The following is a 72,089-nucleotide window of genomic DNA, read 5'->3' on the forward strand; positions in this document are numbered from 1 at the left end:
AAACGTTGGATGCGGTAGAGGAGGGACGGGACACCCTCTTCCCCAGGGTGGGCAGGAGACTACCGGAGGAGGCCGAGGCGCTCAGAGCAGTGGAGCTCACCAGGCGGACTGACACGTCGTGCCACAAGATGAATGACTACTTCGGGAAACTTGGGTGAGCCACCATCTCTGTTCCCCTGACATCACTCATCCCTCACTTCTCACATCACACCTCCACTCCCATAGAGGCCAATCAAAACCAACCTTCCTGCACCTCCCTCACATCCCACCCTGCACCAAACCCCAACACCTGTATTGTCACCTTTGGCCAGGTGTCTTGCATACACATGGCACTGTGTGTGAGCTACAGACTACATGGGTAACTTGCCTCCATGTGTCTCACCATTTCCTTTATGTGTCGCTCAGGAAAAGACAGCTCATAAGAGAAAGGGAGTGGGAGAAGATGAGAGGAGGTGCCCCGGAGCTCCGAGGTCTCATTCCAGCTGAGCAGAGGGTGATGGCATTATCAGGGGAGGTGCAGGAGAGGACTACCCCTGAGGTGGAGTTTGGCATGTGACAACCAAGTGAACACCTGATGCAAAATGATGTCCTTATAGCAAGTGAGTCATCCCTCTCCCCCAGACCACTCCTTCCCAAGATCTCACCATGTGTCCAGTCTTTTGCCTTACAGGATCACCATCAGACCATGCCGGCTTGTCTGAGGTACCTCACCCCCAGCCACAACCTCATCATACCCCGGAGGACCAATCCGGAGATGCCACTGACTTCTCGGCAATGCCCTCACCTGTACCATCCACCATCGCAGAAACTATTCCCCTGATGGACATTAATAAAGAGGTTCCTGGGACACCATCCGGTGCGCGCGTTGCACATGCTGCAGTACATCCAGTGGAGGTTGGGACTCCTGAGGGAGCGGACAGTCAGAGGGCTGACCGATCCCAGGAACCAGCTGTAGTCTGGACAGGTATTGTGCTTCTGGAAAGTATGATCCCATCATTGATGGAGATACATGCACGGAGACAGGATCTACAGGATGGAGCAGCACATAGGTTAGAGGTAGGGGTCAGGGCACAATAATGTTATCTAATCACTATTAAACACCTTTTCACCAATATTCTGACCTGCCTCAATCCTCTGTCTGAAGGGTGTGAGGGATGGGTTGCGTTGGGTGTAGAGGGTATGCCGGGTTGGGATTGGGGCTTGGGGGTGAAGGAGGTTGGTGGTGTGGGTGTTGGAGGATGGAACGGGGCAGAGCTGCCGGGACAATTGAACTTTCCACCTGGGTTCATCCTCAGAGGTGGTAGGGAACGGGTCCAAAAGTGTGAGGTCGCCTTGTCGGATAGCTTACCCTGTGAGAATCACATTACCGCTCATCATCACCCCAAATGGGGCCAGGAGATGAAATGGTCAGTACACATGCAGGGATCACCCGGGAGGCTAGTGGAAGTTGATCCTGAAGGCAGGAGTCAGACTTTGTCAAATAACAGAGGAGCACCAGAGTTCACCCCACCGTGGACAAGACCCACTGATACTGCCTACCCAGGGCCAATACCCTGTAGGATCCTCTGAGGGGGGAAGGGAGCTAAGGTGGTGGGATGGAGTGAAGGGAGGAGGAACAGGGGTGAATGTGAGCAGTTGTGGGGAAGGAAGCAACACTGGAAGAGATGGGTTGGCGGGAAGAATATGGAGAGGTGGGGCAGGGTGCAGAGCTGCGATATCCCAGACAGGTCCCAACTCGGTCCCTGGAAAGACCCAGAGGCATAAACGTTCACGGCGACCGTCAACTTGAAGGCCACTGGGAACAGGTATCGTCCTCCAAACCCCCACGGCGCCATTATCTGGCACAAGTGGAGCACGGTCTTCTTGGTTAGCAACACGGCGGCACAGTGGTTAGCACTGCTGCCTCGCAGCTCCAGGGACCTGGGTTCAATTCCGGCCTCAGGTGACTGCCTGAGCGGCACGGTAGCACAGTGGTTAGCACTGTTGCTTCACAGCTCCAGGGCCCCAATTTCAATTCCCGGCTTGGGTCACTGTCTGTGTGGAGACTGCACGTTCTCTCCGTGTCTGTGTGGGTTTCCTCCGAGTGCTCCGGTTTCCTCCCACGAACCCCGAAAGACATGCTGTAGGTGAATTGGACATTCTGAATTCTCCCTCTGTGTACCCGAAAAGGTGCCGGAATGTGGTGACTAGGGGCTTTTCACAGTAACTTCATTGCAGTGTTAATGTAAGCCTACTTGTGACAATAAAGATTATTATTATTATTAATGAGATGAAATTGGTAATAATTGGGGTTAATAATATGATCGCCATATTTGGGTGCAATAAAGGACTCGCCATCGGGAGCGGGCCAGTCCAAAAATGTGCAGGTTAGGTGGATTGGCCATGCTAAATTGCCCTTAGTGTCCAAAAAGATGGTCAGGGGGTTACTGGGTTACGGGGATAGGGTGGAGTTGAGGGCTTGGGTAGGGTGCTCTTTCCAAGGGTCGGTGCAGACCCGATGGGCCGAATGGCCTCCTTCTGCACTGTAAATTCTATGATGCTGTGTGGAGTTTGCACGTTCTCCCTGTGTCTGCATGGGTTTCCTCTGGGTGCTCCAGCTTCCTCCCACAGTCCAAGATTGTGCAGGTTAGGTGGATTGGTCATGCTAAGTTGTCCCTTAGTAAGCAGGAGGTTAGCGTGGCTTGCGGGGATAGGTTGGAGGCGTGGGCTTAACTCGGGTTCTCTTTCCAAGGGCCATTGCTGACTCGAAGGACAAATGGCCTCCTTCTGCACTGTAAATTCTCTGAAGTCTTTGACGGCACAGGTGGTCCAGCTTCTCCTTGAAGGGCAGATGCCAACGGTATACATGTGTCGTGAAGCGCCACCACCTTTGCACCTCCTCCTCAGCCTGTTGGACGGCCGGCACTCAAGACGCACTGGCAGGCCTCTGCACATTTGAGGCAGACTTCTCTTGTGCAGGGTCCTCCCCGGGCAGGTCCTGTGCCTCCAGCCTCCGTGTGTCCGCAACGGCAGCTGTGGCCAAATTGATAGCAAGCATTCAAAGAACAAAGAACAATACAGCACAGGAACAGGCCCTCCAGGCCTGCGCCGACCATGGTATCTGCCTAAACTAAAACCGTATGCACTTACGGAGTCCGTATACTTCCTTTCCCACCCTATTTATCTGTCTAGATGCCCCTTAAATGCCGCTATCGTATCTGTTGCCATGACCTCCCCAGGCAGCGCGTTCCATATATTTACCACCCTCTGTGCAAAAAACTTGCCTCGCACATCTGTTCTAAACCTATCCCCACGCACTTTAAACCTATGTCCCCTAGTACTGATTCTCCTATCCTAGGAAAGAGCATCTGACTATCCACTCTGTCCATGCCACTCGTAATCTTGTAGGCGTCTATCAGTTCGCCTCTCAATCTCCGTCGTTCCAGTGAGAACAGACCACGTTTATCAAATCTCTCCTCATAGCTAATGCCCTCCATACAGGCAACATCCTAGTAAATTGCTTCTGTACCCTCTCCAAAGCATCCACATCCTTCTGGTTGTGTGGCAACCAAAATTGTACATGATGTTCCAAATGAGGCCTAACTAAGGTCCTGTACAGCTGCAACATGACTTGCCATTTTATATTCAATGCCGCGACCGATGAAGGCCAGCATGCAGTGGGCCTTCTTTACCACCTTATCCACATGTGCTGCCACTTTCAGTGATCGGTGGACATGCACTCCCAGATCTCTTTGCCTGCCAGTACTCGCAAGAGTTCTACCATTTATTGTGTAATCCCTACATGCATTGGTCCTTTCAAAGTGCATTACCTCACACTTGTCTAGATTAAACTCCATCTGCCATTTCTCTGCCCTAGACTCCAACCAGTTTATGTCCTGCTGTATCCTCTGACAATCCTCTTTACTATCCGCAACTCCACCAGGTTTTGTGTTGTCTGCGACCTTACTAATCAGACCAGCTACATTTTCTTCCAAATCATTCTTGGCTGCCCTCCGCAATTCATTCTCTGCATGGGGGGGAAAGAGAAGATATGTTAGCAAGATGAGTTTTCCCTTGACCATCCAGATCCAACAGGCTACATGGTGTCGCTGAGTTGCACTTCAGTTCCATCCGCCACATGTCCCCCCAAACCAAACCCCATCCCTCGCAATTCTGCCCGATATGCGGCCTTTCATACTGCACCCATGTCCCCATTAGTGAGTGGGCCTGTGATGTGGGGAGCCTCTATCCTCACCACTTGTCCCAGTCACCAGGGATACCACTGACTCCTGCAACTCTTGTCAGTGATAGGCTCTCCGGCCCCTGTCCTGTCTGCCCAGTGGGGTCTACTGTTGGTGTCTTCATTGGGTGGACCGTGTGTTAGCCAACTGGTAGGGTGGCTCCTCGTTGTGCGGTGGAGAGGTCACGGTGTGCCACCAATCGCCTCCATGTTTATAGGCTTGTGTGTGGGCAGGTCCTTCAGATGGGGATGAGGAAGGGAAGTGCGCATCTGCTGGGACCGTAGCTGCAGTGTGATGAGTGTCTCGGGTGTGACACACAGGCTGTGATGACCTGTCCAAGGGCAGGATGGATGGGAGCAGGAGTGTGGTAGGACTTGGAGATGGCTGGTGGTGCTGCGGAGTGGGTTAGTTGATAGTGTTACTGTAGAGGCCTCTGCCCTTAGAGGGGCAGTGTTCCAGGGAGAGTGCCAAAGACTCTTGTTTGGTCCTTTGCATGGTGTGAACTCTCCTATTCCCCTGCAGTCGGGCAGCGTTTCTGATGTGTGCACTGAGTGCCAACACCTGGTGTGTGTGGTGATACACCACTGTACTTCCCTAGCATTGTACATAGTTATATAATAGTTGTGTGTAACGTGGCCCTGTAGTCCTGTGTATGGTACTGTGTATTGTACGGTAGCTCTGTAGAGGTTCGGTCACCTGTATGTAACCTGACCTGGCCACGGAGAGCTCCGCCTTGGCCACTCCCCCGGGAGTAGGTATAAGACCCAGCTTCTGAGACCGGACCCATTTTGTCTGGGGTCGTCTGTGTCGGGTAAGCTTCCAATGTAGTGTATTAAAGCCTTGGTTAAAGTCTCACATGTCTTTGTGATTCTTGACGCTTAGTGCATCAATTTAATACACTACAGTTATAATGGAGGCTGCTCTGAAACCCGACAAGCTCTCGCTCGACCCCCACGCTCCACGTGCGGATCACCTTTTCAACTGCTGGCTCCGGTGTTTCGAGGCCTACCTGGAAGCATCCTCCGCCTTCGCCAAAACGGACGCTGACCGACTCAACCTCCTGTGCTCACGGCTCGACTACGGGCTTTTCGACCTCATCACGGGAACTACGACCTACGTCGATGCCATCAAAAGAGCTCAAAAGCCGGTATGCACGAACTGTAAATTCTATTTACGCCCGCCACCGCCTCGCCTCCCGGCACCAGCAGCCGGGTGAACCCCTATCCGTGTTCGTTCGGGACCTCCGTGCCCTCGCACTCACCTGCAACGTGCCAGCAGTCTCCGCTGAGCAGAACACTGAGGCCCTGGCGCTCGATGCCTTTGTAGCCGGCATCGCTTCCGTCCCAATTCGCCAACTCCTACTGGCACAAACTACCCTGACTCTGGACACGGCAGTCACTATGGCAGAGGCCCAACAGGCAGCCTATGACAATAATGCGTCCTACACGCCTGCATGAACTTCCTATGCGCCTGCCCACGTTCCCTACGTGGCCGCTACCTCCCTGCCGCCCGCCCAGCGACAACCCCTGCAAGTCACGGCCCACCCAGCCACACCAGCAGTAAAAATAATGCCTGGGCCCCAGTGTTACTTTTGTGGCCAGGCAAAACACCCCAGGAAAAGCTGCCCTGCTAGAGATGCTATCTGTTCAGCCTGTGGCAAGAAAGGCCATTTTGCAAACGTCTGCCGCTCCACCGCCATCCTCCGTTCCTGGCTCGCTATTCGACATGTGCGACGCAGGGGCGCCGCCATCTTTGATTATCCCCGGCCCGGCTTCCTTCACTTCCGGTCCGCCGCACGTCACTTCCGTTCCACCGCCGATCGTCCCTTCCGGGTCCGCCCCGCCGCCGATCGTCACTTCCGGTCCTGCGCACTCGACCTCTGGCCCCCCCCTCCACGTGGTCTGCATGGGCGCCGCCCGGAACCCCGACTTACGTCACTTCCGGTCTACCGCCGATCGTCACTTCCGGTCCTGCGCACTCGACAAAATGCTGCAAACAACTGAGATGCAGCCAACGACAGCAACCTGGCCTCCAGCAGCAGCCTACGACGCCTGGGCGCCGCCACCCTTCTCCAACAGCTCCACCATCGCATCCATCGTCCTCGACCAGGACCGACCGCATCAGCTCGCCAGATCCACCATGGAGGTTCAGGTAAATTGTTTCACTGTTACCTGCCTCTTCGACAGCGGCAGCACGGAAAGCGTCCTCCACCCGGACACCATGCGCCGCTGCTCCCTCAAGGTACTACCCACGCGCAGGCATATTTCCATGGCCTCCAACTCCCAGTCAGCCGAGGTTTCGGGCTACTGCGTCGTCACCCTCTCAGTGAACGGCGCGGTGTTCCAGGATTTCAAATTCATGGTCCTCCCTCACCTCTGCGCCGCCGCGATCCTCGGCCTGGACTTCCAATGCCACCTGCGCAGTCTCACCTTGCATTTTAACGGCCCCCTCCCCCCCTCACGGTCTCCAACCCCCAGTTCTTCCCTGATTCCCCCCCGGGTCCCACCTGTCGTCTCCACGCTCAGGATTCCCCCCCCCACTTCACTGTTTGCTAATCGCACCCCCGACTGCAAGCCCGTGGCTACTAAAAGTCGGCGTTACAGTTTCGGGGACCGCCAATTCATTCGAGCGGAGATTAAGCTCCTTCTCTCGGAAAAGATCATTGCTCACAGCACCAGCCCCTGGCGAGCCCAAGTGGTGATAATCAAGTCAAGCGAGAAACACCGCATGGTCATTGACTACAGTCAGACCATCAACCGGTACACGCTGCTTGTTGCGTATCCCCTCCCCCACATATCTGACATGGTCAACCGGATTGCACAGTACCGGGTGTTCTCCACCATAGACTTGGAATCCGCCTACCACCAGCTCCCTATCCGCCCGGAGGACCGTAACTTCACGGCCTTCGAGGCGGACGGCCGCCTCTACCACTTTCTTAGGGTACCCTTTGGCGTCACCAATGGAGTCTCGGTCTTCCAACGGGAAATGGGCCGAATGGTGGACCAGAACAGACTGCGGGCTACCTTCCCGTATCTGGACAACGTCACCATCTGCGGCCACAACTAGCAGGACCATGACATCAACCTCACTAAATTCCTCCAAACTGCCAAACGCCTCAATCTCACGTACAACGAGGCAAAATGTGCTTTCGGCACCACCCGCCTCGCCATACTAAGCTACGTGGTGGAGAACGGTGTCCTCGGCCCCGATCCCGACCGTCTGCGCCCCCTTCTCGAACTCCCCATTCCCACCTGCCCCAAAGAACTGAGGCGATGCCTCGGGTTCTTTGCCTACTATGCCCAGTGGGTGCCCGAGTACGCTGACAAGGCCCGACCCCTCCTCCGTTCCCCCTCATTCCCCCTCCCGCCCGAGGCCTGCCAGGCCTTCCACCTCCTAAAAACCACTATCGCCAAAGCCGCCACAGTGACCGGGGCTCCTCCTTCATGAGTGAGGAGCTGCGTCGGTACCTGCTTGCCAGGGGCGTTGCCTCGAGCAGGACGGCCAGTTACAACCCCCGGGGGAACGGGCAGGTGGAGAGGGAGAACGCGACAGTTTGGAAGGCCGTGCTGCTAGCCCTCAAGTTCAAAGGCCTACCAGTCTCCCATTGGCAGGAGGCCCTCCCTGCCGCACTCCACTCCATCCGGTCCCTTTTGTAAACTGCAACAAATGCTACCCCTCATGAGCGGATGTTTCTCTTCTCCAGGAGATCGGCATCCGTGACATCGCTTCCGTCCTGGCTCCTGTCCCCGGGAGACGTCCTGCTCCGCAAGCACGTGCGGACCTCTAAGGTGGAGCCCCTGGTGGAGAGAGTCCGTCTCCTCCACGCCAACCCACAGTACGCGTACATAGCGTACCCCGACGGGTGTGAGGAGACCGTCTCCATCAAGGACCTTGCCCTCTCTGGGGCCCCTGCCGCCCCCGCCCCGCAACCTCCACCCCGCTCCCTTGTTGTGTGTGTGTAACGTGTGAGTTGTGTGTGAGTTGAGTTGTGTGTAACGTGGCCCTGTAATCCTGGGTATGGTACTGTGTATTGTACTGTAGCTCTGTAGAGGTTCGGTCACCTGTATGCAACCTGACCTGGCCACGGAGAGCTCCGCCTTGGCCCCCCCCTGGGAGTTAAGTGTAAGACCCAGCTTCTGAGACCTGACCCACTTTGTCTGGGGTCGTCTGTGTCGGGTAAGCTTCCTCTGTAGTGTATTAAAGCCTTGGTCAAAGTCTCACATGTCTTTGTGGTTCTTGACGCTTAGTGCATCAGTGTGCCACTGATTGAGCTTGACCACGCCCACCCCGTTGATGGGCCAGCTGAGGTCTGAGGGTTTCCGGAGGGACAGCCTCGGTGAACTCCAAAATCACCAGAAGTTCTGTGAACATTTACAGGACGCAGCGAGCAGTCAGCAGTGTGATTAGCCACGGGCCTGTAACTTGTACCAAATGGGTGTGTTCAAAACAAATACTGCAGCAATGGTGGTCTGAGCCAGGCCACCTCGATCACGAGGAGGCCACCCAAATCCATTCAGCTGCCAGCAAGTTACAAACTGCTACTAACCCCGGCCCTGGCAGCCACCCTCCGGCAAATGCTGCAATCTTTTACAGTTTTTCAAACTTTTCTTAGCTTCTCTCTCCCCCTCAGCAGCCATGGTGCCTGTCATGATATACACCAGTATGTCATGGTGCAGATACACACACACTGATGGACACACAGCAAGACCAATCAACACACACAACACCGCAGCCAATCACCAGTTAGAGAACACTCACTAGAAAGACAGGGGGCATCAGAGTTCCCGCTTATTCGGGATGCAGCCTCCTACAAGGACAGAGCTTACAGCTTACAGCACAGGTCCTCACCATGTGCTGAGTGCATAGACTGGTTCGGACAGGCATAGGGCTTTAGTTTAATTTAACATCGTGTTAACCCACAGTGAAAGTATGTTCAACAGTTTCTAACTTAATAAAATAGTGTAGCACTATTTTAAGTGTTGGTGGCCTGTATGTGTTCCACGGATCCAGAGCACCCAACACATCATGATACCAGGAGTTGAGGGATATTAGAACTTCTTAGACCTACCAGCAAGTGATCTGCCTTCCACCAGCACACAGCCATCCTGCAAAATGGACAGCGTCCGCCCGCCGCCGCCGCTCCGCATCACCGGTAACCTGGGGGTCAACTGGAAGATATTCAAACAACGCTTCCAGCTCTACCTGGAAGCCACAGACCGGGAAGATGCCTCAGACACCAGGAAGATCGCTCTCTTCCTATCCACGGCCGGGGAACATGCCATCCACATTTTCAATTCTCTCACCTTTGCTGATGATGAAGAGAAATCAAAATTCAAGATGGTCCTCCTCAAGTTTGACACTCACTGAAAAATAGAATGAAAGTTTTGAGCGCTATGTATTCCAACAGCGTTTACAGGGTAGGGATTAACCTTTCCAGTCCTTTCTCACCCACCTCCGTATCCTTGCGAAGTCCTGTAATTACGGGCTCACCTCCGACTCCATGATACGTGACCAGATCATTTTCGGTGTTCAGTCGGACCCCCTACGCCAGCAGCTCCTCAAGGTACAGCAGCTCACCCTAGCGACCGCCATTGAGACCTGCATGCTACACGAACACGCCACTAGTCGGTATTCCCACATCCAAGTCGCTGAAACGGCACGGCAAGGTCCCCATGAGGCAGAACGGGTCCAAGCAATCGAGCAACTCCAAGGCCTCAGCCTGGATGAGGGCGGCCATTTCACGCGCTTTTCGCAGACTCCCACGCTTGTGCGCACCGAATGAGGGGACGTCGACGTCGACGAACGTACTGCGCAGGCACGCACCACATAGGGCCGCACCGCCCATGCGTGGTCGCGCAGCGAACGTACTGATGCTACAACGTGCGGCCACTGTGGCTCCGCCCACTTAAAGCGGCAATGCCCTGCTAAGTCCCGACAATGCCAGAGATGTGGCAAACTTGGACACTATGCTGCTTTATGCAGATCAGCTCGGCCTGCCAATTTGTATCGCTCTGGCCAGACTCGCAGGAATGTCCAGGCCATTCAACCCACGGTCACCGAGTCCGATGTGGACCTACTACCCGATATTGACACCGAGGACAAAAAGACACCTTTTCGAATCGGTATTGTTACAAAAAACAGGGTGTCCCCGAAGCAAAGAATCCAGCCTCTATCGGTATACAGCATCGATCCAGACGATGAGTGGTGTGCCACCCTTACGGTCAACCGGTCCCAAATACAATTCCGCCTGGGCACTGGTGCCTCCGCCAATCTCATTGTCTGACCTCCAAAGCCTTTGTGTCAAACCAGCCATCCTCCCATCAGCCTGCCAGCTATTAGATTATAATGGCAATGCCATTCCTACCTGCGGCTCGTGTCAGCTCGAAGTGATGCACAAGTCACGCAAAGCCATCCTTCCCTTTGAAATCGTGGGCTCCTCAAAAGCCTCACTGCTTGGCACGCAGGCATGCAAGCTGTTGGACCTAGTTCAGAGAGTTCACTCTCTCTCTCCTGATGACGAGTCTGCCTTTCAGGGCGCAGCTCGACGCCATTATCAACCAGCACCACGACGTCTTCGAGGGCATGGGCACGCTCCCGTACACCTACAAGATTTTATTAAAATCGAATGCCACGCCTGTAGTGCACGCACCTCGCAGGGTCCCAGCACCCCTTAAGGTTCAAGCAGCAGCTGCAGGACCTCCAGAACCAAGGAGTGATTTCCAAAGTCACGGAACCGACCGACTGGGTCAGTTCCATGGTATGTGTAAAAAAGCCTTCCGGCGAATTGAGAATTTTCATTGATCCCAAGGATCTAAATCGCAATATCATGAGGGAGCATTATCCAATTACCAAGTGCGAAGAGATCACATGTGAGATGGCTCGCGCCAAGCTCTTCGCCAAATTCGACGCCTCAAAAGGATTCTGTCAAATCCAGCACGAAAAATGCAGCAGGAAACCTTGCACATTTAATACCCCCTTTGGCAGATATTGTTACCACAGGATGCTGTTCGGGATCATATCTGCATCAGAAGTATTCCATAGGACTATGGAACAAATGATAGATGGCATTGAAGGTGTTCACGTCTATGTCGATGACATAATCATTTGGTCCACCACCCTGCAGGAGCATGGTAGTCACCTCCAGCGCGTATTCAGACGCATACGGGAGCAGAACCTACGCCTCAACAGGGCCAAATGCTCTTTTGGTCAGACGGAACTCAAGTTCCTCGGGGACCACATCTCCCAATTGGATGTACAGCCGGATGCGGACAAGGTAGCTGCCATCACAGCTATGAAAACACCAGAGGACAAGAAGGCGGTCCTCCGATTTCTGGGCATGGTCAATCTTTTAGGGAAATTTATCCCTAACCTCGCCTCTCATACCACGGCCCTCAGGAACCTGGTCAGGAAGACGACAGACTTCCAATGGCTCCCCGGCCACGAGCGCGAATGGAGAGAACTCAAAACAAAACTGACTACGGCCCCGGTCTCAGCTTTCTTTGATCCAGCAAAGGAGACCAACATTTTGATCGATGCCAGTCAATCCAGCATTGAGGCAGTGCTCCTTCAACGTGATGAGGCCTCATCATGGGCCCCCGTTGCATATGCGTCACGTGTGATGACCCCCACGGAGCAGCGCTACGCGCAGATAGAAAAGGGGTGCCTGGGCCTTATGACCAGTGTGGTTAAGTTTCACGATTATGTCTATGGACTTCCTCAAATCACCGTCGAGACCGACCATCGCCCGCTGGTCAATATAATACAGAAAGACTTGAACGACATGACGCCTCGCCTCCAGCGTCTTCTTCTCAAGCTCCGGCGATATGACTTCCAGCTGGTATACACCCGAGGCAAAGACCTCATCATTGCTGACGCTCTCTCCAGGGCAGTCAATACTCCATGTGACCCAGTGGGATTTGTCTGCCAGGTTGATGCCCATGTGGCATTCTCGGCCTCCAGTCTACCTGCCACGGATGAATGCCTCGTCCACATTCGCCGCGAGACGGTGGCTGACCCCTTGCTACAGCGTGTTATGCGCCACCTAATGGACGGGTATCTCAAGGGCCAATACCCTCAGTTCTATAATGTCAGAGATGATCTGGCGGTAGTAGACGGGGTTCTTCTAAAACTGGACCGCATTGTCATCCCGCATAGCATGCGCCAACATGTCCTGGAACAACTACACGAGGGCCACCTAGGCGTGGAAAAGTGCCGCCGACGGGCCCGAGAGGCAGTGTACTGGCCCGGCATTAATGAGGACATAGCCAACACAGTGCTCAACTGCCCCACTTGTCAGCGTTTCCAGCCGGCCCAACCACGTGAGACCCTGCAGCCCCATGAGTTGGTCACGTCACCATGGACCAAGGTGGGCATCGATCGGTTCCAGGTGCTGGGTAGAGATTATGTTCTGATCGTAGACTACTTTTCGAATTACCCGGAGGTGATATGATTGCACGACATCACCTCGTCTGCCGTCATTCGTGCATGTAAAGAAGCATTTGCTCGACACGGCATCCCGCTCACGGTTATGTCGGACAATGGCCCCTGCTTCGCCAGCCAGGAATAGCCCAACTTTGCCAGGCGGTACAATTTTGCCCATGTGACATCCAGTCCCCTGTACCCCCAATCCAACGGCAAAGCGGAGAGGGGAGTACATATAGTCAAACGGCTCCTATGCAAGGCTGCCGATGCTGGGTGCGATTTCCACCTTGCCTTGCTGGCCTATCGCTCCGGCCTGCTGTCCACTGGCCTGTCGCCAGCCCAGTTACTCATGGGTTGTACCCTGAGGACGACGGTGCCACCCATCCATGTCCCAGACCTCGACTACGTTCCGGTCCTTCGCTGGATGCAGCTGTCTCGTGCACAGCACAAGGCGGCTCATGACTCCCCGTGCAGCTGTTCTCCCTGCTCTGGCTCCAGATGACAATATCCGCGTCCATCTTCCGGATGGGGGCTGGTCTGCAACCGCTGTTATCCTTTGGCAGGTGGCCCCCTGCTCGTTCCTGGTTCATCTACCGGATGGCTCCATTCTCCGCTGCAATCGACGCGCCCTTCGTCTTGTTCCACGCTCGCCATGTGATCCTCCAACTGTCGCCTCGCCCTCCTGCTGACCCTGGCACGGACTATGCAGAGCTCACTGTCACTCTGCCTCCCCCTGACTCTGACGCAGTGCAGCCCGCTCCTGAACCGGCGGCTCTCGACCCACCCTTGAGGCGGTCAACCAGAATTTGTCGCCCACCTCAGAGACTTAATTTATGAAATTTGCGGACTTATAGTCTCTCTGAATTGTTTCGTTGCTTTGTTTAATCGTTTCCCTGGTTTGTATATAGTGTTGATCTCGTTACTCTTGTTGCATACTGCTTCTCTGCACCAGGCACCTTCCCATGTAAGTAGCTTAGTTCTCATGTACGTAGTCCTGTAAATATGTCTTTGCACCCCACACGTAGTTAGGAACATTCTCACCACACATTATTTATTGCCACATACATACATTCTTTTATAAAAGGGGGGATGTCATGATATACACCAGTATATCATGGTGCAGATACACACACACTGATGGACACACAGCAAGACCAATCAACACACACAACACCGCAGCCAATCACCAGTTAGAGCACACTCACTATAAAGGGCATCAGAGTTCCCGCTCATTCGGGTTGCAGCCTCCTACAAGGACAGAGCTTACAGCTTACAGCACAGGTCCTCACCATGTGCTGAGTGCATAGACTGGTTCGGACAGGCATAGATCTTTAGTTTAATCTAACATCGTGTTAACCCACATTGAAAGTATGTTCAACTGTTTCTAACTTAATAAAATAGTGTTGCACTATTTTAAGTGTTGGTGGCTTGTATGTGTTCCACGGATCCAGAACACCCAACACATCAGTGAACAGTCCCCATTTTGTAAATACCTATAGTAAACTCCACTGTGTACCTTCCAGCTGAGAGGGACGGAGCATCGTGGAAACCCGGACCATACAGAGTCAAACACACTAATCACATTTAAATGCATACAAATGCCTGCTTTGCATGCTGCTACCTGCAGGGGGCGCAAACCTCGTTCTTGTCAGCAGCGAGGGATCAGAGGAGCGCACCTGAATTGGAGCCGGGCACAGAACTCGATGTTGGCTGGACGCCTGATTCTTCGTCCGAGCACGGTTCGTGATTGCTGTGTCGCAAGGTGGAGAATTTCACCATAAGTGTTGACACTGGGACTGAATCACGTTTGGTTTGTATTTCTGTTGGGGCGCTATTCGGTAAGAGAGTCAGGATATACCGCGAGACTTCCGCCTGAGAGGGACGGAGCATAGAGCAAGTAGTGTCCAAGCAGCTAGTCATATTTAAATGCATGCAAATGCCGCTTTTGCATGTCCACGACAGAGACCGGAGCATGGTGCCTGAATTGGCGCCAGGCATGAACTTCGATTTTTGCCAGACACTCAATTCTCCGCCTGATCACGTTTCGTATTTCCGGCGTTGCGAAGCAGTGAATCCAGCCCATTATCTCGAACTACATCTCCATTCAACAGTATGGGAGGGGGGGGGGGGGGGTAGATTTTCTCTCATTGCTCTGTGTCACCACATCTTAAGGATAGCAGGAAGTAGGGCGGCACAGTGGTTCAGTGGTTAGCACTGCTGCCCACAGCGCCGAGGACCCGGGTTCGATACCGGCCCCGGTCACAGTCCGAATGGAGCTTGCGTATGTTCCCCATGTTTGCATGGGTCTCACCCCCACAACCCAAAAAGATGTGCAGGGTAAGTGAATTTGCCACACTGAATTGTCCCTTAATTGGAAAAGAAAGGAATTGGATGCATTAGTTTTGGTTAAAAATAGGATAGCAGGGAGTTTCCATTTTCCCAGCGAGGTCAATGATGTGGTCTTCTGGAATATAATGAGAACCTCTCGCTGTGTCTGCAAGGCCATCAAAACAGAGCAAACAGAGAAAATCATAAATATCAATAATCAGCCTGCAAACAAACACATCCTCCAAGGGGAAAATGCAAAGAATTTGCTGGGTGGCAGACAATGCACAGTCAATAACCTGTCAGTCAATAGGGAAGTTCGCCTCACATGGTGGGGGAATGTTTGGATTCCCATAACCCATATGATGAGGGCACAAGCCACCCACACCTACGGGTGTGAGTATCGCTCTGGGTTTCCACCCAGAGTTCCAATCTCCTCTTGGGCTAGACCCTGAACCTTATGGCAGCAATGTTAGACTTCAGGCTTCCTACACAGTTTCAATGCTCGATTCTATCCACTCTCTCTAATCAGGGGATGAAGTAAGGCCAAACGTAACAGGATCAAAGGAACACTGCATCATGGAGTTCAGCCAAGTAACTACGTTAAGGAATTACTTATGGCAATGAATATGTTCCTGTCTTCGTATGAAACTGACTCCAATACATAATGGTCCAAATTTAGTTTTTTTTGTTGCCATCACTATCATCACCAGGGGGTGGTGGGTTGATGATAAACTGTCAATATTCGCTATCATTGCCCCTCTGAAAATTGCTGCAACTTCAGCATGTTGGGCATGCGCAGGTTAGCATGGAAACCTTGAGGTTGTGGCCTGATCCTCTGCCACAGGACAGACTGTGACAACCCCAGAGCCGAAACTCATTGAAATCAGGGAGAATTTCACCTTTTCTGCTCCCACATGGCTCTGACAGGAACCTCAAAAAACGTCACAACTTGTATCTCCAGATAGAATTGCTTGTTTAATGATTATGTGAATAATAACTATGACTGAATAACAGAACTGGCTCTGAAAATATATTGCTACTTTCATGGAATCTTTTTGAATAATTAACAGAATTTTAAATAATTTATTTTGACAATTCGTTTTTGAAAATAACATTTTAGCTTCCACACTAACCCCATGTTTGTGAACCAATCTTTAAACGGCAATATTGACATTGTTGAAGTGATATTATTTTAGTGCCTTTTCTGGTTGGGTTCTGTGAAAATCCTTTAATGCGATTGGCTGGTTGGACAATCTGACGACATTGCCTCAGCTCCACACTCTGAATGGTCAGTAAAGAACATTGTGATCGGTTTAAGGATCATTGAAGGTTGATCGAGGTCAAGTTCTCCACACAAAGATCATTAGATCTCTCAATAAGGCTTACTTCTAGGTCAGCATTGAGTGCCCTTGCTCCACTGCTGCCTACAAACGCTGGGCCATTAGGTTAGTGGTCAGTGTCTTAAACTCTACCTCAAAAAAAAATATTGCATTCACTTTTGAAGGTACGAAAGACACTCCAGTTAGTTAAAATATATGATTGTTCCAGCCGCCTAGCTATCACAGAACATGATGATAATGGGCCCATTATCAGTGAAAATAAATATAAGAATGGCTGCCAATTTGTTATCAGTGCCTACCGAGCTACTATTGTAGACCTGTTTCACCCCCATTGAGTCTGGAACTGGTTTAGTGGGTTGAACTATGAAACATTTGTTGGATCTTCAGTATTTAAGAGCGGGAGCACAAATAGTTGCGACTGTATTCAGCCTTGGCTGTTTCTGTGCTTAATCCTCCATTGATTGTTAAGTGCTAACAAGTTGTCCATTTCTTTCCGTAACTCTATATTTTATTCCTTATTATTGACTTTTTGGAAAGGGAGCTTTAAAACATTGCTCTATTATAATCTCTAAGGTTGCAACAATTCTCACCACAGTCATTGATTTTGTTTCAGGCAAGCCCTGTGTTTTGGAAATTATGCTATGCTCACGGTATTTTTTCTTTCAGATCATCCATTACGGGAATAATTAAGTTGTTGTAAATCAACAGGAATCTTTGGTTGAAATTAGGAAGGTAATACACATTCCTCTTGTTTTAAACAATACAATCAGTTTTACATTCTATTGTTGTTTTACCTACTCTATTTCCTTGCACTGATGCTTGCTAAATTTATCAAACTCTCCTCAACTTTTGGCCATGTTCCGAATATTTAAAAAAACTGAATGGGCGTGTTTCTCCGTCCCGCCGCACCCGATTACTAGGGCTGGATTCTCCGAATCTGGGGCTATGTCCCCATGCTGGCGTGTGAATGGTGAAAAGTAGCGCAAAACGGCAACCAATTCCCCGTTTTGCTGGGAGCTAGCAGGATGGCAGCAAAGAGCACCCGGTTCTAGCTGCCGATACCCCCCGGAGAATTGCCGGGTCCGTGGCCGTGCATACACATGGCGGCAGCCTGCAGCGGCCACGCCGTGCTTCATGGCGGAGGCCGCTCGCGGACCCGGCCTGCGAAATAGACCCACTTCGGCCGGCTCGCACGCCGTGGACCGCCCCACCACAGTGCTCCCAGCCCTGAATAATGCCCCCCCCCCCACGCATTGGCCCTCCCCCGTCTGTGGCGGCGCTGGACTGAGTCGGGGGCAGAGCATCGAGGGGCGGGCCTCAGGCAATGGCCTGAGGCCGTCGATACATGGCGTGGCGTACTCGCGAAAGCGCCGCCGCCCCCGATCCGGTCGGGAAATGTGATTCTCCACCTGTGATTTTGACGTCGGCAACTGGAGAATCCAGCCCCTGGTGCAGCATTCTCCATTTTGCTGGCTGGTCAATGGGGTTTCCCATTGTGGGGCAGCCCCATGCTGTCGTGAAGCCCCCGGGCTGCCAGCTAAACGGAGTATCCCGAAGGTAGAGAATTCAGCCCCATATGCCTTTCCTTCTTAAAAATAAAAATCTCCCTTTTCTCAAACTACCACCCCATGTCTGACATTTAACGCAACATTGCTACTGCTACACAATTACCTCTTACAAAAATGTTGGTTTCATTATATCTAATTCGGGCTCCGCACTAAAGCCACTTTGTTCAAAATTATCCTTTGTTGTGACTGCGGCCATCACTTGCTGTCCCTCCACGCAATCTTCAACTTTCCTCTCATCTTCTACACAACGGTTGTTTTCATTGCTTCAACACCATGCTTCACTTCCACTGCACCGATCTCAGCCCAATATGTAGGAGCTGGACAGGCTTATGAGGAGGCTGCATACAGTAGACAGGCAAAAAAAGGATCAAGAATGAGAGGGCAAATCTAAAATGATTTGCGAAAGAAGCACATCTAATGTGAGAAAAAAATCTTTCACGCAAGTGGTTTGGGTCCACAATGCATTGCCTTGAAGTCTGGGGGAGGCAGATTCAATTGAGGCATTCAAGAGAGAATTACATGATTACTTGAATATAAACAATGTGCAGAGGTACAGGGAAAAGGCAGGGGAATGGCAGTAAGCTGTCATGATCGTTTGATGGGCCGGTGCAGACATGATGGACCAAATGGCATCCTTCTGTGCCATAACAATTCTGTGATTTTGTGAAAATCTAAGTTGGTTGGTATTGAGGGAGTTCAGCATTGCTAGAGGAGCTGCCTTTATGTCTGAAACATTAAGCTGAATTCTCAATTGTCCTCTTGGATAGTTGCATTCCTAACTGCGTCAATGCTGACATTAAATTTCCTGAAATAATTTGTCTTCTGTGCTCTTGTATACTCAATTCTCCCCCTTTGGTGTCACTCTGTTAATTGGTTACATGCTGCTTCTAGGTACATCATCTAGGTACACTCAGGTTTACAGTAGCATAGTAGTAATTAGACTAGTAATCAAGAGGTCCAGATTAATAATCCAGGAAACGGGGTTCTTGGCAGTTTGAGAACTTGAATTCTTTTTTTTTATTAAAAGAAAAACTGGTATCATTAAAAGTGATCGTTGTTTGATTGTTGTAAAATTCTAACACGTTCATTAATGGTTTTTGGGGAAGGATATTTAGCCTACACGTGACTTTACCTAGATGTGTGCTTATGATCGGTGTTAGGTAGAAACTACAATAGAGAACAAGCCTAAATATAAAAGGTTCAGAAAGGAAGCAAAGAAGCAAATAAGAGAAGCAAAAGGGAGTCGGAAAAGAAACCGGATGCTATCATAAAAAGGAATACCAAAGTCTTCTATAGGCATATAAATAGCAAAAGGATGTTTAAAGGAGTCGGGATGATGAGGGACCAAAAGGAAATCTCCACAGGGAAGCAGGGGGCATAGCTGAGATATTAAATGAATACTATACATCTGTCTTTACCAAGGAAGAAAACGCTACCTAGGCAATGGTAAAAGATCAGGCAATTCAGACAATAGAAGAGTTTAAAATTGAAAAGGAGGAGATACTGGACAGGCTGTCTGTGTTTAAAATTGATAAGGCACTGGGAGCAGATGAGGTAGGCCCAAGGATATTGCGAAAAGTGCGGGTGGAAATTGTGGAATTACTGGCCATATTTTTACACTTCCTTAAACTCATGGGTGGTGCCAGAGGACTGTAAAATTGCAAACATTACAAGTGTTCAAAAAAGGGTGTAAGGATCAGCCCAACAATTACAAGCTGGTCAATTTCACTTTGGTGATGGAGAAACGTGGAGCAACAGTAATTCTGTACAAAATTAATAGTCACGTGGACAAATTGGGGTTAATTAAGGAAAGCCAACATAAATTTCCTAAGGGGAAATCATGTCAAACTAATTCGCTGGAGTTTTTTGATGAGCTAACAGACGATTGATGAGGGTAATGCTGTTGATGTAGCATACATGGACTTCCAAAAAGTGTTTGATGCAAAGCCACACAACGGACATGAGCAAATCTACAGCTCATGGGATAAAAGGGACAGTTGTAACATGGATATGGAATTGGCTGAGTGGCAGGAAACAGAGACTACAGGTTAATGAATATTTTTCGGGCAGCAGGAAAGGTTTTTTTGAGTTTTCCAGGGGTCAGTGGTGGGATCCTTGCTTTTCCTGATTTGTATTAAAGACTTAGACAGGGCACAATTTCAAAGTTTTCAGACGATACAAAACTCAGAAGCATTGTCAACTGTGAGGAAGGGAGTGTTGAGATTCAAAAGGACATAGACAATTCGGTGAAATGGGTGGACAGGTGGCAGGTGAAGTTCAATGCAGAGAAATGTGAAGTGATTCATTTTGGCAGAGAGAACATAGAGAGACAATATAAAATAGGGCGTGCAGGAGCAGAAGGACCTGGGTCTATTTGCGCATAAGTCATTGGAGTTGACAGGGCAGGTTGAGAGAGTGCTTCACGAAGCATATAGTATCCTGGGCGTTGTTAACAGGGGCACAGACTACAAGAGCAAGGGATCATGTTGATAGAAACCTACTTTATTATAGGTAATACAGATTTAAGGGAAGAAATGATTTAGTCACATTTTGTTATAAAAAATCAGATTAAGCCATAACAGCAGACAATGCTGACAGCATGAGAAAGATCTGATAAGAAAGCCAGTGTTAAGTCTGACTAGCCAAGTTATAGAATCGATCCATTGTTATAAACATGGTGTGAAGCTGGTTGCAACATTAGAAAATTTTCCCATGCCACATTATCTCTTAAAACTTGATAGGCATACATTTCAGCGAATTAAATGAATTATAAATATTTTAACCCAATCACAGTTGGAAAGGGGACAGAGCCTAAGAGAGATTATGATTTCCTTAAAAGGTCGTGAGAAAACTTTGGCTTGCTCTCTCTTCCAGAATTTATATCTTTAACTTAGTCCTACTTTGCTTTGCAAACAGCAATTTACTTTTGTTTCGTTTTTGCATTGTGCATTTGATCTAAAGAAATTACTCCGAACCAACTTGTATCTTGAATTCAACTCAACCATCTGTATTTGCGATGAACAAAGAATTTTCTTGATTCTGTATTCATATGAAATTTGACTTGATCAATAGACTTTGAAATCGACATAAATAAAGATACTTGACTTCACTCAAGAAACTCAGTCTCGAGTTCTGTATGATTGATATATCAGTGCAGCTACACATAAATACATTAACAAAATACAGATCCATGAGATGGTGAACTTTTATAAGACACTAGTTTAGCCGAAGCTGGAATATTGTGTCCAGTTTTGTGCGCCGCACTTTAGGAAGGATGTGATGGCATTGGAAAGATTGCAGAAAAGATTCGCAAGAATTGTTCCTGGAATGAGGAATTTCAATTGTGAAGATAGATTGGAGAAGTTAGGACTGTTTGCCTTAAAGAAACAAAGGCTGAGAGAAGATTTGACAGAGGTATTCAGAGGGTCTGGACAAAGCAGATAGGCAGAAATTGTTCCCACTTGCTAAAGAATCGAGAACAGGAGGGCACAAATTTAAAGTAATTAGTAAAGGAAGCTATAGTGATATGAGGGAAATCTTTTCAAACAGCGAGTGGTTAGGGTCTGGAATGCTCTGCCTGAGAGTATGGTGGTGGATGGTTCGTACGAAGCATTACAAAGGGAATTAGACTCTTATGTGAAATGGAAGAATGTACAGGGAGAAGGCAGGAGAATGGAACTGGATGAGATGCCCATTCAGAGAAATAGTGAAGACATATGACCTCCTTCTGCATAATACAAATTCTGTGATGCAGTCTCACCCCAATGTGTTTGATGCTTAACTGCCCTCTAACATGGTTTAGCAATCCACACAGTCATATCAAATCACGAGTGCTGCAATTCAAATAAATGTCCTGTCGCCATCTCTTCAGGACAACTAGACATGGACAAAGATGCCACCATTGCAATGTTCAGATACTGATAATTAATTTGGAAAGAAAGTTACCAGCACAGAGTTAATTTCCACATGTGCTACAATGACACCCAACTCTGCCACCTCAATAACTCCGAGGTTGTGATTCCATGGCCCAATGCCTGCACAGTTTCAAATGTCGGAATTAATCATAATTCCCTTCAGCTCAACAAAACTTGAAACACCTTCTTGGTTCCTGTTGTAATTCATTTAATTACCGGGGTACACAGCCATCAGTTATGAGTCATTTAATCAAGTCACTAATAAGACATCGTATTACTAATAATAATAAACTTTATTATTGTCACAAGTAGGCTTACATTAACACTACAATGAAGTTACTGTGAAAAGCCCCTCGTCGCCACATTCCGACGCCTTTTCGGGTACACTGAGGGAGAATTCCAAATTACCTAACAAGCACGTCTTTCGGGACTTGTGGGAGGAAACCAGAGCACCTGGAGGAAACGTACGCAGACACAGGGAAAACGTGCAGACTCCGCACAGACAATGACCCAAGCCGGGAATCGAACCGGGGTCCTTCGCGCTGTGAAACAACAGTGCGAATCACTGTGCTACCATTCCACTCTATATTCAGTACACAAAAACAGAAAATGCTGGAAAATCCCAACAGGTCTGACAGCATCTGTGGAGAGAGAAGAGAGCTAACATTTCGAGTCTGGATGACACTTTATGAAAGCTTTGGTGAAGAGTCATCCAGACTCAAAACATTATTCTCTTCTCTCTCTGCAGAAGCCGTCAGACCATCTGAGATTTTCCAGCATTTTCTGTATTTTGTTTTGAATTCCAGCATCTGCAGTCATTTTCTTTTATTTATAGGATTTCATGTCTGCTCTCAGATACATCACGCCTCATGATTCCAATATGTATTCATGGATCTTTCTTCAGCTCCTGTTTTAATATGAATACTCAGGTACATCACACTTGACGATACCACTCACAGCCCTTATTCTACCTGTCATCTCCATATTTTGTGCACCCTATCACTAAATCACCAAGGATCAAAGATATTTAAAAGTAACATCAGAATAATAATATGAAGAAAAAAGGTGTTCTTATGATCTCTCAATCTCTTTCATTTTATTCCATGGTTACATGGCCCACTACATGTTGTAACTATAAACACAGTGGTCAGATGAACATCTCCAAGACCAAAGACATGGATGAGTGACAGTCACACAATCCACCAGCTGCTTATCCAGTCCTCAGGCTCATCTATATACTACATCCTGCAGTCAGCAAAAAGTTGTTTTTACTCATTATGTATTGATCTCACAAGCAGCCCAGGACACTGAAGCACACTGGTAATGTGAACTGTCATGTCCATCAACACAGGGGCCAGTATTATACACTCCCAGCTGATGAGTTTTCAAAACCCCGCAGCGATTTTACATTGGGGCCACTTCAGGGCCATTTCTTGCCAAGTCTCAATTTTTAGCCTGGCGGGCAGATGAGAGCTCAGGAGGGAGATGTGGGAATAAAGAAAGGTTGATCTCAGCCAGGAAAGGGGGTCATGGGGGAGCGCCTCCATCAGAAGCCCTCTTCTTACGGGGGGTGCTCTCCCCTGATGATCCGGTGACCTCCGGACCTGTCTTGCCCTGCACCTCTCACCCCCCGCCAACCTACCCGCTGATACCCCAATCGGTCCACCCCCGACAATTCCCCAAGTCTTCCCTACCCTCCCCTCCCTGTGATTCCTGACACTTACCTGGGCCTCCAGTTCCTGGCACTCAGGTTATGGCAGCTTTCGAAGGCAGAATTCCTCCCAACTGAGGTGCAGAATTCCACTCCTCAGTTGCCAATGTTAGAGCGTCAAATGGGGGGGGTCATAGAAACATGGAAAATGGACGCGATTTATCCACCGCGTTGCCCCCAGCGCAGATCTGGATGCGCCGGTTAAATGGCGGGAAAAGCTAAAATCAGTTTATTATCTAACTGGCCCGCTTCCGATGGCCAGTTCTGGATGACACCCAAATATGGCAAGCATATGATTAACCCCAATTCGCACCAATTTCATCTCATTAGCGAGATTTAAGTAGAATATAATGGGCTCCCAGGAATTAACCGGCTCCCCAGCGAGAAATCACGCAGGCATCGTTGAGTACTCCTTTTTAAAAACGTCAAGCTGGCGCAATGGCTGCTGGGGGGGATCTGAGGAAATGAGTAGCCATTTCCATTTACCGACATGCAGCTCAAGGGCACTGAAGGGGGTTGGGGTGGGGGTGGCGGGGAGTGAGAGCCAGGGGGGCTGAAGCATTCCAAGTCGGGGGTTGCTCCTGGGCCAGGGGGAACGGTGGGGTTGAGGCCTTCCAGCCATCTTTTTTTTCCAATTAAGGGGCAATTTAGCGTGGCCAATCCACCTACCCTGCACATCATTTTGGGTTGTGGGGGTGAGACCCACGCCGACACGGGGAGAATGTGCAAACTCCACACGGACAGTGACCCAGAGCCGGGATCGAACCCGGATCCTCGGCGCCGTGTGGCAACAGTGCTAACAACTGGGCCACCGTGCCCCCTATCTTCCAGCCATCTTTAAATATTGTGAATACCCATAATAGGGGCAACTACAGCTGCTGCCTGTCTGTCCTACAAACACTTCCAGGACAGAGCCCTGCTCCTGGTGATATGCTGAAGGCCACTTTAACTCGCTTTGACTGAGCAGTTTAGAGCTTCACAGCTGAAGCCTATTGCTGAGAAGGAATTGGCCTTGTTAGTTGTGTGAGCACTTCACAACTCTCAAGTGGCTGTGTTTGCTGTTCACTCCTGCTGGTGGCTGCAAATGCCTGAAGGGGTGTGATTGTTTGCTGCCACCTCTTTTGCTTCTTTGGCCTGGAGAAAGGAAAGGGAGGGTGTAAGATGACCTGCCACTGGTGCTGGAGATGGGGTGCTCTTTCTCTCTTCTGGCGTGCCCTGTGTTTGTGTGACTTTTCGGTGTGATTTTCCACTGTTGAGAGTCTACTGCTGGAGCTGCGGAAAGGGGAGAGGGAGGCGGATTGATCCAAATGAGCAATTTGGTGAAGGTGTTGAAGAAATGATTTTGCAGATTGCTGGCAACTTTATTGTACTGTTAACTGTTTAATGTTTAAAGTGTGTGTTTTTTGTCTAAATGCACTGTTATAGCTTTGATTTTGTACCGATATTCTGTATTGAAAAGGTACTTGATTGTATATGACACAGTGCCTTTTCCTTGTTAGTGACTGGTCAATGTCTACATTGACTGTTTATTAATTTGTTTTTACCTTTTTGAATAAAGGTACTGTTGATCGTTTAATGAACAAAATATTCTCCAGTGGTGCTGCAGGTTGTGTTTGTTGCTTGCTGCTGCTTCTAGCTGCAAATGCCAGGAAGCTGATGCTGCTGCTGTTTCCTGTAGCCTGGAGTAAGGAAAGAAAGGATGGGATGATCACCTGGTGCCTGAGCTGGAGAAGGGGAAAGGGAGCTCTTTTTCTCTTCTGGCGTACTCTGGGTTGGTGAAACTTTCCACAGCTGAGGAGTCTACTTCTGGGAGCTGCATGAGGGGGAGAGTGAGGCAGACTGATCCGAATTGAACAGTGTTTGCTGCTTGTGCTACTTGCAGCTGCAGCTGCCTGGAGGCTGTGTGTTTGTTTGCTGCTGCCTCTTTGCTTTTGTGGCCTGGAGTAATAAAATGCAGGATGTTAAGATGACCTGCTGCCCGTGCTGGAGAAGGGGAAAGGGAGCTCCTTCTTCTGCCTTGCCCTTGGGGGTTCGATGCGATTTTCCACTGCTGTGGAGTCTACTTCTGGGAGCTGCAGGAGGGAGCGAGAGAAGCGGATTGATCCGAATGAGCAACTTAATGAAGATGTTGAAGAAATGTTTTTGCAGGATGCTGGTGATTTCATTGTCAATGTGCTGACAGTTGCACATCACCACTGAGGCACGATCAATTTGGCTGGAGACGAAGTTGAATTCAAACTGAGGCTTTATTAGTATCTGAAGTGTGGCCTCCCACAGCAGCTGACAAAATGGCTTCTAGCTGAAGGCCACGCATATTTATAACCCGGCTCCTGGGCGGAGCTAGCATGCAGGGGCCCAGGTGAACCTGTCGTGCAGGTTCTACCGTACAACCCTTAATATAGGAACACAGTGGTTTACCACATTCAGCCCCTGTTAAAATTGAGTCCGGCAGGGGTGTTGGATACCTATATACAATTTGCAATCTTTAATATTTACAGAACAGTGAAAAACAAATGTCTCTGGTCATCCGGTGGGCCGATCAGCGGTTCAGACGGTCCAGCGCCTTGATCGTCCTCTGGGATCGACGAAGTGGAGCCAGCGATGATGGTGCTGTCGTGGTGAAGTTGACTCTGGGAGCGTGCCAAAATCCTCTTCATCAACGGGGGTGGGCAGGGGGAGGGCGGACGGTCCTAGGGGGTGTGATGGGGGCGGCGGGGGAGGGGAGGGTGGCACCGGGGGCGACGGGGGTGGTGTGGGGGTGGAACCTGCTGGTGCCAGGTCCCTGAGGGAGACGGTATCCTGGCAGCCATCGGGGAACGCCACGTAGGCGTACTGTGGGTTTGCGTGGAGCAGGTGCACCCTTTCCAACAACGGGTCCGCCTTGTGGAGCCGCACATGTTTATGGAGAAGCACGGTTCCCGGAGTTGTGTGCCAGGTTGGGAGTGATACCCCGGATGTGGACTTCCTGGGGAAGGCAAAAAGACATTCATGCGGTGTACTGTTAGTAGCAGTGCAGAGTAATGAGCGAATGGAGTGTAGTGCATCAGGGAGGACCTCTTGCCAGCGGGAGGCCGGGAGACTTCTGGACCGTATGGCCAGCTGGACGGCCCTCCATACCGTCCCATTCTTCCTTTCTACCTGTCCGTTTCCCCGGGGGTTGTAGCACGTCGTTCTGCTGGAGGCGATACCCCTGCTGAGCAGGAACTGGCGTAGCTCATCATTCATGAATGAGTATCCCCGGTCACTGTGGATGTAGGCGGGGAAGCCGAACAGAGTGAAGATAGAATGAAGGGCTTTAATGACGGTGGCAGACGTCATGTCGGGGCATGGGATGGTGAAGGGAAAATGGGAGTATTCATCGATCCCACTGAGGAAATACGTGGGTCGGTCAGAGGAGGGGAGGGGGCCTTTGAAATCCACGCTGAGGCGTTCAAAGGGGCGGGAGGCCTTCACCAGGTGTGCGCAGTCTGGCCGGTAGAAGTGCGGTTTGCACTCCACACAGACCTGGCAGTCCTTAGTGATCGTCCTTACTTCCTCGACAGAGTAGGGCAAATTTTGTGCCTTAATGAAGTGGTACAACCGAGTGACCCCTGGGCGACAAAGGCTGTCGTGCAGGGTCTGGAGCCGGTCTACCTGTGCTTTGGCACATGTACCTCAGGATAGGGCATCTGGGGGCTCGTTGAGTTTGCCAGGGCGATACTTAATCTCGTAATTATTGGTGGAGAGCTCGATTCTCCACCGCAAGATTTTGTCATTTTTGATCGAGCCCCGCTGCGTGTTGTTGAACATGAAGGCTACCGACCGTTGGTTAGTGAGGAGAGTGAATCTCCTGCCGGCCAAGTAATGCATCAATGTCGCACAGCCGCAACGATAGCCTGCCCTCCTTTTTGACGGATGAGTGCCGAATTTCGGAGGCATGGAGGGTGCGGGAAGAGAATGCCACGGGCCTGCCTGCCTGGTTGAGGGTGGCGGCAAGGGCGACGTCTGATGCGTCGCTTTCTACTTGGAAAGGAAGTGTTTTGTCTACAGCGTGCATTCCAGCTTTGGCAATATCAGCTCTAATCCGGGCAAAGGCCTGTTAGGCCTCTGCCGTCAGGGGGAAATCAGTGGACTGTATGAGTGGGCGGGCCTTGTCCGCATAGTTTGGGACCCACTGAGCATAATACGACAAGAACCCCAGGCAGCGTTTGAGGGCCATGGGGCAGTGGCGGAGGGGAAGCTCCATGAGGGGGCGCATGCGGTCGGGATCGGACCCCAGAACTCGGTTCTGGACCACGTAGCCGAGGATGGCTAAGCGATTTGTACGGAACACACACTTCTCCTTGTTATACGTGAGGTTGAGGAGAGTGGCGGTGCGGAGAAATGTAGCGAGGTTGGCGTCGTGGTCCTGCTGATCATGGCCGCAGATGGTCACATTGTCTAGGTACGGAAACGTGGCCCACAAGCTGTACCGGTCGACCATTCGGTCCATCTCCCTTTGGAAGACCGAAACCCCATTGGTGACGCCGAAGGGGACCCTAAAGAAGTGATATAGCCGGCCGTCTGCCTCGAAGGCTGTGTATGGCCGGTCCGATTTACGGATGGGGAGCTGGTGGTAAGCGGATTTCAAGTCCACCGTTGAGAAGACCCGGTACTGTGCAATCTGGTTAACCATGTCAGACATGCGTGGGAGGGGGTACGCATCGAGCTGCGTGTACCTGTTGATGGTCTGGCTGTAGTCCACGACCATTCGACTTTTCTCCCCAGACTTAACCACTACCACTTGAGTTCTCCAGGTGCTGTTGCTGGCCTCGTTGACTCCCTCCTGAAGCAACCGCTGGACCTCGGACCTGATGAAGGCCTTATCCTGGGTACTGTACTGTCTGCTCCTGGTGGCGATGGGTTTGTAATCTGGAGTTAGATTGGCAAAGAAGGAAGGAGGACCGACCTTTAGGGTCACGAGGCCGCACACAGTGAGGGGTGGTAAGAGTCCGCCGAATTTAAGGGTCAGGCTCTGGAGGTTGCACTGCAAATCCAGGCCATGGATAAGTGCAGCGCAGAGGTTAGGAAGGACGTAGAGGCGAAAACTGTGGAACTCTACGCCTTGGACTGTGAGCCTGACCGTGCAGTACCCCCCGGATCGCTACGCAATGGGATCCGGAGGCCAGGGAGGTACTTTGATTGGTAGGGTGTACCTTAAGGTAGCAGCGCCTTACCGTATTTGGATTTACAAAGCTCTCAGTGCTCCCGGAGTCCAGAAAGCAGGAGGGCACGTGGCCGTTGACTTTCACGCTGGTGGATGCGTTGGTCAGTGTGTGTGGTCTGGACTGGTCGATTACCATGGATGCGAGTCGTGGTTGATCGTCGGGTAGTGTGGCGGCCGCTGCATCGGTGTCCTGAAACGCCGTTGGTCTCCGTGTGCTGCGGGGTGGACAAGATGGTGGCGCCCGGAGGTCCTGGGGCTCACAAAATGGCGGCACCCATGGAACATACATTGCGGGGGTGGAGCAAGATGGCGGTGCCCATGAAGCGCACGTGTTGTGTGGGGGAGAAGATGGCGGCGCCCATTGCTCGCACATGGCCTGGGGAGGAGGGGAGGATAGCGGCGCCCACTGTCCGTGACCGGGGGGGTGGGGGCGACCGCTGCCGCTGAGCGGGCCTGGCACACCGCTGCGTAGTGGCCCTTCTTCCCACAGGCCGTACAAAGGGCAGCGCTGGCCGGGCAGCGTTGGCGGGGGTCTCTTTGTTGGCTGCAAAAATAGCATCGGGGCCCTCCGGTGATCACTGGCTGGCTCATAGCGCAGGCGTACTGGGTGGGTAGCGCCCCCGCTGGGGCGGCTGCCTGTGGGGCCCATGAGGCATAGGAGGAGTGGGCCGCGCAGTTGGGGGCGTAGGACTGTACATTGCGCAGGGCGACCGTCATGGACAACACTTGTGTTTTAGTCTCTGCGAGGTCGCGCGTGGCCCCTTCTAGGAGCCACTGCCTGATAATATCGGACCCAATCCCAGTTACGAAAGCGTCCCTCATAAGGAGATCTGAGTGCTCCTTAGCTGTAACATCCTGGCAGTCACAGACCCGAACTAGTGGGAATCAGGGCCCTCCAGGAGTCCTTGATTGACTCACCAGGTAGTTGAGTACGCGTTGCGAGCGTGTGTCTGGCGAAGAGCGTGTTCGTCTTCTGCTCATAACTCTCTTTGAGTCGATCCATAGCGTCAGCGTAATTGGGCGCATCCTGGATCAGCGGGAAGATTTTAGAGCTGAGTCTGGAGGACAAGATTTGAATCTTCTGAGCCTCTGGAACAGGAGTCGGCGCGCGTTGATATACGCTTCAAAACAAGCTAGCCAGTGCTGAAAGTCCTTTCTGGCATCGCTTGCGTGTGGATCCAGCTGCAGTCGATCTGGTTTAATCCGGAGGTCCATCTTCTGAATCAGATACTAATAAATTGAGGCACGATCAATTTGGTTGGAGACGAAGTTGAATTCAAACTGAGGCTTTATTAGTATCTGAAGTGTGGCCTCCCACAGCAGCTGACGAAATGGCTGCGAGCTGAAGGCCACGCATATTTGTAACCCGGCTCCTGGGCGGAGCTAGCATGCAGGGGCCCAGGTGAACCTGTAGTGCAGGTTCTACCGTACACCCCTTAATATAGGAACACAGTGGTTTACCACAACCACGAGTCAAACACACTGGATGTCAGGGCTATTTTACTGCCCCATGAATGCCAATGGAACATGTGGATACGGATCTTTGGTTCCAATTAAATTAGGCCACATGGGAAGGCCTATACAACAGAGGCTCGTGAACAGAGTCTGATATGTAAAATGACAGCACAGCAAGGATCCTCCATTCTGCTGAGCACCTGCGATGATGATAAAATGTGTTTGGTTTTCTTTGTACAAATGAACTGTTACAACTTTGTGTTTGCACCAATATACGTGCAAGGGTCCTTGTGTGTGTATGGCACCGTGCCTTTTCCTTGTCGATTAATGGTTTATTTGTTGATTAATGGTTAGTGTGATTTTTAATCTCTTTGCAGAAAAGTATTGTTGATCATTTAATAAACAAAATAATTTGAAGTGCATTCCCATGGGTACATGTGCCACGTCTCAGATGATGGTTATTGCATTGCATTCCAATCAAACTTTGAAGCCTGTACAATTTGACTGACTTCCAGAAGTGTCAGCACCACAGAGGCAGCAGCTAACAATCGAACACTCAAGAGCTGGACTTCAGCACTATCCTTGCGACCATAGGATAAGTGTGTGGATCGGGGAGCGTGCCTGAGCACGGTCTCCCTAATGATCCCAGTCAGGGTCTAGGGGCTCCTGTTATGGCTGGGGGTAAGTGTACAGAGCGAGGTTTCCGGCACAACTGGCTAGGTGGATGGCACTCTGAGAGAAGGCGGGACAGGTAAGGGTGGGGGAGGCTTGTGGGATTTGAGGGTCCCGGGTGGAAGCCCTAACTGACTGTCTGTCTCCCTCCTTCTCCAATTCCTTACAGAGACCAAAATGACTGGTGTAGTTGATCCTGCAGAGGATGCCTCATGGTGCTGGTGTCAGCTCAGGCGGCCAGATGCTGGAGAAGACAGCAGCATCAATGCAGGCTGGAGACGGCAGCCCAATGTGCAGGGGGCCACCGGACGTCCTGAATACCCGGCTGCCCATCAAAAACGCGTGCTGCACACGCGGGATCTTCCCCACCCATACAAACCACAAGATAACCCATTGACCTTCCTGAAAAACAAGGCAGGTTCTGAAACACATCAGAAAGCTAGGCAGTACCGTCATTTGTACCGTCTGCATTCGCCCCACCAGTGATAATGCCCAACTCTTAACATCCACTTTTATCCCCTCCACCAATCGGGCCAAGTTCAACCTATGCAGCTGGGCCCACCTCTGCACCACCTGGATACCAAGGTATCTAAAGCTCGTCCCCACCACCCTGAATGGCAACTCCCCTAACCGCTTTTACTGCCCCCAAGCATTGATCGGAAACATCTCACTCTTTCCCATGTTCAATTTATATCCTGAAAACAGGCCAAATTCCCCTAAAATCACAATAATACCCCCAATACAGCCCAACGGGTCTGTACTATATAACAGGTCATCCGCATACAGCTAAATCCTATGCTCGACACCCCTCCTCTCAATCTCTCTCCAATCCCTCGATGGCTGAAGCGCCATTACCAATGGCTCTATTGCCCAGGCGAAAATCAACGGGGAGAGCGGGGACCCTTGTCTTGTTCCACAGTGTAGCCCAAAGTACCCCAAACTCACTCGGTTCATCCGCACACACATCACCGGCGCATTATGCAGTAATCGTGCCAATCCAACCCCTGTCCGAACCCAAACCTCCCCAGCACCTCGAACAAATACACCCACTCCACTCGATCAAATGCCTTCTCCGGATCTATCGCCACAACTACCTCAACCTCCTGCCCCCTCGTGGGCATCATAATCACATTAAGTAACCTCCGCACATTCGCCAACGTTTACTAGGACCACTGGCATCCCTCCAGCTTCCCACTAGCCAGCACATACCTACCCCCGAATCGGCCACAATGCTCCTCACCAGAAACATCACCCTCCTATTGACTAACACTGCCACATCCCTCATCTTCATATCCAGCCCCGAGTGGAACACTTGCTCTACCCATCCTCTCCTCAGCCTTGTCTGACCCCCCAACTTCAGGTGTATCTACTGTAAAAACACCACGTCCACCATCAGACTTCTCAAATGAATGAATACAGGCAATCATTCAACCGGCCCATTCAACCCTTGCAAGTTCCATGTGACCAGTCTAGTCGGGGGGGCTCCCCACCTACCGATCAGCCATACCCCTTCTTTGGCCAGCCCCAGCCCGCGTCATGTGCCCCTCCAGGCCCTCCCTCATATGTCCACCGCCATCTCTCTCTTCCCATCTGTGCCACACCAACCACGCCCATGTCAACAACCCTCCCCACACCCCCTCCACCCCCAAACAAAGAACTAACTCCATCCCCCCCACTCCTTCCTCCTAACGACCCTCCACTTCACTTCCATTAAGTTGACCACCCAGCTGGCACGGTGGCCCCTGCCCAAGGCCTATAACCTCCCCATCCCCTTCCAGCCCACCCCTCCCCCTCCCAACCAATGACAAACAAAGAAGTACAAAAGGCACACTCACCATCGCCACTCCCCCATCAAAACCCACTCCGAACTACCGACTCCAAACATTCTACCATAAACACAAAGCTCCTCTCCAAAGTTCAGTGTCTTCACACTCCTCCCAGTCCATGGTCCCTCATCAAGTCCATCGCCTCTTCCAGTGAGTAAAATAAAACTCCTGCTTCTGATGAGTCACCCAGAAGTGGGCCGGGTAAAAAAAAACAAATTTCACTCCCTTCTTGAAGAGGACAGCCTTTACCCAGTTAAACTCATCTCTTCCCTTCGCCAGCTCCGCACCCAGGTCTTGGTAGACCCACAGCTCACTGCCTTCCCAGGTGCACCTCCTGGTCAGCCTTGCCCATTTCAAAATCTTTTCCTTATCCAAGAGACAGCGCAACTGCACCTCCATCATCCTCGGTGACTCCCCCACCTGTGGCATCCACCTCAGCGCCTTCTACGGCCGATCCACCTCGAGAAGCTGATCAAAGGCACCCTTCCCCATCAACTGCTCCAGCATCCTTGCCAAAGGCTTGACGGCCTCTGCCCCCTTGATACCTGGAGTGATCCTCCAACTTCTCTCTCAGTCTTTTCTGGCTGTGCACCACCATCTCCAACTGCACCGCCAGCGAAGCCATCCACTCCTCTTGCTCCACCCACGACCTCCTCGACCTTCAGTATTGCCAGGCCCTGATCCTCCAGCCTCTGCCCCACTTTCTCAATCACTGCTCTGAGCGGCTCCACCACCTTAACTAGCTCTTCCGAGGCCTCCTTCCTTTGCTGCTGGAATTTATTATTTAAAAACTCCACCAGCTGCTCTATCGAGTGCTGCCCGCTTGCCCTCTGCCATCTTAACCTGTGGCGCATCACCAAAACAGCCCTGCTCCAGCTGCTCACTCTTTTCTGTGGCACTTCTCATCCTCTGATCTGTACACCGGACTCGTCAGAGGAGTATTATCTTCCCTCGGCACTCACGCACCTTTTGCCCGAAAGAAACAAAACCATATGGGTGGAGAAGGACTAACAAAATCCACCTTGAATGGAAAAAACAGTCGGTAATTGCTTCTCTAATTTGACTCAAAAGATGTCCATGGATTCCATATTACTTGAGGTGTGGGTGAAGGGAGTAGGGAAGAGGAGCTTTCGGAGGTGGTGGGTTATGGATTTCTTTACTCTACTCAGGGTAAAACTAGGAGAGTGAATACTTTTGGAAAAGGAGAATGAAGTCCAAGAGAACTTAACGTGATCGACCCCGAACTGATGCTGGATGGCGACACCAGTTGTGCGCCAGATATCCTCTTGTTCATACCTTTGGACTTAAGGGTATTAAAGATAGAGGATTCCCAGAGTGAATAATTGAGATGAGAAATAGTGAAAGTTTTGCTGGGGACAAGGTATCAAAGGTGGAGAATTTGGTTCAGCAAATTGACCAATGCTGAGGTTTGATGCTGAACAAAGGGTCAAATGCCAGGCAATTTGTTGGCTGAAAGTCCATCTTATTGAAGGCTTTTTTTTCCCAGTGTCAAATGTGGAAGGGGGCTGTTTTGGAAAGGTGGACAAGCATGTGGGTGATGACGGAAAATGTCAGAAAAGGCCACACCAGTCCACGAAAGTGGAGAGGATATGGGTGACAGTGAGGTGTTGGGGATGGTCTTGGAAATGTATTGGATATTTTATGTGGAAGTGATGTAGAGCAGATTGGATGGTGGTTGCAGGGCAAGGAGGATGGGGTGAAATGAAGATTGAAATCACTTGGGTTAAAGAATTGCTCAGTCCCTTGATGGGGCCGACTGGAAAAAGCTGAAAGAAGCAAAGGAATCGGGATCTTAGCCTGGGTGTGACGGATGGAGTATCTTTAATGAGTCTCCCCTCCTTAAAATGTTGGAAAGTGAATATCGTAAAAGTTGGTTCAATGCTCTTATTTTAATTATTATCTCAAAATTATGCTGAAAGCAAGAACTTTACCTGTGCTGCACATCCATGAGTTCCATTCTTAATCATGATGTCCGTGGCTCTCTAGAAATTGTTCTTTCTGTGATCAGTGAATTATTTCGGACTGTTAACTATTGTATGCCGCAATAGTGAATGACAGTGAATTCAATAATAGTGACCATACTGACACATTGGTCTATCATTATCTTTGTTCAATAACATAATCACAGTTATAAGTACAGCTAAAATAGAGAGTTTAGGGAGTGAAGATTATGAGGGGTGAGTTTAACAGAAGAATTTCTAAGTGACATTTTGGGCACGATTGGCAGATTGTTTCCGGACTGCCCCACCGGTTAATCGCAGACCATATCTAATGGAATTAAGTGCCGGAAATGATCTCCCACGAATTTCTCGCCATTACTGGCTGTCTCGCCGTCTGATTCGCTGGACTCTTGCCACAGCATCTCACCGCTAACAAGAGGAGTTGCTTCCAAGCGTTCCCTCGCCACTCACTCCCAGTCAACACACAAGCATGGCAGCGCGCAGACCTGCTCCTCGCTTTGGCAATGCCGACCTGGCCAGGCCTCTCAACGCAGTCGACGCGAGACAGGACATCCTGTTCCCCCGAAGAGGATGGAAGGCCAGCAGCAGTGCTACCAATACCGCCTGGGAGGCAGTGGCACTGGCAGCGGCTGTCAATTCGGGCAGCATGGCAAGGAGAACCACCATACAATGCAGGAAGAAGATCATCGACCTCCACCGAACTGCAAGGGTAAGTTACTACCTCTCTCCTAACATCTGTTCCACCAGCCACCCCTCAAATTCCCAACCCTCCCTCCCAGTCACAAATTACTGGCTGACACCTTGCACCCTTCATACATCCGATCATCGTGCTTGATCCTCAGTCCCCCCCATCCCCCCGCCCCCCCCGGCACACACAAGCAGAGCCCTTACATGTCCAATTACAGTGCCCACAAATGCCACCAGCAACAGACCCCCCGATCCATCAAACGTGTGGCTCACAATGCCCCTCTTTGTCCCCACAGGATACGTTGGCCCATAATAGGCGTGAAAGGGCCAAGATAGGCCGCAGAGTACCAGAGGTCAACGTCCTCACCCTCAATGAGGAACGGGCCCGGGTGTTCGGGGGTTGACTACGGAGAGAGAAGTCACTGACAGTGAGGTTGGCCTGCACCACAGAGGTGACGATCCACTGCCCCTTCACCCAGATGACCTATCTCAAGTGAGCCCTTCCCCCCCCCCCCCCTCTGACCAGATGTCCATTCTGTCACAGGATGTTCATCTGATGGTGCTGGGCCTTCCAGAGCCGTTCCCACCCCAGACACCCATGAGAACACCTCGGAGAAGAGCCCCAAGAGACCAGCATAAAGGCTATCACCCACAGCTTCCGCCAGTGCAGAGGCACACCTCTCGGTGGGCGACAGTAGTGGCCAGACTTCTGTGGCAAAATCTGGTGAGTACCACACAGTTGCTGATACACATCAGGTGGAGGCAGGAATATCCAAGGGGACAGCAGTCAGAGGTCTGCTGGATCCCAGGACTCAGCCAAGTGAGAGCCTGATGCACAGGCTCTGGACAAGGTTATCCCAGAGCCTGTGCAAATACGAGGATACGGCCGTGAGATTCAGGAGGGGATGTCAGCGACACTCGGCGGCTGCATAGTCGATTGGATGAGTCCCAAAGGTTACGGGCACAGGAGCTGATGCCAGCATTGTGTGGCACTAAGGCCTATGCGGCTGGGGTGGAGACCACGTGGAAAGCCTGCAGCATGAGGTCAGCATCTTAAGTGCTGGTATCCAAGACGTGGCTCAGTCTGTGATGGCCATGGCTGATGGCCTCAACGTCATGCCCCAGTCACTGAGGGACATGTCGTAGATGCAGGTGGACATGTCGTAGATGCCGAGACACTTCAGAGCGTGGCTGAGTCTCAGAGGACCATCGCTGAGGGCATTGATACCATGATGCGGACAATGGGGAGGCACCAGAACCAGCTGTGCTGGATAACGCAGCGGCTTCCATGCTCACTCCAGATGCTTCTCCATTTCATGGAGGCCCCAGGGCCCCACGGGCGCCCTCCGGGAGGAGGAAGTGCTGGAGGTGAACCCGGGGGTTCCCACCAAGGAGAGGACGGCGGTCTCCATTCTACCAAATCCCCCTTCCTGAAACCGACGCATCTCAAGGGCAGCGGGCAGAACAGGGTGGCACTGCGACACCAGTAAGTCAGCCGCAGCCCTCCGGCCCTCGAGAGGATGTCCGCCAAGGACATCAAAGGCCAAGATCATGAAAGCAGCAGGCTGCCTCCACATCCGATGTGTACCTTGGGGTCACACCTAGCTGTAACAATAGACCACGTGAGATAAAGTAGACTGAGGATCACTGCACGGGGCGATCCGACCCTGGGGGGGGCCCACGGTGGCCTGGCCCACGATCGGGGCCCACCGATCTGCGGGCGGGCCTGTACCCTGGGGGCACTCCTTCCTACCGTGCCGGCCTCTGTAGGGCTCTGCCATGGCCGGTGCAGAGAATAACCCCCCTGCGCATGTGCAGGAAACACGCCGGCCGGTCTGCGCATGCACGGAACCATGCCAGCGGTTCTGCACATGCGCCAACTCACGCCGGCCCTTCGCCGCCAGTTGGTGCAGTGCCAATCCCTCCGGCGCGGCCGAGCCCCCGGAAGTGCGGAGGATTCCGCAACTTCCGATTGGCCCAACGCTGGAGTAGTTCACGCCGTTCTTGGCGTTGGGTCATCCCGCCAATTGCAGTAGAATCCCTATGTGTGAAGCCCCTGTCACAGCGAGCACGCCTGCACCCCCACCCCCTGTTGTCCCCGGCTCCCCCCATCCCCAGGGCACAGTGGTCCAACATCAAAAGCCCCAAAGCAGACCCCATTCAGAGGACGGGTGTGAGCGTACTGTCAGCAGAGAGACAGGAGTCAGACTTTGGCACAAGCTGAGGAGCACCAGAGCTTTCCTCACAGTGAGTGATAATCAATCTCATGCCTTGTATATTGCCCCGCTAATAGTGCGATACAGACCCATCCTCCTGGAGTGATGTTATACAGAGCCTTGTCGGGTGCAACACGGTAGTCAGGGAATGGGGATGGGGGAAAGACAACAATGAGGATGGGGCAAGTGGGGGGGGGGGGGGGGAAATGGGGACGGTGGGATGGGGATAGGTGAAGGGGTAGGGAGGGGAAAGTGGGGGAGGGGGGGATATGTGGACAAGGCCTCATCTTATGAGAAACGGGCGAGGATGAGGGCCTTCCTGGTCCTCCAGACATGCCGGACACTTGGAATCACCTGTCCTCCATTCTCCTGCTCCTCCTCCAGCTCCTCCCCGGGCTTGTCCTCCATCCCCTCCTGGTCGACCTTCTCATCCTCAGATGAGGCCGCATGTCCCTCCTCTTCTAGCATGTCGCCCCGCTGCTTTGCTAGGTTGCGGAGGGTACAGCAGACCATTGCAAAGCAGGATATCCTCGGGGGGGGGGGGGGGGGGGGTGTATTGCAGTGCACCATCACAGTGATGCATCAGAAATGCATTTTGAGCAGTCCGATGCACTGCTCAATGACAGCACGGGTGACAACATGGGCCTGGTTATATCGGGTCTCCGCCTTGGTCTCCAGCATCCGCACTAGTGTCATCAGTTAGGACCTTAGTGGGTACCCTTATCTCCCAGGAGCAAACCTTTCATCCTGGGGTGGTCTTCGAAGATACCTGGGATCTCCACGTTTACCAGGGTGCAGCTGTCATGCATGCTCCCTGGGAAGCTTCCGCACATGGAAATTATCCAAAGGTGGTGGTCTCACACGAGCTGAACATTCAGCGAGTGGAAGCCCTTCCCGTAAATGATGGGCACTCTCTGATGACTCGGTGTGCGTAAAGCAACATGCGTGCCATCAATTACCCCCTGGACCTGGGGCATGGCAGGGAATCCTGCAGCCCTTGCATCTTGATGTGCTTCGCACAGCTCAAAGTTGATATAGTCTGCTACCCAGGCATACAGGACATCTGTGACCTCCTTGATGAGGTATAAGGACCGTGAGGACATGGCACTGGTACCGCACTGTCTCTTTGTTGAGACAGAGTCTCCTGGGGCACATGCTGCCCATCATCATCTCAAAAGACCAATGACGCCTGAACCCTTGGGCTGTTGCTGCCATCCTCCTATGGGTTCCTCGTCAGCCTGAAGGGTGGCCGGGTCTTCAGGGTGTGCGGCAGCCCCCTGCACATGGCCTTCCGCCCCCAGCCTGCATTGACTTTGCTCCCTTCTCTGGCATCTGGTTGCCTCGGCTGCCAACAGCGCCGTGAGGGCAGCCTCTGCGCGAGCGGGATAACCAGCCATATTTTTATATCTGTAAGGATTTGGAGAGGGAGAGAGACCGACAATCAGTTAGGGCTTACACACGGGGCCCTCAAATCCCCCAAGCCCCCCCACCCTTACGTGTCCCGCATTCTCTTCAAAGTGCCATCTCGCGAGCCAGTTGTGCTGCAGAACCTCGCTGTGCGTACTCACCCCAGATGCCTGCCGGGAACATTGGCAGGCCATGCTCAGGTGCCCTCCCCTGACCACGGATTCACCCTTTGGTCGCTGGGGTATCCACAGTGCTGAGGCCCAGCTCTTGAGTTTTTGATTGTTGGCTGTTGCCTCTATGGTACTGACGCTTCTGGAGCTCAGGCAAACTGTTCAGGCTTCAAAATTTGATTGAAATGAGATGCAATAATCATCATCTGAGACACGGCACACGTACCCGCGATAATCCACTGGAGAATATTTAATCATGTCCAGAATTTTGTCGTAGCAATGATCTGTTCATCAATGTGTTACAGGTTGGCTGTTCTACGTATCAGTGCCATTCTCCATCCAGGAACTGCAACTATGCAGGCCCTCTCACACGGCCCAATCTCATCGCAAACAAATCCTGGCATCCACATATTCCACTGCCGCTCAAGGTACAGTTGAGCATCCTTGACTTCCAGCGTTTGACCTGCGATGATGTGCTAGTTATATGCAGCACTCACAACACCAGCAACAAAAGCATCAGCAATCTGCAAAGAATTTCTTCACCATCTTCACCAGGTTGTTCTTTTGGATCATTGTCGCGCACCAGGTCCCACAGCGTCTTCGTGCTTAAAATCTGATTGTCTGCTGGACTCATGTATCTCCGTGAAGCCGGTGTTCCAGGTTCCAGGTTTCTCCGGAAAAACTGTCCTTCTTTCAGGCTACAAGCAGCAGCAAGCAGCAAACACAACCTGCAGCACCACTTGTGAATATTTTGTTTACCAAACGGTCAACAGTACCTTAATACAAAGAATTGAAAACCAACTCCTTAACAGTCCATAAATCACACTAACCATTAATCAACAAGGAAAAGGCACCACGCCATACACCCACAAGTACCTTTCCGTTGCACAATATCGATACAAACACAAAGCTACAATAGTTAATTTGTGCAAAGAGAATCAAACACGCTGGCTGGCTTCTCCCCTACCCGGCGGGGTGGGGGGTCCCGGCGGAATGGAGTGGCATGAACCACTCCGGCATCGGGCCGCCCCAAAGGTTTGGATTTCTCTGCACCTTTAGGGGCCAAGGCCTCACCTTGAGGGGCTAGGACCACGCCGGAGTGGTTGGCGCGCCACCGACTGGCGGGAAAGGCCTTTGGCGCCACACCAGCCGGAGCTGAGAGGATTCCGCCGGTCGGCGGACGTCCGCGCATGCGTTGGAGCATCAGCGGCTGCTGATGTCATCCCCGCGCATGCGCAGGGGGTGTCTCTTCCGCGTAGGCCATGGTGAAGACTGTGGCCGAGGCGGAGGGAAAAGAGTGCCCCCATGGCACAGGCCCGCCCGCGTATCGGTGGGCCCCGATCGCGGGCCAGGCCACTGTGGGGGCACCCCCCCGGGGCCAGATCCCCCGCGCCACTCCCCAGGACACCGGAGCCCGCCCGCGCCGCCTAGTCCCGCCGGGAAGAGAGGTGGATTGATTCCCGCCGGCGGGACAGGCATTCCAGCAGGGGGACTTCGGCCCATCGCCGGCTGGAGAATCGCCGGGGGTCCCGCCGACCGGCGCGGCGCGATTCCCCCCCCCCGGCGGGGGTCGGAGAATGCCGCCCGCTGTATCACCACGCAGATCCTCAAGAGACAGGATGATGCTTGCTTTGCAGTCATTTTAGGTATCAATCTTTTTCCATGAGCCTCCATTGTACCATATGGCCTAATTTCATTGGAACCAAAGCTCGGTATCCACATGTTCCACTGGCATTAAAGGTGCAGTAAAACAGCCCCGACCTCCAGTGTGTTAACTCACGGTGACTTGCTAGTCGACATGCAGCACTCACCACACTCATAATAAAATCACCAGCAATCTGCAAAAGCATTTCTTCAACACTTTCTTCAGGTTGTTCATTCGGATCAATCCGCCTCTCTCTATCCCTCCTTCAGCTCCCAGCAATAGATTCCTTAGCAGGGGAATATCATACCCATGCAGACCACACAGGAAGAGAGAAAGATCTCCCTTCCCCCTCTCTAGCACTTGCTCCAGGCCACAGAAAAAAAAGAGGTGGCAGCGAGCAAACAGATAGTTTTAAACATTGAGCTGCAAAACCACACCTCCAATGTCTTCAGCAAGTCTTCAGCAAGGCCGCCACCCTTCCTCTTCCTCAGCACTGGCAGGAGGTCATCTAACACCCTCCTTTCCCTTGCTCCATGGACAAACAAAAGAGGAGACAGAAAACAGACATATAGGCCGGGATTCTGCAATACGGCGGCTATGTGTTGACGCCGACGTAAACACCGGAATGTTTCACGCTGGCGTCAACGAGCCTCCTGGCCCAGCGATTCCGTGGCCCACAGGGAGCCAGCACAGCGATGGAGTGCTCCACGCAGCGCCGCCGCCGATATGCGGCCCTACACTGCCGTCCATAGGTCCGCGCAAACGCAAGGCAGCCACTTCTGCGCCGGGCCCGCCAACATGGCGGAGCCACACAGCGGGCTGACGTGGAAGAAGGTAGGCCCTCCCGGATCCCGCCCGCCGATCGGTGGCCCGCGATCACTGGCCTGGCCATTGTTGTTGTGGAGGTGCCCCCCCTAGGTGCCCCCCCCCCCACTAAGACCGCCACAGCGGCCGCGGTCCGAGCACCCGTCGGGTGGAACCATGTTAGAACCACGCCTCTCGGAACTCGGCCGGTCGACCGTGGAGAATTGACGCGGGGGCCTCTTTCAACGGCCCCCGACTGGCGCCGCGTCGATCGCGTTGTTCAGGCCAGCTTATATCCTCGCTTTGCTGTTTTCCAGGCCACAGGAGTAGAAGAGGCAGCAGCAAACAAACACACAGTCTTCAGTCATTGTAGCCACATGCAGAAGAAATCAACAAACACACCCTGCAGCACAACTTGAGAATATTTTGTTTATTAGATGATCAATAGTAACAAAGATTTGAAAATCAACGATGTAACATTGCACATATTACAGTAACCATTAAACAACAAGGAAACGTCACCGTTCCCTATCATTACCTATACAAAGCCATATCAGCACATTTCCCCCCCAAAACACATGGGATTACCCCCCGCAGGTTCCTCAACAGTAACAGAGGATAAGACTGAGAATGTGCCACCATGTCCAGAACATTTGTCGTAGAAATGATCTGTCCATCAGGTGACTTGTTCCACGTATCAGTGCCATTCTCCATCCAGGAGCCGCAGCTTTGGAGCCCCTCCCACACGGCCCAATCTCACCAGAACCAAATCCTGGCGTCCACATATCCCACTGGCGTTCAATGTGCAGTTGAACATCCTTGACTTCTAAGCATGTTTAACCCACAGTGTAATGCCAATTGCATGCAGCATTCGCTACACCAGCAACAAAAGCATCAGCAATCTGCAAAAGCATTTCTTCAACGGTGTCACCAGGTGGCCCATTTGGAATAATGTTGTGCACCAGGTCCCGCGGCGTCTTTTTGCTTCAAACCAAATTTCCTTTTAGACTTGTACATCCCCCTGAGACCAGTGTTCCAGGACCCAGGTATCGTAGAAAGAAATGTCCTTTTTTCCAGCTGCAAAAAAGGAAGGCAACAACAGCCTCCAAGCATTTGCAGCCACCAACAGAAGTAAGCAGCAAACACAACCTGGAGCAGCGAACTGCTCTCACAACTAACAAGGCCAGTTCCTCATCAGCGATAGACTTCAGGTGTGAAGCTAGAGGCTCCTCTCAGTCAAAGAGAGTTAAAGTGACCTTCAGTACATAACCAAGAACAGGGCTTGTCTTGGGAGTGTCTGGTAGGACAGACAGGTCAGCTGTAGTTGCCCCTGTTATGGGTCTCCATAATATTTAAATATGACTTAAAGCCCTTACAGATTAAAATCCCTCTTTCCCCTCCCCCAGTGCCCTTGAGCTGCATGCCTGAAAATAGAAATGGCTACACTCCTCCTTAGTTTCCCTCAGCAACCATTGCACTAGCTTCATGCATGTAAAAAGAAGCACAAAAGGACACCCGCGTGATTTCTCACTGGGGAGCTGGTTAATTTACGGGAGGCCGTTATATTCAACTTCAGTCTCGCTAAAGAGATGGAAATTGGTGCTAATTGGGTGCTAATTGGGGTTACTAAAATGCTCACCATATTTGAGTGTGATCTGGAACTTGCATGCGGAGTGGGCCGATTAGATGGCAAACTCTTTGCGCCCGCTGCTAATCTCGATTTTGGCCTTTTCCGCTATTTAACCAGCACGCTCAGATCTGTGCCGGGCACTGTTGAAATCACACCCTATATCTTCTAATTTCCCACCAGATTCTCTATAATCTGGTCTTCTAGGAACATGGGATAAGAGTATGCCATTTAGTCCCTCAAGGCTAAAGGTTCACCATTTGATGGGGAAATGACTACACTGTGACCTAACTCCAGATAGCTGCTTTTGCTCCATACCTGTTAATGCCTTGCATTAACAAAGATCTATCAACCTCAGATTTAACACTTAATAATCGATCTAACATCACTCCCATTTGTAGAAGAGAGCGCAAACCTCTACTACCCTCACTGCATAGTCGTGCTTCTTCCCTGAATGGGATATAGCTCAAATCTTTCGACTATTCCCCTAGTCCGAGACTCCCAAACCACTCCCGAGGCACCCAGAGGAAATCCACCCAGACACAGGGAAAAAGTGCAAATTCCACACACAGTCACCCAAGGCCAGAATTGAACCCAGGTCCCTGGCGCTGTGAGGCAGCAGTGCTAACCACCGTGCCATCCTCTCTCGGGTCTATATCCGGCTCTAGAGTCATTTAGAACCCAACCCCATGAAAATTGTGCTTCACGGCACACTAGAGATGGAAGTGGGTCAACGACCTGGAATCAAACCTGGCTCCCAATCCCTTCCTCAAAATGCGAAATTCCAACTCCAGGAATAGTTCAACTAAATCTACACTATGCTTCCTCCAATGCCAATATTTCCTTCCAAAGATATGATGCCCAGAACTTCTCAGGACCCCAACTGTGGTCTAAGTAGTGTTTTGTATAGTGCAGCTATGCAGGTTCCCCACAATAATATCTTGCATTGGTTCAAGAGGTCATTGGAAGATAGTAGGAATTTCTGAATGGTTTAAAATTGTTCTTCATAGTTCTCCAGAAACCGCTGGGAGGCTGTTTTGATGTGACTGGCAAATTGCTCACATGGCAGCATTTCCAATGCTGGTAAAATGCCAGCCACGTGATAAAATTGCTGTCAATAAGTAATGAATTGGTTTCCCAGCACCACTGTTCCTGTTGCTGGGAATATCTCATATTGACGGTAACATATCAGGCTCCCGTCTTGCTGCCACCATACCCCCTGCCTTTCAAGCCGTCTTTTAAGAGCTGGTAAAATTCCAATCTCTATAATCTTTTAAGAAAGGATGGATTTGCATTTGTAAAGCGTCAGGAACATTCCAAAGTAATTTGCAGTCAAAGATTACGGCCAGGATTCTCCAATCCCGCGGCCAAGTTCTGACGCCGGAGTGAAAAGCGGCGTCACCCACTCTGGCGTCAACGGTCCCCGATAATCAGGAATTCTCCAATTCCGAGGGGGCTAGGAGTGGTCCCCGGAGCTCCAGCCGGCGCGGAACGGCCGGCGCGAGTTTGTGCATGCGCGCTATGGCCGGCGTGATTCTGCACATGGGCGTAGGTTCACGTCTCCGTGCCGGCGGAGCCCTACAGGGGCCCGGCGCGGAGGAACATAGGCCCCCACGGAACCAGCCCGCCTGACGATCGGTAGGCCCTGATCGTGGGCCAGGCCACAGTTGGCCCCCCCCCCCCCCCCCCCTTCCCGGGGTCGGATCCCCGCCCCCCCCCCTCCAGACATACCTTCCAGGTCCTGTCGTGTGGACCGGAGTAGCCCACACCGGCAGGACTCGGCCGAACCCGGCAGCCACTCGGCCCGTCGGGGCCCGGAGAATTGCCGGGGGCGGGGGGCCGCTTTCAATGGCCTCCGACCGGTGCGGCAGTGATCCTGCGGGCGCCCGAGAATCGGCGGCAGAGAATCGGTAAGCCGGCATCTTGGCGACGGGGCGCTATTCTTGCGTTCCTCCGGGGATTCTCCATCATGGCGCGGGGTCGGAGAATCACGGCCTACATTCATATGTACAGAAACTCAACAGCAAATTTGGGAGGACCAGATCCAGAAACAGTTATGAGAGAAATGACCAGAAACTGTGTTTCAGCGGTCTGAAAGGACAGACAGGTCATTGGTGTTTCCTTCAAAAGTTCACAAGCGGATTCTTCGTTCCTGAGAATAAGTGTTGACGCCGGCGCAGGATTCGTGGAGTTCCACGACAGCAAAACTGGTGTCGCACGTGGCCCGATTCAGCTACTGTCAGGGGACTGGCACAGGTGGGACATGGAACACAATCGATTGCAATATAAAATGGTGCCGGATTCACCGATTTCACGATTAACACTCAGGACAAGCTGCGGCCACATATACACACTTCACTCCCCACACACACACACACCATCCAAGCCAACAAGATGGCAGTGAGGAGAGCGGCCCCGAGATTCACAGACGCTGAGCCAGAGACGTTCCTGGATGCTGTGGAGGTGAGGTGGTTGACCCTGTACCTGACCCGGGATGAAAGCTGCCAGCCGCAACCATTCGCCGTGCCCGGGTGCAGGTGGCAGAGGCGGTGAGTGCAGTCAGCAACACTGTCCAGACCGGCCTGCACAACCTCTCCAGGGCGGCCAGGGTGAGCAGGTAGCACTGTGCCCCTGGCACTAACCCCCGTCCCACATACCTGTAAACCGACTTCCCCTTCCCCACCCCACAACCCGGAGGGCGGCCAAACCCCCGCCCTGCACCACATGCCACATCCATACCAGATACCAGGCCGGCTGCCCTGGCCGCTGAGGCCACCAGCTACCCAACTCCTGGGCTCCATGCGCCGGGCTATTGAACACTTTCCTTTTCTCTTCCCTGCATCCACCTTCCCAGGAGAAGGCCGCTTATAACCGGCGGGAGCGGGAGAAAACTGGAAGGGGACCAGCGGACCTCTGGCCCTGACCGTGACAGAGCAGAGTGCCCTGGTCGTGGTCGGCGGCCCGGAGGAAAGGGCTGTCGCCAGTGTGGAGGTCGGCCGCAGACAAGGAAATGAGACCCTGCTGAATTGCGGTTCCCCGTGACATGTGTGTCAAGCCCCCCCCCCCTACATCACACCACTCTCACCGTCACTCCCACACCACACTTACCCCATACTACTCTCACTCTCGCCCTCATCCTCACACCCACACCACCCACAAACACCCCCCCCCCACACCACTCTCACCCCCATGCCTGCCCTCACCCTCACCCTCACCCCCAGCAACCCCTTCACCCCCACTCCCCCTCCCGGCCCGCAGTCTAACCATGCATCTTGTCTTGTGTCTTGTAGGACCTGCTGGTGATGGGGCGCATCTATCTGGTGTCCCCCGCCCTCAGCCATTGCCAAAGCTGGAGCCCCCCGTGAGCCATGCACTGACAAGGAGAACAGCTCGGATGCCAGCCTTCGACCCGAGACTCAGGACAACCCGGAGCTGAAGTCGGAGGATGTCACAGATTTCCTGTCACACCTGTCTCCAACACCCTCCACAATTCCAGAGACACTTACCTCGGTTGGGCACTTTAGTGAAGAGGTTCCTGGGACGCTATCTGGAGCTCACCACACAGATGCTCCTGATCGGCAGGTGGAGGTAGGAACACCCATGGGGGTGGGCAGTCAGCGGGCAGGCTGACCACAAGGACTAGCTGCCGTCCAGACGGATTTCGGGCTGCTGGAACGGACAGTCCCATCGATTGTGGAGATGCAGGTACAGAGCCTGTGACTACATTAGGAGATGTCACCGAGCATCCAGCACCTGCAGGCTCAGGCGGAGGTGTCCATCCATGTGCAGGAGCAGGAGGTGGTGCTGACAATCCATGCCACCCAGGCCAACACCGCACGGGTGGCGTCCGCGGTGGAGGCATTGGGGGCGACGTTTCCGGCTATGGATCAGCATGTCCAAGGCCTGGGGTATTCTGTGCAGGCGCTGGCCGAGGCCCAAGACAGGCAGCCATGTACGAGAGCCACCTGGACATTGCAGTGGTACTTCGGAGCGTGGCCCAGTCACAGTGGGCCATGGCTGCGAACATCAGTGGCATTACCCAGGTGCTGGCTGACGTGGTACAGACCAAGAGGGAGGTGACCTGATCCCAGAGGGAGATGGCGCAGTCATAGGCTGATATGACACAGACCCATAAGGTGATGGCACAGTCAATGGGTGATGTGGTGCAGTCCCAATCGGAGATGGCCCACTCCCTGTGCTCCCTGGCCACGAGCATGCAGACCCTGGTCGAGACCAGAGCGGACCTATAGGACTGGCAGCGCCAGGTGGTGCGGAAGTCTCACCTCACAACCCTGTCCCATGAAGTAACCCGGGGGCCAACGGGCACCCTGAGGGAGCAGGAGGTGATGGGGCCCATGATGGTGTCTCCCACAGGGGAGGTACTGGGACACCACGGCATCTCAGACTCCCCTCCTCATGTCCCTGGCACATCTTGTGGGCTCCAGGAAGAACAGCGTGGCACCATGCCACCTGGGACACCCAAGCAGCAGCCAGGCGCCAGAAGATGGACGCCGAAGGGGATGCAGGTCACAAGGCAGGAATCACAGCAGGCCGCCTCCACTCCTGATGTACCGTCAAGGGATCCACCAAGACGTAATGTTAGGGTCTGTAAGGCCAGAAAGTTAGACACCAGTTAAGTTGGCATGAGTGCAGGGCACAGTTTAGTGATAGGGCTAGGACACAAATCTGTACATATGTTGTCACATTAAACATCTGTTCACACTGTTACAACCTGCCTTGGTGCTGTGTCAGATAGGTATGAGGCGCCCATCGTGGGTGGCCGAGCCCCCCCCCCCCCCCCACTGCCCCCATCACCGTCACCTCGGGGATTTGATGGGTCCGTGTGATGGAATGGCCACCTCACATTCAGGGATACCCAGGTGGACGGTGGAAAGTGCTACAGTGGACAGGAATCAGATGTTGTCAAATTATGTGGAGCACCAGAGCTCATTGCCGAGCGGGTTGCCATCATCCTCCATCCCATGAACCAGAGCCAGTGTTACTGCCAATCCAGGGCCCGAACCCAGTACTGCGGCAGGTGTTTATCACGGAGGTTGCAAGCGGTGGCAGGGGGTGGGGGTGGGGGGGCGTCTGTGCCCCTGGCCAGTTACCCCCCCCCTCGAGACTGTGAACCTGGAGGCGATCAGAGCGCCCCGTGTACGTTGGCCCTGGCACACACATCATGCGGCTTCCCGAGTCTGTCTGGGCCTCATGTTCTGCCCATCCTCCCCCTACCCGCATCCTCCTCGTCGGATACTGATAATCCTTATTGTCACAAGTAGTCTAACTTACCTAACAGCACGTCTTTCGGGACTTGTGGGAGGAAACCGGAGCACCCGGAGGAAACCCACACAGACACAGGGAGAACGTACAGACTCCGCTCAGACAGTGACCCAAGTCGGGAATCAAACCTGGAACCCTGGCATGGTGCCAACAGCGCGAACCACTGTGTTACCGTGCCACCCATATGAGGCCTGTGTTCATCCTCCTCCTCCGGCACGTCACCCCTCTGCTGTGCGATGTTGTGGAGGATGCAGCAGGCTACCACTGTGCAGACAACATCATATGCAGGGCCCCTCCAGAGCGGTGCGGGCACCTGAGCTGCATCTTCAAGGTGTCAAAGCACCACTCGATCAAGCTTCTGGTTGCAGCATGGGAGTCGTTATAGTGGATCTTGGTATCAGTTTGTGGCCTCTAGTTAGGCGTCATCTGCCACGACTGTAGTGGATAACCTCTTTCACCCAGGAGCCAAATCCCCAGTGGTGGGGAGGAGCATCTCAAATATGTCAGGAATCGTTGAGTGTGCCAGAATGTGCCTGTGTATAATGCGCAGATGTACATTATGCGCATCTGATGGTCACATATCAGCATGGTTTGTGTAGCATGGCCTGTCATCTGCAGGTGCTCGTAAGGGGACACGCATTCCGTCGATCACCCCCTGCATCCAGGGCATGTCAGTGATGACAGCGAACCCCGCTGCCCAGGCATCATGGTGGGTTCTGTCCGCATTGTATTAGATGTATTGAGCCGAGTGGGCATAGAGGGCCTCTGTGATGGCAAGGATGCACTGTGCACCGAGGTCTGTGAGATCCCGGACAGGTCCCCACTCGACGCCTGGAAGGATCCCGTCGGGTAAAGGTTTAGGGCGACCGTCACCTTGACGGCCACTGGGAGTGAGTGTCGTACCCCATTCCCCCGCAGCGCCTGGTGTGCCCTGATGTGGCAGATATGTTGCTCTGTCGCCCTGCACAACCGGTGTCTTCAACGGCATGCCCAATCCGGCAGGTCCTCGATTGACAGGCGGTGCCGGTACACACAAGGCCTCATCCGGCGCCTCCTTGGCACCTCCTCCTCCTTGGCCTGTTGGGCGGCTGGCCCTTCATCCTGGGCAGCAGCCTCGTGGTCCATTGCTGCATGCTCCTGCTGCTGCACTCTCCGCTGCCGCACTCTACGCTGCTGCTTGCTCTGCTGCTGCACTCTGCGCTGGTACACTCACCGCTGCTGCATGCTCAGCTGCTACACTCTCTGCTGCTGCATGCTCCGCTGCTGCACTCTCTGCTGCTGCATGCTCCGCTGTTGCACTCTCCATTGCTGCACTCTCCGTTGCTGCACTCTCTGCTGCTGCATGCTCCGCTGCTGCACTCTCCATTGCTGCACTCTCCGCCATTGCACTCTCCGTTGCTGCACTCTCTGCTGCTGCACCCTCCGCTGCTGCATGCTCCCCTGTTGCACTCTGCTGCTGCACTCTCTGCTGCTGCACTCTCCGCTGCTGCATGCTCCGCTGCTGCACGCTCTGCTGCTGCACTCTCCGCTGCTGCATGCTCCACTGCTGCACACTCCGCTGCTGCACTCTCCGCTGCTGCACTCTCTGCTGCTGCATGCGCTGCTGCTGAACTCTCTGCTGCTGCACGCTCTGCTGCTGCACTCTCACTGCTGCACCCTCCGCTGCTGCACTCTCTGCTGCCAAAGCTTCCTCATCCTCGAGCAGCTCCAGCTCGTACAGCCGCAGCACATCCTCCAGGGCTGCGGTGAGTAGCAGGAATGCCATGATTGCTGATTGAATTCCAATATCCATTGTCTGCAGGGGGTGAAAGGCCAACGTGTTAGCATGGTGTGTACCCCCATACCCAACCAGGTCCAATGGGCTATATGGTGGCCCAATTTGGCACTGCGGACTCTGCCCCTGCATGGCCCCACATCTCCACACCCTTGGCCCCTTGTTGCCCGGCACTGTGGGGGCCCCTGGCGCCCATCCCTGATGCCGTCAGGGATACTGTCGGCTGACACTTCCCATGCCAGCTGTACTCTCCGCGGCCCCCAACCTGTGCCCCTGTGGGGGCTACAGTGGGCATTGCCCTGGGTGGGCTGCCTGATGCCCCACTGGTGGATGGCGGCTGGGTGGGGGGGGTATGGCAGTGGGTGGGGTGGCTGGGTGGGGGCACGCATATGGCCCGTGTCACTCTGCAGAACCAGGGACCAAGGTGACTGGGGTGCGCAGCAAGATGGCTACCTTGGAGGCTGCAGTAATGGTGGTCCGTGCCTGGACACCACCCCAGTCCAGTCGGGGGGTCACCCGGCCACTCAACCCGTTCCCCTGTCACCCAACCTCTCCACCTCCGACTGGCAGGGGCACCCTGCACCCCGCCAGCCTAGCCGGTCTCCCGCCCGGCCTCCCACAGTCACGCCTCTCTGTGTCCTACCTCCTCTCTCGCTCTCAGCAGCCACGATGCCTGTTTCATGATTTTTAAAAGCACAAGTGAACCGCGCCATCGACAATACGGCCCATCGGAGGCAGAGAATCGTGAAGGCCCCGGAGAATACCGGGCCGGGCTCACTAATGATGTGCGAACCGTGTTGACTGTATGTGTGTTCTGGACCGCATTGACGCCGCTGTCAAGGTGACGGGGAATTGCAATTGGCGTCAAATTGGCACCTGTCGCAGTTTTGACGTCAGAACCTATTCTCCGCCCAATCGCGTTTCCAGATTTCGGCATCAGCCAACGGAGAATCCCGCCCCAAATCTCTGAAAGCATAGTCCTCCTTCCAGACTTAATGGAAATATCAGTTTAGGTTGTGCGCTCCAGTCTCTTGAGAATTGAGCCCATAACCTTTGTACTCAGAGTGAAGAGTGTTCCCACTGACATTGATTTCAACATGGATTTGGTGGTTTTAGTCCACAATATGACATTTTCTGTTATTTGAGTTGACAGATGTCGTGATCATCCTGCATTCTCCAGGAAACAATTTACCGTGATTGGAGTTAATTATTTGACATGAGTGAAGCTAACTCAACTAGTGCTAAAAATGAGGACAAGGGTTTCAGCTTGGAGAAAACCTGGTGGGCTTGCAAACGCGGTCATCAAACTGTTTACATGACAAAAAGGCAATTATAGTCATATATTTTCTAACCTGTTCATACTCTGCCTTATTTAGGCACTAATCCATATAAACAACACAAAGCACAGAAAAAGGTTAGGAATTCCTTTTGAAGTGCTCATAATTTTGGGAATGCTACATTAAAGCAATTGCATGACACAACATTTCTGTACTGCTAACCAAATACCTTTACACTGAAAAGTCGTTAAATTACTCCACCCTCCTGTGTGTTATAGTCTCTTCTGCTTGTGCACATCTTCAGTGTTATTTACAACATAAATTAGGACAGAACCTAACATTTATGTGCCTTTCAGAAGCACCTATTCAGATGTAAAGTGCGTTGGGAACATCCCAAGGTTGTGAAATGCACAGATGTCAACCAAGTCCCACTGATTGCTTTGGTTGTGACTTCAACTCCAGAGACTTGAGTACATAATCCAGGTTGACATGTAAATGCAGCATTGAGGGAGTACTACTCTGTGAGGAGTGCTGTCTATTGAGGTACCTGTGATGATATGCATAAAGTAAGTGTGTACATAATATTATGCATGACCTCTGACCACTAGGTGGCAGTGTAAACCCACCATGTGACCCTGTAGTCTGGGGAGTTGGGAGTAAGTCGTGCTGGAGGATAGAAGTATTTTGCAGTAGTTCCACAATAGTTAATTAGTGTCAGTAGTTTATTATTTTATTTATCCTAGTTATGTTATCAAATAGTTGTTCTACAATAAATTATTTAAACTCGATGTTCTGTAGTTCATCATTCACTTCAGCCATTCTACAGAAAATGACAAAACCGTCTCGAAGGTGAGGCATTGAACCAAATTTTCGGATTGTAATAGATCCATGGTATTTTTCAAGGACGACTTGTAATACTTGCTGTTGCTGACATATTTTTGGTAGAATATATAATCATAGAATATATAATCATAGGCTGACCAAAATAGTCGCTTGACGCCTTGATGAATAATCATCTCTCAACTTAAATCACTGAGACAGATTATCTGGTCAATTCCCATTTTGGGGATATTGCTGTATGCTATGTTATGGGCCAGGGTTTAGAGAACACCAAAGTGTATCATGGAGTTTACCTGACCCACAACTTTTAATAGATTGTGGTATGGGGAGCACACGGCCCACTCTACAGATGTGGTATAGCAGAAATCGAAAAGTATTTTTTAAAGCAAAACAATGTTTATTCTATGAACTCAAGTTAACCTTTTTAAAACATACAGCGAACATCTTAGCAACCATCAATTCAAATACAACCCCCAAAGAATACAACACTAAGCAATCCTTAATAACTTCCCAAACAACATCCAGAAGACAAAAGAAACACCTTTTAACAGAAGCACATCAGGTTTACATTCACTACTGAAAACATTTAGAATTCTGAATTCACCAAATGATCAAGAGATAGTCTTTTCAAGGCAGAGAGATCAACAATACACCTGCTTTGTCTGGCTTCAGCTCCAACACTGAAAACGAAACTAAAACACATCCTGCAGTAAACAGCCTAAAATGAAAGTAAAAAGCTGACAGACAGCCCAGCTCCACCCACTCTCTGATATCACTGCAGTCATAAACACCCATTTCTTAAAGGTACTCTCACTACAGATACGTATATACACACCCATTTATAAACACCCATTTCTTAAAGGTACTCTAACATGAAATGAAATTAAATGAATGAAAATCGCTTATTGTCACAAGTAGGCTTCAAATGAAGTTACTGTGAAAAGCCCCTAGTCGAGACAGCTAATTGGCTGCTGTGTTTGCCTATAACACTGACTACATTGCAAATGTGCTTGATTAGCTATAAAATACTTTGGGATATCTTAAAGTCATGACAAGCACTATATAAATGTTTATTTTAAGTTATTTGAATATAATGGGCAGCACGGTAGCATTGTGGATAGCACAATTGCTTCACAGCTCCAGGGTCCCAGGTTCGATTCCAGCTTGGGTCACTATCTGTGCGGAGTCTGCACATCCTCCCCGTGTGTGCGTGGGTTTCCTCCGGGTGCTCCGGTTTCCTCCCACAGTCCAAAGATGTGCAGGTTAGGTGGATTGGCCATGATAAATTGCCCTTAGTGTCCAAAATTGCCCTTAGTGTTGGGTGGGGTTATTGGGTTATGGGGATAGGGTGGATGTGTTGACCTTGGGTAGGGTGCTCTTTCCAAAAGCCAGTGCAGACTCGATGGGCCAAATGGCCTCCTTCTGCACTGTAAATTCTATGATAATGTGAGGCAGTTATTTCATCAAATTTTTAAATGATCGTAAGACTTCTTATAAAATGTTTTTTTGAAGGCATTTAATAATGACCTTTGTTTATCCTTGTAATTTATGTGCTGGGATTGTTTGCTAGTTTATTATTTACTTGGTAGTTGGGTATTAGCTGCACACAATGAAACTCCATACTTTTTGTGGTTCAAAGCATAATTGAACAAGCGTGATGCTGTCTGGAGATGGAAATCATATTCTATTCACCAGTGTGCCCATTCCTTACCTTGACGTGCATTTTGAAAAGAAATCTGAGTGTCTAGAAGAAAAATAACAAGGACCCGGCTAATAGATCAATCCTCTTCGGTCTACTGGAGTTGCTGTTTGATGCATCTCATCACAGCTGAATTTTCCTTGTGGGTATTTTGATGGTGGCTGCATTTTTTTCAGTGTTCAGGTGCTGCTGGCAGCGTGGTGAATGTAGCTGAACAGTTGTTGAGCAGCATCTATGACATATTGTGTTTGCAACCCCCCCCCCCCCACCCCCCCAAAACAGGCCAGCCTCAATGCAAAATTAACAAATTTTTACCTGCACGTCACAGCTTCATCCATTAACGTTTGTGCTCGATTCTCGGCACTTGTAAATCAGGGAGCACATTTGATGCATTGTCATGCTGAGCACAAGCAGGCACTGGAGAAATTTCTGATCTCAGCAACAATAAACATTCCTTCCTGCCAGTTCCCTGTGTAGGGCTTTTTGCAGCAGCGTGGGGTCATGTTTTTAATTTCTTCGGGTTTCCAGGGAACACATCTTGTACTCGACCACCTTGATGGATCAAAGTAATGTGATTTGATGACCAAAGAATTTCAATTTTCAATTTCTTATCATAAAATGGAATCTCAATGTTCCGAAACCAGTGGCTAAATATTACAATGGGACAGAATTAACTGATGTTATCTATTGCCGTGTAAACAGCTCATTTTTACTGCGATATCTAATAATTCAGTATCATTTAGAAAGAAATCGTTACTTACTCTGATTTTATCACAATGATTTATTTTTTCATGCCACAAAATCTACAAAACATTTTGCATACTGCATCTAAGGATCATTAAGATGAAGCGCTCTGATTATGTGATGTCTTCATTCCAGTTATTAATTTTAATCCAATTCACTGGAGTACTCCTTTTAAAAGGCGATATGCATTGCTAGTTCAGAATAACCACATTAGTTAATGATTTCCATTAACTGATGGGAATGCAACATTCTGCCCATCTTCTAACTCATATTAAGCCTTCGATCTAAATTAGATTTTTAATATCTGGAATGGAGAAGTACACTGTTGTATCGCTAGGTGTTGTTTTTTTTTTTCTCTTTCCCACAAAATAACCGGAGGAGTCTCAGGCACAGAACTTTATTGACCAACTCCCAGCTTCAGAGATAGACCTCTGGAGATGACTCTGGCAGAGTACAGAATCAGGTGACATTGATACAAAAAAAAGATTAAATAGGTCATGGATGTAAGGATATTGTTTACATTCGATCAGTTCAAAGATGTGCAGATTAGAATACCCAATTATTTGTTTTTCCAATTAAGGGGCAATTTAGTGTGGCCAATCCACCTGCCCTGCACATCTTTGGGTTGTGGGGGTGAAACCCACGCAAACACGGGGAGAATGTGCAAACTCCATTCGGACAGTGACCCAGAGCCGGGATTGGAGACCGGGTCCTCAACTTCGTAGGCAGCAGGGCTAACCACTGTGCCACTGTGCCGCCCTGGCCATGATAAATTGCCCGTAGTGTCCAAAGGTTAGGTGGGGTTATGGGGTTGCAGGGATGGGATGGGGAGTGGGCCTGGGTGGGGTGTTCTTCGGGGGAGGGGGGGTCAGTGCAGGCTCGAAGGCCCAAATGACATCCTTCTGCACTGCAGGGATTCGATGATTCGATGATCATGTCTGTTTTAAATCTTACATTACACATGTTATGTGTGCCCAGGCAGAGTGAGTGTTATCTACCCTTATCTACCCTTCAATTGTCTACGGGTCACTCCCTAACCTCCCTACTTGGTGCCAGGCTCGATAGATATGTCTGATCCTTAGGTCAAGTTAGAAAAACATGTTTGTTAACCTTTATGTAGATTGTGTCTTAAGAACAACTGTTTAAGGTCACTGTAATGATTTAACTGGAACATGCTGTTTGACCCTTGACTAGACTGCTGTAGATTATGCATTTAACTAGCATCTTTATGAAAATTACTTTAGTATACTGTACTACAGTATATAAATTCAAAATCTTTCATAATAAATGCTGACGGTCCTCATCGATATTGTTACTAAATCAAAATCATTCATCTTCCCACAACAGAGTCAAGCGACAAGGCAGTGTTTCATCACAATGGTGATTTATTTAACTAAGAAGAACTATATACACAGCACGGTACAATACTCCACAGGTCTTGTTCCCACGACTCCCAGGCTAACTTTGACCAAACCCCAATAGCCAGCTCCTACTTCAACACCCGATAGGCTAACAATTGTGCGCTCCGTCCCCATGGGCTCAGGCGTGTCACGTGGTAACATGCCTGAAAGGGGCCGCGCTGCCATTTTCACAATTGGTGCATATGTTTTGGCAGGATGGAGTGGCACAATGGTACAGCGGTTAGCACTGCTGCCTCACAGTGCCTGAGACCCAGGTTCAATTCCGGCTTTGGGTGACCGCGTGAAGTTTGCACATTCTCCCCGTGTCTGTGTGGGTTTCCTCCGGGTGCTCCGGTTTCCTCCCACAGTCCAAAGATGTGCAGGTTTGGTGGATTGGCCATGATAAAATTGTCCTTAGTGTACAAGGATCTGCAAGTTAGGTGGGGTTACAGTTATAGGTCGGGGGAGTGGTAGGTAGGGTGCTGTTTCAGAGGATCAGTGCAGACTAGATGGGCTGAATGGCCCCCTTCTGCACTGTAGAGATTCTATGATTTGAAAGGAAAGTGATAGTTTAAGGAGTATAATACGTGCTTGTTGCTGATTCTTTTGGTAGAGTATATAACCATAGGTTCACCAAGATAGCTGTAAACCTTTGGAACAAAGGTTGGTGTATCTCAATGAGTGTTGTCGAAGGAACCTTGGCGAGTTACTGCAGTGCATCTTGTAGATGGTACACACAGCTGCCACTGTTCATCGGTGGTGGAGGGTTTGAATGTTTGTGGAAGGGGGAGCAATCAAGTGGACTGCATTGCCCTGGATGGTGTTAAGATTCTTGAGTGTTGTTGGAACTGCGCTCATCCAGACAAGTGGAGAGTATTCCATTACAAACGTGACTTGTGCCTTGTAGATGGGGGACTGGCTTTGGGGGGTCAGATGGTGAGTTACTCGCCGCAGGATTCCTGCCCTAGTAGCCACAGCATTAATGTGGCTGTTCCAGTTTACTTTCTGATCAATGGTAACCCCAGGATGTTGATTGTGGGGGATTCAGCGATGATAATGCCTTTGAATATCAAGGGGCGGTGGTTCGATCCTCTCTTGTCGGAGATGGTCATTGCCTGGCACTTGTGTGGCACGAATGCAACTTGTCACTTGTCAGCCCAAGCCTGGATATTGTCCATGTATTTTTGCATTTGGATATGGGCTGCTTCATTATCTGAGGAGTCGCGAATGGAGCTGAACATTGTGCAGTCATCTGCGAACATCCCCACCTCTGACCTTATGATGAAAGGGAGATCATTGATGAAGCAGCTTAAGATGTTTGAGCCTAGGACACTATGCTGAGGAACTCCTGTCGTGATGTCCTGGAGCTGAGCTGATTGACCTCCAACCAGCACAACCATTTTCCTTTGTGCCAGGTATGACTCCAACCAGCAGGAGTTTTCCCCCTGATTCCCATTGACTCCAGTTTAGCTAGGGCTCCTTGATGCCATACTCAGTCAAATGCTGCCTTAATGTCAAGGGCAGTCACTCTCACCCCACCTCTGACATTCAGCACTTTTGTCCATGTTTGAACCAAGGCTGTAATGAGGTCAGGAGCTGAGTGACCCTGGCAGAGCCCAAACTGAGTGTCCGTGAGCAGGTTATGGCTGAGTAAGTGCCGCTTGATAGCACTTTTGATAACTCCTTCCATCACTTTACTGATGATGGAGAGTAGATTGACAGGACGGTAATTGGCTGGGTTGTATTTGGCCTGTTTCTTGAGGAGAGGGCATACCTGGGCATTTTTCCACATTGCTGGGTAAATGCCAGTGTTGTAGCTGTACTGGAACAGCTTGGCTATGGGTGCGGCAAGTTCTGGACCACAAGTCTTCAGTACTATTGACTGTTGTCAGATGTAATGAATGTTCACCAAGAGGATAGGTAGGCAATTCAGGAAGAAGATGAACAATCTCCGAGCAGCTCAGGTCAGTAACCACCTGTGTGACCCTGGCATTACTCCTATCCTTGACCGCTAATATCTGCTCCAAACCCTTATATGCCAGTAACACACCACCTATCAACATGTCCCTCAGAATCCACCCTCCAGGAATCCCCAACACTCACCCTACCCTCTTTGGCCAGACACCTTGCCCACATAGGCCACCAGCTAGAACCAACCGCATCCCCCATAAAACTGGCATGCTATGTACTTTATGTGTCCCAAAGGATGAAGCAGGCCATAATCAAAGGGAGTGTCAGAAGACGGTAGAAGGCCTGGGGCAAGAAGCCAGAGCCATGTATTACAATGTCCAAGGCATGGGACACATTGTGCTGTCCATGGCTGAGGCACAGGACAAGAAGGCCCAGTCATAGGTGGGCATGTCCCAGGTGCAGGTAGACATTGATGAGGTACTCGAGAGCTTGGCCAGCTCACAAAGGATGATGACTGAGGGCTTTGAGAGCATTAGCCATTCGCAGAGGGACATGACACAGTCACTGAGGGACACATCCCAGTCGCAGAGCAACATGGCTGAGGGCATAGACACCATAGTTTATATGAGGCCAGCTTTTGAAACTCTGACTGCCCTTACATCCCATGGAGTAGCCTGGGGGCCAGCAAGCATCTTGAGAGAGGAGGACGGAACCGGGCCCATACCCGAGGCCTCCCGCAGGGGAGGCAGTGGAACACTGCAGCCCCTCTGAATCCCACCCACCTGTCACTGGCATAGCTGATGGGCAGCAGGCAGAACAGGGTGACATATCATCACCTGTGACATCCAAATGTTGGCTGGACCCATCCAGATCCAGGTCCCCCAAAGAACGACCACCATGAGCATCACAGGGCAAAGGTGGGATGACCAGCAAGCTGCCTCCACTTCTGATGTGCAATCTGGGGGAACACCTCGAAGGAGAGGGAGGCCACGGCAGATCAGAAAGAAACTCAACGCTTAAGTTTACACGGGTGTAGTTGAACATAGTGAGCCAGGGGGAAGGCCGCCAAACATGTAAAATTGCACCATTAAACACTTTTCCACCATCAGTCCGATCTGCCTCTAACTGTTGTCCCACAGGTGGGAGAGCTTTGCTGCAGCTGAGCCTTGGACTGTGACAGTTGTTGGGGGAGGTGGGAAGGGGGTTTAGGGCGCATTTGCCCCATAGATGTCCCACAGGCATCTATCCTCACTGAGAAGTGACAGGCCATGGGAATCGCAGTGTGAGACTGCCGAGTATGACAGCATCCCCAGTCTATGAGCCCAAAGCTTGCTCCATCTCGCCCCGCACCCGCCTCGCGTAAAATATTGTGGTCCATGAGAAGGATTCCTCATCACACAACCAGGGATCATCCGGGTGGACAGTGATACGTTGTCTAAAAGACAGGAGTCGCACTTTGTCACAAAATGAGGAGCAGAGCTCATCTCACAACGAGTCGTTATCATCCTCCGTCCCGCAAACAAGACCCACTGATACGGCCAACGCAGGCCCAACATCTTGCTGAGATGAACCTTGGAGGGGAGAGGGGGAGCTGTGGTCCCAGGAAGGGGTGAAAGGCTAAGGGGAAGGTGGGGTGGGAGGGCTATGGGATAGAAGGGACTGGGGGTAAGGGCCGGGGGTTTGGGGGGGGGGGGGGGGGGGGGGTGGGGGTGGGGGTGGATGGAGGGGACGCAATGGTAATTGAACTGCTGGTATTTTTGCCTCCCATTCGGCGAATTGGGAGCTGATCAGGTTCTCTCAGGTTTGACAGCTCTGAAAGACTTGTTCCGTGATCTGTTGAGTCAGCTCTGGGTCCTCATCCTGAACATTGTCCTCATCCGATGAGGCCTACTGTACTTCCCCCTCCTCCAGCATGTTGCTCCGCTGCTGCACAATGTTGTGCAGGATGCAGCAGGCCACCACGATGCGTGCGACCCTTTGGGACTGGATTGGAGAGCCCCATCAGAGCGGTCCAGGCATCAGAAGTGCATCTTGAGCACGCTGAAGTACCGCTCGATGACGCTCCTGATTGCTGAGTGAGCATCATTATAACGCTTCTCCATCTTGGTCTGAGGCCTCCGCACAGGGATCATCAGCTATGACCTCAATGGGTAGACCTTGTCACCTGCTAGCCAACCCCTCACCTGAGGGAGCACCTCAAAGAGGCCAGGAACCTCCGAGTGCGCCAGGATGTATGCGTTGTGCACGCTTCCTGGGTATCAGCTGGAAGGGCACCCCCTGTCGAGCTGGTTCTCTGAGGGTGACGTGTGCAATCAATAACCCCCTGGCCCTGGGCATGCCAGCGATTGCAGAAAGTCTAACAGCCCTGATATCCTGGTGGGCCTGATCCAGCTTGAGGTAGATGTCGGTAGCTGCCCGGGTGCAAAGGGCATCCGTGACATCTCGGATGCACCTGTGCACGGACGTTTGCCAAATCCCGCTCATGTCCTCACTCGAACCCTGGAATGAACCAGAGACATGTAAGTTGAGGGCAGCCATCAACTTGATGACCAACACGAGTGGGTGTCCTCTTCCTAGCCCTCACAGTGCCAGTTCCGCCGCGTACTTGCACAGGTGACATATGGTCTCCTTGGTGAAGCGGAGTCGACAGCGACACATGTGGTTTGTCAGATCCTCAAGGACGAGCACTGACGGTAGAAATGTGGCCTGATGTGGTAGCGCCTTTTCACCTCCTCCTCGGCCTGGTGGCCTGCCAGCACTCGAGCCTCATCGACTGCCCCTGGCTGTTTTAGGGCAGACTCCTGTCATGTAAGGTCTCCCCTGGGCTAGCCGTGGTGCTCTCGCAACATCCATCCACTACGTCAGCAGCGGTGGGTGGATAGCAAGCATGGCAATCTGAGTTCCAAATTCCATTCCTGTGTAGGGGGAGGGGGAGAGTTCAAATGTGATGTTTCCCTTGTCCATCCAAATCCCCCAAACTACATGGTCATCCTGAGTTTGACTGCTTAGCTACCCTCACCATTACCCCCACCTCAGCCCCTTCCAGATCGAATCCACCGCACCTTCGGGGGCTAGGCCGGCGCTGGAGTGATTGGTGCCGCGCCAACCGGTGCCGAAGGGCCTCCGCTGGCCGGTGCGAGTTGGTGCATGCGCAGCAGCGCCACGTATTCCCAGAACCGCTGGCGTGATCACTGCGCATACACAGGGGGTTTCTTCTCCGCGCCGGCCATGGCGGAGCTTTACACAGGCCGGCGCAGAGGGAAAGAGCGCCCCCACGGCACAGGCCCACCCACAGATCAGTGGGCCCCGACCGCAGGCCACCGTGGGGGCCCCCCCCTGGGCAGGATCCCCCCCCCCCCCCCCGAGGACTCTGCAGGCCGCCCTCAGAGCCAGGTCCCGCCGGTACAGATCTTGTGTAATTCACGCCGGCGGGACTGGCCGAAAATGGGCGGCCGCTCGGCCCATTGGGGACCGGAGAATCGCCGGGGGGGCCACTGCCAACCGCCCCCGCCAAAAAAACCGGCGCCGGAGAATTCGGCAGCCGGCATCGGAGCGGCAGGGCGGGATTCACACCGCCCCCCCCCGGCGATTCCCCGAACCGGCAGGGGGTCGGAGAATCCCGCCCAGTGTCCTTGACACTGTAGCCCTGTCCCCATCAGTGACGTGCACCCGACCCTTGATGTGGGGAGTCTCTATCCTCACCACTGATTTGTGCCAAATGGAGTACCAGTGGCTGCCACAATAGGCATTAACGTTGGGCTCTGTGACCTTTGTCCTGGTTCTCCCAGTGGGATCTACTGTGAGCGTCCTCATTGTGTGAGGCTTGTGCCTTCCCGCTGGCTGAGTGGTGGACACGTTCCTATTGTGCAGGCATGCGGCTCTATGCTTCAAGACTGGTGTGCAGATCCTACAGATGAGGGTCACTGAGGGATGCGTGTATTTGCTGGGAGCTTGGCTGCAGTGTGACGTGGAGCCTGGGTTTAACACAGAGAGGAGCTGCTCAGGTTGCCTGGGCGGTCCAGGGTCCATACACTCATATCCGGGGGTTGGATAGGGTGGACAGTGAGAGCCTTCTCCCGCGGATGGATATGGCTGGCACGAGGGGACATAACTTTAAACTGAGGGGTAATAGATATAGGACAGAGGTCAGAGGTAGGTTCTTTACGCAAAGAGTAGTGAGGCCGTGGAATGCCCTACCTGCTACAGTAGTGAACTCGCCAACATTGAGGGCATTTAAAAGTTTATTGGATAAACATATGGATGATAATGGCATAGTGTAGGTTAGATGGCTTTTGTTTCGGTGCAACATCGTGGGCCGAAGGGCCTGTACTGCGCTGTATTGTTCTATAATCATGTGATACTAATGGAGTGCGGTTGAACTACAGAGCCTGGAGAAATGGCCTGATCCTTAGGAATGGGTTGGCTGATTGTCTATTACTCTAAGAGGAACTGTGTGCCATGGAGGGTTCCAGCGGCCACCGGTGCATGTGTCCTGTGTGTGGGGTCAGCTCTGTTAATCTCCTGCTTCCTCTGTTGTGGAGCTGTGCGTCTAAGGGTTCCAATGAGGAGTCCCAACAGCTGGTGGTCAGGTGATTGAGCCATGTCCAGCCTCTTGATTATACCGTGGATACATGAAGGTTCCAGATGGGTGAAATAGATGGATATCTACATGATCAGAGATCTCAGAGCATTTCAAAGCTACAGGCAGCAGTCATCAGATTAAACAGTCAGGTGCTTGTATGTTACACCCAAGGGGTGAGTTGCTAGTCTTTTACAGCAGCAATGGGTGGTTCAGCCATAGTACCTCGATCCCGAATCCACACCCTTGCCACCAAGTCAGTCCCCACTAGTGCCAGAACTTCACGCATCCACCCACTAGTCCCAGAGCTGCATGCTCTCCTGACTCCCCAAGAAGCCCAAAAATCCCATTCCAAGACATTGGCGCCAGGACCCCGTTTGCAAATACTTGCACAAAATCACACTCGCATGACTCCTGGCTGGGAGGGGGGCAAAATAATGGGGGGGGGGGGGATAATTCAGGGATTAATGGGGTTTCCACCCCATTAACGCATTCAAATGAATGCAAAGGAGCTGTTTGCCCGTTCCCACCCGCACGGCCTGGGAATACCATTCTGGCCGGCAAAGCAGGACCGGAAACTGGGGACGGGACTGTCGCCTGGCACCGACATGGGATTCTCCGCCGATCGGGATTCCGAGTTTAGCGGCGGAGAATCCCGGCCTTAGTCACACTCCACTTCAGGGGCGAAATTCTCCGGAAACGGCGCGATGTCCGCCGACTGGCGCCCAAAACGGCGCAAATCAGACGGGCATCGCGCCGCCCCAAAGGTGCGAAATGCTCCGCATCTTTGGGGGCCGAGCCCCAACATTGAGGGGCTAGGCCGACACCGGAGGAATTTCCGCCCCGCCAGCTGGCGGAAACGGCCTTTGGTGCCCCGCCAGCCGGCGCGGAAATGACATCTCCGGGCGACGCATGCGCGGGAGCATCAGCGGCCGCTGACGGCATTCCCGCGCATGCGCAGTGGAGGGAGTCTCTTCCGCCTCCGCCATGGTGCAGACCGTGGCGGAGGCGGAAGGGAAAGAGTGCCCCTACGGCACAGGCCCGCCCGCGGATCAGTTGGCCCTGATCGCGGGCCAGGCCACCGTGGGGGCACCCCCCGGGGCCAGATCGCCCCGCGCCCCCCCCAGGACTCCGGAGCCCGCCCGCGCCGCCTTGTCCCGCCGGTAAGGTAGGTGATTTAATTTACGCCAGTGGGACAGGCATTTTAGCGGCGGGACTTCGGCCCATCCGGGCCGAAGAATCGAGCGGGGGGGCCCGCCAACCAGCGCAGCGCGATTCCCGCCCCCGCCGAATCTCCGGTGCCGGAGACTTCCGCAACCGGCGGGGGCGGGATTCACGCCAGCCCCCGGCGATTCTCCGACCCGGCAGGGGGGGTCGGAGAATTTCGCCCCAGTTGTCCGAGGCATCTGGATTGCACTTTATAGAAACACTTTCCGCTGAAGTTAAATTTGAAGAATGAATGTTCTGTAGCTGAAAACAAGGCTGTGCCAAAACTGAAGCCATTTCAAGTTGTTCTTTAATATTTAAACTGCAGTTAGAGTGAGAATCAGAAATGTCTAAATATTATACCTATGAATCTAGATTGTTGTATGAAGCAAAAAGAAAATTACATTCTTCCTGCAATATTTCTATTTCTTTTTTTGGTTTATATAATTTCCAACGTGACAAGACAATTCATTTCAGCGGTAGGAAACTGGTTGAGAATTATTCACTTACCTTCGTCATTACAATTGAAAACATTAAAGTTGCATGACCCTCACAGTCCTTAAATCACAGACTGTCAGATACATTGGTTAAACACAAGACAAATTGTGAGAGACATAGCAATTGGAATTATATTCCATTAAATGCTTGGACTACTGTGCTTTATTTTTGGTTTCCAAGGACACACTTTCCTTTTATTTGATGAGTTGAACTACTCACATTGTCATTCTACCCACCAGGGATATCTTTAAATGGGAGATGAATTGCTACTGTTGGTGATTGGAGGTCCAGCAATGGAATGAGTTCGAAGGTTCTTTTTTATCACTCCTGAGAATAAAGCAAAAGAAAAAGCTATATATTGAGCTCCATAGAGAACTACACTAGATTATAAATCTTATTCAACTTAAATGATGACAAAACACAACATTCCCTTTTGTTAAAATAACTTAGCCAACCCTTTTTTCTATGGTGCTCGTACTTTTCTGAAATAAAGTTGTTGGAAAAGCAGCAATTTCCAGAACCTTAACCAATTTCTAAGCATGTATGGTGAATACACTCTCAGTGTTCTGCTAATCTTTGATCTGTAGATGGTTCATCATTGCGTTTAATAGCACCAGCATATATCTTTGCTGACCAAGTGTTTGAAAAGACACAATTTCTGATATAGTATGTTGTTCATGGAATAATCTCCAAGCCATGGGGTCCAGTCAATTAAACCTCAAAGGAGATTCAATGGGCTGAATTTAAAATGGGAGCATAATGCTCGCCAACTGCTCCCCACCCTCCCAGAAGAAATGGTGGTTTTACCCTGGCCAGCAGTAAATAAAGCTACCCCAGCAGCCGTAAGGCATTTCAGGCCTCAGTGAGAAGAAGTCCCATCCTTGAGCTGCCAGCCAATGTCAGTGGTCATCAGCTTTAGCAGTCTTTTCAAACTTTTCAAACACACTCTGCAACTGGATCCTCGATTTTCTGACCAACAGACCACAATCAGTAAGAATGAACAACAACACCTCCTCCACAATAGTCCTCAACACCGGCGCCCCACAAGGCTGCGTACTTAGCCCCCTACTCTACTCCCTGTACACACACGACTGCCTGGCAAAACTTGATTCCAACTCCATCTACAAGTTTGCTGACGATACGACCATAGTGGTCCGGATCTCAAATAACGATGAGTCCGAATACAGGAGGGAGATAGAGAACCTAGTGGAGTGGTGTAGCGGCAACAATCTCTCCCTCAATGCCAGCAAAACTAAAGAGCTGGTAATTGACTTCAGGAAGCAAAGTACTGTACACACCCCTGTCAGCATCAACGGGGCCGAGGTGGAGATGGTTAGCAGTTTCAAATTCCTAGGGGTGCACATCTCCAAAAATCTGTCCTGGTCCACCCACGTCGACGCTACCACCAAGAAAGCACAACAGCGCCCATACTTCCTCAGGAAACTAAGGAAATTCGGCATGTCCACATTGACTCTTACCAACTTTTACAGATGCACCATAGAAAGCATCCTATCAGGCTGCATCACAGCCTGGTATGGCAACTGCTCGGCCCAGGACCGCAAGAAACTTCAGAGAGTCGTGAACACCGTCCAGTCCATCACACAAACCTGCCTCCCATCCATTGACTCCATCTGCACCTCCCGCTGCCTGAGGAAAGCGGGCAGTAGAATCAAAGATCCCTCCCACCCGGCTTACTCGCTCTTCCAACTTCTTCCATCGGGCAGGAGATACAGAAGTCTGAGAACACGCACGAACAGACTCAAAAACAGCTTCTTCCCCACTGCCACCACACTCCTAAATGACCTCTTATGGACTGACACTAGACCCTGTATGCTTCATCCGATGCCAGTGCTTATGTAGTTACATTGTATATGCTGTGTTGCCCTATTATGTATTTTCTTTTATTCCCTTTTCTTCTCATGTACTTAATGATCTGTTGAGCTGCTCGCAGAAAAATACTTTTCACTGTACCTCGGTACACGTGACAATAAACAAATCCAATCCAATCCAATCCAATCAGTAGTGGCAGAACTCAGTAGTGGGGCTGCTGGGACTGCAAAAGGAACCTGAGCTGAAGACAACATGGATCGTAGAGAGATGGGTAAGTTTACGGTAATAGACAGGGAGCGACTAGAGCCTCGAGAGGGGGAAGGGGGTGGGGGTGCTGGGCAGGCTTTGTTGGCCAGGCCGGAAGTGACAAAGGTGGGGTGACAGTTTGTGGCGATGTGCCCCCGATACTCAGTGCCTCCCTTTCTTCCTGCCTTTTAACCAGTCTGGTTGAAACAAAATCAACCTACCCATTCTCACCTGCCTGCCCATGCCAACCACGTTATGGCATAGGCAACATAACATTCGTGTCAGTTGGCTTGTAAATAAGCTCAATTTTTGTGAATTTTTAAAAAAAAATAATGGTGGGTATGATGATATGCATAAAGCAAGTTTGTATAGAATGTTATGCATGACCTCTGACCACTAGGTGACAGTGCAAACCCACCACGTGACCCTGTAGTCTGGGGAGCTGGGAGTAGGTTGTGCTGGAAAATAAACGTATTTTGCGGTAGTTCCACCATAGTTCATTAGTATTAGTAGTTTATTATTTTATTTATCCTAGTTATCTTATCACGCAGTTGTTCTACAATAAATTATTTAAACTAGATGTTCCTTAATTCATCATTTGCTTCAGCCAGTCTACAGAACATGACATGGTACCAGAATTGACGATTTATTAAGAATTTGAAGATTCTGTACGAAAAAATCTGAACCACTAAAGATAACTTTGAAGGATAAGGAAGAAAATGCATCTTTGCTACTAACCTTGCAAGCTATTGGCATCTGGTGCTCAATGCGCGGTAAAACTTCCAAGCCTGGGATGGAAGGCATCAAGGCACCTCAACAGCTTCAGATTACCGGTAATGTAGATGAGAATTGGAGGATTTTTAAGCAACAGTTTAAACTCTATGGTGCAGCCCTTGGTCTGGAGGCACAGCCTGATGAGAGGCGTATCGTGTTGCTGCTCACTGTAACAGATCCCCAAGCTATTGAAATTTTCAACAGTTTTGTATTTGAAAACGAGGCTGACAGCAAAAGCTTCAAAAAAATGCTTACACAATTCGATCGGCATTGCTCCCCTAAAAAAAATTAAACCTTTGAGCGCTATATATTCCATACGTGCACCCAGAACACGGGAGAGGTATTCACCACCTTCCTCATTGACTTGCGATTGAAGGCACAGTCGTACAACATCAGCACACTGCAGTCATCAATGATACACGATCAAATAGTTTTCGGAATCTCCAATGATAAAGTACGCAAGTGGCTTCTGCGGGAAGCAGACTTGCAACTTGAAAGTCTGATTTAAATATGTCATGCTGGTGAGCTTGCTGCAATTTTGGCACGAAGGCAGAAGAGACGACAGACGCCATTAGCGTGTCAATGCAGCTGAATAAGAAATGTGCTCCCAGTGCGGGCGGCCATTTTGAGTGGCTGACCAAATCCTCCATTTTGGGTCTGCGATGTGGCAAACAGCATTTCCACGGCAATGCCTTGCTTTTGGAAAAACATGTGCCATCTGTAATGGCAGGAATAATTTTGCAATCCAATGTTATTCACAAACAAACAAAGAGTATCAGCACTATTGATGAGGTGTGCCTAGAGGACACATTCTTTGTAGACATCTCCAGCGAAGAATAGAAGACTCAAGTCATACCAAATAGCAATGTAATTGTACCAATCTGCAGCAATAGTGAATCAAATGTAGATAATCCTAAAGATAAATGGACAGTGCCGTTCAAGATAAATGTCAACATTGATAACAGTCAAGCTCAACACTGGTGCGAGGGTCAATCTCATCAACCTGTCTGATGCAAAAAAGCTGCGAATTCAACCAAAAATAGTTCCCAGAATTGACACTATCAATACAGGTCATCCATTCTGGAGGTATTATTAAGAGATTATAACAGTAACAAAATCTCATCGTTAGAAGCATGTGAGCTTGATGTTGATGTCAAAAACAAAATTTGCAAGTTAAAGTTTTCTGTGGTGGCGGCAGACCGAGAGTCTTTCATTGGAGTTGAGGCGTGTGAGGAGCTACAGCTCGTCCGATGAGCCTGCAGTGCAGACAATGCTGCAACAGGCCCTCATCCCTCAGAAGACTCCATAGTGAATAAATAACTGAAGTTTTCCAAGTTTTTGGTATGTTACCATACACATACAAGATTCAATTAAAGGAAGATGCAAAGTCTGTGATTCATGCACTGAGACGTGTGCCAGTGCCATTAAGAGATAAACTAAAGGCAGAGCTAGAGAGAATGACTGCCTTGGGTGTCATTAAGCGCATTATACAGACTGACTTAATTTGATGTTATATGTAAAGAAGCACAATGGATTCCTCCAGAATGGATGACCTGTATTGATGGTGTCAAACTAAGGGAAGAAACCAAGAAGATCCCACTGTTGCAAAAGGTGAGAAGATATCTTCGTGAAGGGTGGCCCAGAGAATCCTTCAACGGTTTCTACAACGTGAGAGCAGCATTGAGTGTTGCAGGTGGAGTTTTGTTGCAAAAAATCTTCCGGGATATCGACACTATGGTACAAAACTGCACATGGTGCAGGAGAATGAACGTCTGCGCACAGTGCGGGAAGCAAACAAAAGGCACACGGTGCAAACTGCTTCAGTTCCAAGTGCTGCGAGAATCTGCTCATCCAGAAGCAGAAAGGCAACTACTCTGTAAACAAAAAGGAGGCAAGGGAGAGATTGCAAGCCAAATCAACAAAGAGGTTTGCCGACGAGTCTACGAAATGCCATTAAACATTGTGATGCAACCACCAGAAGAAGCATGCAACAGTCCCAAAACATCAAAAGAAAATACGGAACAAATACAACAAGAGGATGATGCATCAATACACGAAGAACATCAAACTCATGCAACAAACACTGAAGAACATGAAGAACCTTTGCATGTTCAACAGACACTGAGAAGGTCTACAAGGTTAAAGCGCAAGCCAGAAAGACTGAACTTGTGAAAGACTGTAAAAGAAATAATTCTGAACATGTAAATAGTTATGCATATCATAGTGAAATGTAAAAAAGTAATTTAATGTATGTAAATAATTTCATTTTCCAAAGGAAATGGGATGTGATGATATGCATCAAGCAAGTTTGTACATACTGTTATGCATGACCTCCGACCATTAGGTGGCAGTGTAAACCCACAGCATGGCCATGTAGTCTGGGGAGTTGGGAGTAGGTCGTGCTGGAGGCTAGTCGTATTTTGCAGTAGCTCCTCAATAGTTAATTAGTGTTAGTAGTTTAATATTTTATTTATCCTAGTTATCTTAGCATGCAGTTGTTGTACAATAAATTACTTAAACCAGATGTTCTGTAATTCATCATTAACTTTGTCCAGTCTACAGAACATGACATTGGGCAGGCTACTGATTTGACACTCCCCTGCCTATCGTTTTATGGGGAGTGGGTCAGGGGTGGGCTAGTCACCCGTCATACTTAAATGACCCCTACAGAATATGTTCCTGGTGGCTGGGCTGTAAAATTGTTTGCCACAACTCATTTGACATCTCTAAATTATGTGCTGTCAACCCCTTATAGTTGCTGTGTGCATAATGAGCCATAGGAGTTTTTGTCATGTTTCTGTTTGGGCCATTTGAATCCTTTTTATTAGCAATTAGGGCTGTTGTGGGGTATAGCTTAAATCTCTACAGAGTCAACTCCAGAGAAGTAATTGCCTCAGTAATGTTGAGCAAATACAGCTGCTAATTAAAAGTGGCACAAGATGCAAGGTGACTCAAAGAGAGTATTGATTTGACTTTGTTTCCAGACAGTAAGTGACATTCAAGGAAAGGATTTAAAATGTCAATGTAAATGTACAGCTGGCTTTGACTTTCTTTCCCTTTTGTCCACGAGTTACTGAAACTCAGTTACATGAAATAAAACCATCCAGTAAATTGCCAGAGCAAAAATTCATGGTGGGTTGTTGCGGTGTTTTTGGAAGAATGCTCACCCCCCTGTTAACTCCTAATATTCTTGTTTGCCAACACAATTTGTGCAAACTCCACTCTGTTCATCAACACCAGTTAAACTGACTGGATTTAAAAGATTTAAGCAGTCATTTGAGCCAGATGATTTGAACATGGAATTACACCTTAAAATTGATGGTATCTGGAGTCTTATCAAATCTCCCTTCGATGGTTACACAGGTATGACAACCTAATGGTTACAAGTTTCAATCCCACCAAAGCAAGTTTTGAAATTGAATGGAAGGAATGTGGTCATGTGTAAGGCCAGAAAAATAACCATGAATCTTTCTGGGCAGTGGAATCCAAATGACACATTGAATGTTCTTCAGGGGAATGATTCTGAAAGATATCGCTGCCCCAGTTGGAGTTCAGGATAATTTGATGGATTCCTGATGGCCCAGCACACCATCTAGTTGTAAAAAAAAACATATTATGGACCATAATTTGCACCTAGCGCCATAAAGTGGACTAGAGCACTGTAAAGTCCTGGCCCACTAGAAATTTAAGAGCTTAAAGCGCACTTACCTGCTTTGCAAAAACCTTTGGTAAAGTCTCCGCTGGCTGGAGCTGCTTGGAGCCTGCAGTGAAAGAGTCCCCAAAAGACCCCAGCGCAGTGCAATAGCTCAGGGAGGCTCCACCCCCTTTTTGCTGCATGGGCTGCCATGAATAATAACCTTTTATTGTCACAAGTATGAAGCTACTGTGAAAAGCCCCTAATCACCACGTTCCGGAAAGCTGGTACAGGATTCGAACCCGCGCTGCTGGCCTTGTACTGCATCACAAACCAGCTGTCTAGCCCACTGAGCTAACCAAGTAGGAAGGTTCAAAGGGCCCGGTAAAGCTGATATGCCAGGGAGTAGGTAAGTGTCCAGTTAAGTGGATGGAATTTGGTTGGTCTGGTTTGGGTGGGTGGTCTGGGGTGATGGGTGGTGAGGGCTCTAGATGGGGTGAGGGAGGTGGGGGCTCTGGATGGGATTTAGGGGGCTGAGAGTAGGTCGGGGGTCCAGTTCGGGTCTGGGGGTGGCGGGTGGGGTGTCTGGTCTGGGAGAGTGAACTGGAAGCGGGGGGAGGTTGAGTTGGGTTTGTGGGAGGTTGTTGGGTCCAGGAGGCAGGGGGTTAGGATTAGGGTGTCAGGTCCACTCTGGGGATGTCCGGGTCTGAGTCCACTCCAGGGATGTTGGTGTCCAGGACCACTCCAGAGCCGTTGGGGTCCAGGTCTGCGCCGGGGATGTTAGGATCCACGTCCCCTCTGGGGATGTTGGGGTCCGGGTCTGCTCTGGAGCTGTTGTGGTCCAGTTCTGCTCCGGGGACGTTGGGATCCAGGTCCCTCTGGGGATGATGGGGTCCAGGTCTGCTCTGGAGCCGTTGGGGTCCACGTCCCTCTGGGGATGTTGGGGTCCGGGTCTGCTCTGGAAATGTTGGGGTCCAGGTCTGCTCCGGGGATGTTCGGATCCAGGTCCCCCTGGGGATAGTGGGGTCCAGGTCTGCTCTGGAGCCGTTGGGGTCCAGGTCTGCTCCGGGGACGTTGGGATCCAGGTCCCTCTGGGGATAGTGGGGTCCAGGTCTGCTCCAGGGACATTGGGATCCATTCCCTTCATGGATGTTGGGGTCCTGGTCCACTCCGGGGATGTTGGGATCCAGGTTCCCTCTGGGCATGTCGGGGTTCA

The sequence above is a fragment of the Scyliorhinus torazame genome, chromosome 7 (genome assembly GCF_047496885.1).
Source record: "Scyliorhinus torazame isolate Kashiwa2021f chromosome 7, sScyTor2.1, whole genome shotgun sequence".
NCBI classification, from domain to species: Eukaryota; Metazoa; Chordata; class Chondrichthyes; order Carcharhiniformes; family Scyliorhinidae; genus Scyliorhinus; species Scyliorhinus torazame.